At 46.6% G+C, this 62115-nt stretch overlaps 2 protein-coding genes across 2 annotated transcripts; both read right to left on the bottom strand.

Annotated features, from left to right (window-relative positions):
• Positions 1–4902: 4902 nt before the first annotated feature.
• On the bottom strand, positions 4903–39133 carry LOC131287749 (uncharacterized). The gene is made up of 6 exons (XM_058316832.1): positions 38312–39133; positions 24704–24785; positions 18510–18689; positions 8094–8356; positions 7142–7234; positions 4903–5036 (listed from the first exon to the last, which is right to left on the bottom strand). Exons 1-6 carry the CDS (start codon positions 39131–39133, stop codon positions 4932–4934), a joined length of 1545 nt encoding a protein of 514 aa, XP_058172815.1. The 3' UTR covers positions 4903–4931.
• Positions 39134–49298: 10165 nt separating this feature from the next.
• LOC131284101 (uncharacterized) lies at positions 49299–51100 on the bottom strand. The gene is made up of 3 exons (XM_058312957.1): positions 49778–51100; positions 49592–49708; positions 49299–49367 (listed from the first exon to the last, which is right to left on the bottom strand). The coding sequence occupies exons 1-3, from the start codon at positions 51098–51100 to the stop codon at positions 49299–49301; spliced, it is 1509 nt and encodes a 502-aa protein (XP_058168940.1).
• Between the last annotated feature and the right edge of the window lie 11015 nt (positions 51101–62115).

Here is a 62115-nt window from a genome sequence, read left to right as displayed (position 1 = left end):
ACGAGAGCGTGTTGTGTGGTCACACATTCTGCACTGAAGCTTAGCGAACACGCAGCGACAATTGACAACACGATTGTGGTCGAACCAGGCAAGCAATCGGAGTTTCACCATTTCTCGAAACGGTAATCTCACGGGCTTGGCTTCGCTGCAGGACTGCATTTCACTGCACTCCTCACTGGAGGTGCAGTTCGTGTTGGATCTCATCTGGGATTTCGGCATCGCGTTTATTTGGAAGAGGAAAGCTTTTCACCAGACTGTTTGCAAAGCTACTTTCGTTTGCAGTTGGTCCAACATTTTGTGTATGGGATAAATTAAGGATTAGAAGAGGATTGTGAGCAATGCATCCTCAAATCGCACGAATAAACAACTACGTGCAACTTCAAATTTTGAAATAACGATTTATTTTTTCAATTGTCTATGTAACTTTCCATGAAACCCTCGAAAAAATGGAAAATATTGTGTATGAGCTTTCTTTTCGATATTGATATTCCTACAAAATTTTGTTTTTCAATCTGATTTCCTTCATTAATTCCTATATGTAGTTAAGCATATCCTCCAAATAACTTCTTCGGTTACTAAGAAATCAAAACCAATCCACGAATATTGAAAACGAATGTAGTCTTCATTATAATTTTCTTGGTAAAAAATACTGCAACAGAATGTTGCAATTAACATAATTTTCTCGCGAAACCTTATTTTTCTGGGAGAATTTTTAATTACCACTAAATATTATATCGGATTTTTGCTAATCAAATTATGTTAAGAAATGTGCTCTCGAATTAACGAACTATGAACTTATATTATTTCAACAGCAAACAGTGTTCCAATGTTTTTCATAAAATGAATGAAATTAAATCAAATCCGGGATCGGATGAGACCCTGCAAAAGCATTTATTGAACGAATAAACAAGGAAACAGTTTTTAAATAGAGATTGATAATTCTTGAACACTTCAAAAAGTTAAGTACAAAAAAACTCACCTTGTACTGCATTCCTTGAAATCTCTTAATTCCACATTACCATAATAATAAACAAAACAGCTGAACTACATTGCCTATTATTTAATTTAGTAGAAGTACAACATAATGCAGTTTAATGATATCCTGCCTTTTATTCAGAGTAGACGTGTTCAATCGTACCATATTCGAATAGTTTATCCATTCGAGTTGCTTTCTTCATGGCAGAAGAAAAAAATCGTTAGATTGAACAGATTGGAGAACAAGCTTTCCACCAAACCAGCATAAAATTATACTATAGCTCGTTTGTGACGTATTTCAAGCCCGAACAATTCGAAGTGAATCCCATTTTCTGCCATCCTCCAATAAGTTTTCCAAAGAATTAGAGTCGGGAAAAAACGTCCTGAAGCTGACACAAAAGCAACAGATTAGAAAAGAGAGTAAAGTTTCGCACCACAAACCCTCACCTCTTCCTGCAGCGTCCCTTCCGTTCCCCAGACTGCAGATGGGGTCTTGACGTCAGCGCTCGGGTTGGAAATGAAGGAGATAAAAAAGCTCCCGACATCGATCAATCCATTGATGGCTAAATTGAGTGAATTTGTCCTCTCGCCGGTGCCGGATTTTGCACGATCCAATGCCGCAACCTGCCACCCCCACGCCCTTAAGTTTGGCTGAATAAAGACGTCAAAAGCACCCGGTTAGAGTTTTCACTGTTGTATTTCTTTTTTTTTGCCTTGTCGATTTTCCCCACAATGCCATCCCCCCGCTGCCACCGATAAAAGAATGTGATCAATTCATTCCCACCGGCTTCATTCAACCGTTTCCAGCTGACACGACACTTTGGAGGCTGCTGTTCGTGACAAACCGTGTGAATGATTCCGGGAAATTTAACTTGCCCGGCCTGGGGAACGCATGGGGATGTGTTAGATTTTTCTTTTCATGTTTTCCGTTTTCCACTCTGAAGTGTGAAGGAAGAACTTAAGCAGGGTGATAGAAGATGACAGGAAAAAAAAAGTTGAAAAAATCGTCCTCTCTGGCATGGAGTGCAAAAAGCGATGGTCAACCGTCGAACGGGATGGGCGCAGCTGTGCTTCTTTTCAGGCGTACAAGTTGGACAAATGAGCTCACCATACAGCGCCAACTTCTGCCGTCTCGCACCGGGGGACAATGGGAACCAATCCGTGTTCGTCCGTTTTCCATCCGCAAACGAGAAGTAGCTAACAAAGTAGCCTCAAACCCTCGGCGGGGCTACAATTATCTTCACCGTGTACCGTGCACGTGTGAGTGTGGGTGTTAGTTGCCCTTTGTTTTCCCTCGCCGCAACCGGCCAGGGAACCGGGAAATGGTTGTGGAGTACAGAGCGACGAAAGAAATGTCGTCCTCTGGCGCACGGGTCGTATGCTGCACGTGGTTTAATTTTATTCTGAGACATCCTGGAACGGTTCCCGGGTGGGAAAGGGGAGTGGGTCCACAGCGCGGCCACAATCGTTCCCTTTCCTCCCGCCCAGCAATATCTGATTCGCGAATCTCGAATGGACGGGAACCGTTTGGTACGCTTTTTCCTCGCCAGCTTGGTATTGGTTTTTGTGTTCTTGCCACTTTTCCAAACAGTTTTCAATGTTTCCACTGCCCGGTCACGAAGCTGACCGGTGGCTAGAGCCACGCTACACTCCGTCGTGTCCAGTTCGGGTTCGGCTCGCTTTGTTTTTCTTTTTATCTTCGCGTCCTTCCAATTCGAGATAACAGCTTTCCAACTTCTACGTCCTTCAGACGATCGAGGTTTGTTCTTTTTTCTTCGGTTCATTTTCGCTTCGCCGTGGAAACTTGTTCCAATAGCGCATGTTTGCGTGTCTTATTTAAGGCCGGTTAGGCGCTAGAAAGCGGCACAAGTGACACAACTTGGGAAACTTCGCCAGCGTCAAATGCTCCCGGTCTCACACCCCCGACCGAGCTGGCAGCAAACTCAATTTTCAGCTTGCTACTTTATTGACTTTTCCACCCCCGCACGATGGGTAAGCGAGGACTAAGGGAGGGTGAGTGTGTTAAGTATCGTGAATCCAAAACGGACACGGGACAGCAAGCACGAAGGACGGGAGGGACGCGCCGTATGATGGTCTCGAAAATGGGACGAAATGACAGCTGTCGTACCGGTGAATTGTTCCCAAGTTCCTTGTGTTCCGCACACGCTTCCGTGGTTCGCTTGTTTAATCGTGCCGGTTCGAACCCCGAACCGACCGCCTTCGTGCTTCCACCCCGCTTGCGCCAACCGCAATCCAAACGCAAACGGAAGTTGCACAAAAGCTTCGATGTGGATTGGGTTCCCGGTTTTATCTCGAACCCCCCACTCGGCTGTGAACCGGGTGTCGCTGACGTTCGGCTTTCGGTGACGACCGGTAAATGCAAATGCAAATGAGATCGATTCCGAGCCGCCGAGGATTCGTCGAGTTCCTTGCGTTCTCTCCCACTGTCTCCGGGCGAGCACACCATTAGGCTTGCAATCGAACCGACCCCATTCGACCCCGATGGGCCTTTCCCATAGGGGCGGGGGGTGGGAGTGGGCTGTTGTGGTTTAGAAGTGGTGCGCCAAGGAGGACACCATCCACAGCGGGCTGAGAATTGGTGACAGTTTCGTTGCACGCAAACGTATCTACGGCCTTTTCCACATTGTTTACCGGAAGGAAGACGAACCGGAGGACGGTTGGGAGGACGATGTGGGACACGGGGTTGCGAAACTTCCCGATGGAGTAGTATTGTTTGGCCCCGTTCCGGTAATCGATACTTGGAGATGTGCCTTTCGAGTGTGCCGGAACCCGGGTTGGAATGGTTACGAAACCGATGCGCCTATTGTGCGACCGACGAAGGAGTAATGGACGCGGTGGGCATCCGGAGCACTCAATATCGGACCATTAACATCGTGACAAATCTACCGTGGGGGATATGCAAACGAGCACCGCCTCGCACGCCGGTAAGTGTGGCCGTCATTTCAACCGTCTGAAACCGACGCCATTACAAGTTTTCCAGCGAAAACGAACGGAATACGGATATCGTGCCCATGCCTGTTGGGGTGGATCTTATGGTAAAGCGTTGTGATACTATGGACTTCCGGAAGGATGGGAATCGACACGCATTCTCATGCAACACGGGGGTATCTTTCGTTATGTTGAACTGCCTATTTAATCAGTGTTGACAGTACAATTTGGGTAGGTACACTATCTGTCTTCAATCGATTGCAATAACTCTATCATCTATTCTCTTCCTTTCCCCCACACGTCGGTTAATCCTTCAACAAATGGATTTAATATATCTCTTATGTTATGTGTGCGATAGCTCTTGCTACGAAAAAAAATACATCAGTGACGTTTTGTCTACAAATATTACAATTCAATATTCGCCCACACACACAGACCGTCGCCTAGAATCTCTGAGAAAATTCATAAAATATTATATGGAGGAAACAAAATTTTAAGTAACGCTCTTGCATTCTTATGCTTCCACATGTTTTTTCCCTAAAGCTTAGTCACGCCTAATTATCTTGTTTCTCTGGCGGGTAACACAATTAACAAAACACACGATAATACTAGCAAATGTAATCGTACCTCCTTCGACCGTCAAAACGATCGAGGGCAGGCTTCGTTAGATCTATTCCATCTCACTGTTCTGTCTTTCGATTCCCCCTCACTGCTCCTTGATCGCGTAGGGGGTTCCTATATGTTACTGTACAAACTGCGGCGCTAGAAGCAAACCGCTCGTCTAAAGCTACTAACAAAGCTATTCATTGTCGTGATGTGTGTACACGGTCAGGTTTCGTTCGGTCGCACGTTCGCCTTTCGTTGGACGCTACTTCTCCTACCGCCCGCCACTCACTAGTCACTAGTGAGCCCAGCTCACATCTCGTGGGCGCGTGAAGCAGCAGTTGACAGTCTTATGTTGCCAGGGATTGATACTTCGGCATAATGCCGCCTGCCGGTTCGCAAGGTCAGCAGCAGCACAGCCGTCTCCAGAGGGGTCGTTTCTGTTTGTTGTACTCCTGCGATTGCAGCGCGTCCCAGATGGCCGTGTCGAACACCTCCTTGATGCGCTCCTGGGGATGAAGAAAGAATACGTTGGTTATTTCAGAGTTTCTTTGAAATTGGTTTCAAGTGTGGAAGCATATGGGCATATGGGAACTAGAATGTGTTCCGATACTCTTTATTTCGTTTACTATCTAGAGACTATCATAACAATAGCTAATGGGACGTTTATCAACAAACATATTTTATAAACATCTTTGTAAACCCGAAAATAAATGATAGCAACTTTCATCCGTTGCTAACTTTCAACCATCTTAGTTGCATAGAGCCGAATGTTTCTTAGCGATGTTTCACGCTGCTTTCTGAAGCAAGGACAATTTCGCTTCAATGAATCTCGAACTCTCCAAAATCTAAAACTCAAAAAAAAAACAAATCACTTCAAATTTGATCACGTGTAGCATAATTCTATTAACAAAACAAACACAAAAAAGAAACGATTGATTGGCAAAATCCAAAAGTGCGGAGCAACGCAATAAATAACCAACCCTGGAAGTTCAGCGTTTACCATAGTTGCGCTAAGGAAACCTTTTACGCTGCCAAGGAAATAGAGTTTACAAGTACATGTTTTAGGTTCAGAAAGCGTTTGTAAACTAAAGATAACTAAAAGTTCCACGCGTTGAAATAACTTTATAACAACAGAATAAATTATAAGAAGTAGAACAGACTGGAGTTCACTCTAAATACTAGATTTGTGGTATCCAATTTTAGTGCAGTTGGCCTAAGTCAAAAAAGCTGCATGCCACTTCACTGGAAAAGACGTGAGTGTGTCACGAAAGTTAACATGAAAAATTACCTCCATATATCTTCTCGGGAAGCAAGGGGAAATGAAGATATTACATCGCAGTGAAGTAAACAAGCCAGGATTGATTCGAAAGCGAACAAACAACAAACACACCCGACCCACTCCGCTTCTCTTTCGGACCCGTGGGAACTGCACCATACGAAGTTGTCAACCCAGGGCGAATCACTATCCCCCGGAACCGCTTGGGGAGTCGGAAGCTTTCAGCCTTGCGGAACCCCAAAAACAAGGTCCCAAACCAAAACGGGGCGAAGCAACACGAACATTATCACGCCAACACGGGAAAAACACGACGACGTCGGTCGCTAGGCGCTCCGGTAACGGTGGCATCGACTGTCAGCGGTTCGTAATTCCCAGGGCCCACGCACTTCCGACAAACGGGAAGCCCAAGTTCCACCAGGAACAGCGTGGGTCCAGAAGGAGAACCCGCGCGTTGATGATTCGTCACGACAAACAAGCGAAACCAACGTTGTCCGGTGTTGGCTTTGGGTGGCGGTTTGTTGACAACTTGTTTGTCCTGCCTTACCCGGTAGCCGAATTGAGTAAACCATACCGCCAAAGCAGGGAGGTTCCGGCATGGTGCTGGACGGTTTCCTTTCCCTCGACCTCCTGGCGAACCTTTGAAACCAAACCACGACCGAAGCATGACGCGTGAAACCTTGTACAGGTGGCAGGACCAACAGACCACAAAAAAACGCTATCAAATTGGTAAAAAGACACACTTGAGTGTGCCACCAGACCGGGTGTGACCTTCCCAAAAATTCTCCACCGGAGTTCATTACGCTCGGACCCGGACGGACAAGCACGACGAGCCGAAAACCGGTTGGCTGATGGGTTAATACACTCGATTGTGTCCGAAACAAGCAGCTGGTCTGCCGACGCCGAATACGCCACGGTCCGCGTGGAGCACCAACATGATTTATTTCTTAGCCGCTTCCTTCTTCCGGATCGGCAGCCTTCTGGAGGGCACGTGTCTTTTTCACGCTGGACGGAGGTCGCTTCCACCCGCCCCGCAAAACCAGCTTAACAGTGGTCGCATTAGCTTAGTAAAACGCTGGTAGAAACGTGCTACCCGTGGACGATTTATTTCTCCGTCAACAGCTTTGCTTTCCTACACACGCTAGGCCGAAAATAAAGTGCCCAAGGCATAACCCGAAACGGACCTTGATTTGCGAGCTAGCTGACGGTTTGTCCGGGGTCTCCATCCCAACGGTTTTTTCCTCTTATTCTATTCCACAAACACACGAACCAACTCCGACCGCTTCAGGCGCATGCAAAACGAAGATTTACGGCGACAGCTATTAGAACGACTCTTACCTTCTTGTGCGACGACGTTTCGACGTATTTGGCGCCAATCTTGCGGGCAAAGTCCCATGCAGACGAAACCGGAATCGGTTTTTCTCCTCGGGCCTGCGAGAGGGAGACGGGAAAAAAGGAACGTTTATAGTACAGCTTTTGTTTCAACAACAACAACTTTCACTACAGGATTTTTTCCTAAACTTATTATTACAATGAAACTTGTTTTTAATTTGAGCAACCCTAATTTGTAAAGTTAATTTCTCAACGCAGGTACAACACCAATTTGCAAACGTATTCTAAATGTACATTTTTTAGATAAGTAATTTAATTCACTTAATATTTGCACCTTGTTTTTCCATTCGTAACATTAGCAATGCGCAAGACCCGCTAGAACAAATAACCAAGAGTTAAAAATCATATGACTGCGATGTTTAAAGGTAAAGTTTGGATCAAAATACTTATACTCTATAATAAACTTTAAACATCAATTTTTATATTTTTCTACATTATTCACAACATACATTCAGCAATAATATTTGAAACTAGATAAATCAAAATTTACGGTAGAGAGAAATTAATAGGATCTTGTTACGCCCACCATCTACATATTTTTAAAGCAAAAAAACAGTTGGAATCAAAGTAATGAATTCCGAATAAGTCAGCAAACTAAAATTTCCATAAACTTAAATAGTAGTCTTTACCATGTATCAATTCTCATGTTATTGGCAAAGATTTATCAAAAACTTTTTCTCATTTCAAGATGGCAATAGAATAAAATATGTAATTGAAAAGTCTGACGATTTAAATAATCCAAAATATTAAGCTTCAAAAGTGATGATAATAAAAGAAACAATAACATTCATATACTTACTAGAGAAGAAACTAACCATATTTAATATTATCAACTAATTTTTTAAACTCCCTAACCAAAGTGCTAGCCGATTACCGCCAGTGTTCATCGACGACCTACCTGTAGCTTGGCAATCGTATCCGGATCGTTGCGCAAATCGGACTGCGTGCCGACCAGCACCACCGAGACGCCCTTCAGCTTGCTGATCTCCGGCTCCCACTTGGTGGCGAGCGACCGGAAGCTCTCCGGCGTGACGACGCAAAAGCAGAGCAGGATCACGTCCGAGCCGGGATAGCAAAGCTGCCGCAGCGTGTCCAGCGCGTCCTGGCCCGCCGTATCGCACAGCGTAACGCCGATCGGCCGCCCATCGACGCTGACGTCCACTGGAAAGAGCGAAGAGGGAACGAGACGTTCAAGTGTAATGTAATGAAAATGTAGTGCACAAGAAAAAGTCATTTTGTGTGGGACATGTGTGTATCTGTGTGTGTGTATGTTGGAAGACGGTAAGATACGCTTCGCTAAAGATGGGATAAGTGTAAAGATTGAACCTTTCGTGAGCTCACCAAGCGGGTGATAAGGTTTGCGGAGCACAAACTACCAACAACACTGTGCTTCCGGTTCTTCGAGGCATCTCGTGCTCATCAATTCAAGCACTTGTCCAACCGCCCGAGGTCCTAACCGCAAGGGAAATCTTAGCGCCATCCCACGAGGATGAAGATATTTCTTACCCGAGCCTCGATGACGCTCGAGTGGACCGACTCGCTGCGCGCTCGCTCCGGATTCGAGTGGAACCACCACTCGAGACCTTCTCGAGTGGACGCAAACAACGGAACTATGCTTTCCAGCCAAGCTTACGGGCCAGAAGAAGATGAAAGCCCAGCATGCCTGAGGTTGGAAAATCGGACATTCTTGTGGTGGACGAAAGCCAAAACACAACAACACATACTAGGGGAAAACATACAGCTCGGAGCGAAAGGATGAAACTTTTTGTTTGCTTTTCGTCTCAGAACTTGCGTCCAATTAGTGGCACTATCCGAACTATGTGTGTGTTTCGGTAGAGTTTTGTTTCCCTGTTGGGGTTTTTTTCCCCCCGGTGAACGTCTCTTTTTCCGTCCCGGACCTTATCAGATCAAGTTTAAAATTTATTTCCAATTATCGGAACGGTTCATAAAAATGACCGACACATGGGAGAACGATCAAGCCGTCCCCTGGAGCGCACCGGAAAAACGGGTAGAAGCAAAATAAAAGGCAGTACAAACGCCCACACCCGGTCGATGCAACCCTCTGTGGTGTGATTCCTATCGCTCCTACCACCTCTCATTCCCACCTTCCTACGGCAGAGGACACTTCATGACGCAATCCATATTTTAATCTAAATAACGATCCGACCAAACTTTGATCGAACAGAATCCGGTGTGATTGTTCCCTCCCTTCGGATTGTGACCTTTCGGGCCCGGTGAGTTCCGGGAAGGAAACGATGTGACGGTTCGGTCATTTCGGGCCGCAGGTGACATCGTTAGGATTTTGGGGAAAGGTGGTTTTTTTGTTCTCGCAGGGTTCGCTTTTAAACGTTTTCGTGTTCTTATTCCCACTTCGTTCCGTCGATGTGCAGTGTCGATGATTAGAGGGCGATCTTTTCTTTTTTCGGGGAACTATCCTAAAAGTCTACGAAACGAACACGTCCGCACCATATGCGGCAGATGAATCGATTAGAAAGTTAGTAAAGGGACGATATAGCAGTTCGTGATAATGCAGATGAGCTCTTTAGAGGTGGTGAACAATATGGTAATAAAATTTGTGGAGAGAAAGAACACAAAAAAAATCAAAGAGGCAAACTCTTCAGAAAGATATGAATATTATTTGGTTTTTCAAAAGGATTACCCAACAGAAGTTTATATTTGTCTACAAATAATGAAAATAACAGAAAATATACACATCAGTTTGCAAGTTATTGAACTTTTTATAATAAGATCATACTATGAAAACTACAAAGGAGTATCTCGATTTTTCTCGTTAAAATTAATTTTAATTTTAGTGGAGAGTAAGAAAGATAACATGGAGGAAAAAATAATTAAACCAGTAAGCAACCACCAAAATAAAAAAAAACATAATATATGTGAATTGCGTGGGATCCGACCCCGAACGTGCACCAGACTCGCCGTCGTCGGCTGCATGGGAAAAGTGTATCGTGAGCTAGTTTCCCTTTTGTCAACGACTAAAACGAAAGAAGAGCGAAAAAAGACACCGCGACCATGTTAAGATAAGCGCTTTAACGTGCAACACTGCAACGATCTCGCCGTGGTTCTGCGTCAGTTGGCTAAGGGTTTGCTGGCGGTCTGTGTGTGTATGTGTGTATGCGTTTGACTTATTTTTTATCTGTTTCAAAAACCCGCAGCTAAACGAGCGTAGGTGGATAGTGTTCGGATAAACGAGCGTCGTTTAGCTGGAGGTGGTCGAAAAATCGAAGCTCAACAGGGACACAAAACCCAAAAACAGTATTCTAGAGAAAGGGGAACGTAAAAAAACAGGTAATCATAAAATGGAGGAAGAAACGAGAAAGAGGGAGGGAAAACCTACCACCTCAAAAGGCCAAATTGATGCTTAAACGAACGCTTTCCGAGCGAAGGGTAACTTAGAGCCACCCCAGAGGAAACGGTGGAGGGATATTTTATTACCCGATAAAACCGTATGCATAAAACCAGCTCACGTCGCAGTCGATCGTTGATATCTTAATTATGAAAATTTTCTACCTTCCCGAGCCAACGAACGTGGCAAGAAGCGCAGTCTCGTCACCGATGGCGTACATAATCCACTCGGAAGGTGTGTGCATTCGGCGTGCTGCAATACGCATACCGGGACGATGAAATCTGAACCCGGCTGACCTCGTCGCCTGTCCGAGAGGAGGCCATTCGAGCTGTTTATTCCGTGTATGCAACAACGGGAACAGGGTTCTTCTGCACTATCGCCTTACGGTGCACCATCGAATCGATCCGCTGCGGTTGCATCGGCAGCGATGCGGTTATTTGTCCGATGCAATTACCTGAAGTACACCGCGTGGGGTCGACCCGTTTTCCCGCCCGATGCGAGAAGGTTCGAAACTCCAGCGGGTCAGGTTCTTGGAAAGCACCCGCGCGCTCGAATCGATCGAACGACTTGAACCCCCTTTGAGAGTCCGGTTCTTCGGTCAGCATACCGCAACGGCACGGCATGGCACGTTTTGCGGACGAAATAGATATTGAATTATTTTGACCAAACGATTGCAATGATTGCCATCCTCCAACCATCCCGAATCCCGTCGGATCCGTATCCAACTATGACCATTCTTCTGATGTCTTTCCATCGAGAAACAATTTCACCTGGAGCCCATCTGCATGAACGGGTGGACCGATGCAAATTGATTGCACGAAATGAAATTACCACGTTGGATACAAAATGCTGGAACGAAATGGTCAATCCGGTTAGTGTGCATGTTTGATCTGTTTAAGAAAGCATTTTGCAAGGCATTTATTCCAAAAATTACTCTCTGATAAAGCATCAAATTGCAATAAACAGTTGCTTAATTTATTTCAACCTAAGATCTCGAATTTTGTTTGCAAATCACTTATCATAAGTGTAACAAATCACAATATTTCGTATACTTGTGTGCAAATGTTCATGATGATTTGGAAAAACATCATAAACTGTTGCTTCAAAGTGAAAATGAGTAGTGAACGGTATTATTTGACATTTACACAAACTTTTCACGACGCCACTTCAGCAAAAGGTCAAGAAATTTCGAACAAAGCTACCATTCATCTAAACTAAATGCTTGTGTCTACTCACCACTAACAAAGCTCATGTTTCGAGGAATTTGTAAACTTTGCTGGCACTATGAAGGAAAGTTATCGCACAATGAGATCAACTTTACTCGTTGATACTCTAGATTTGTAAATGGCAAAGGTATTTCTTTTGAACTGATGTTTCTTTATGTTTAGCTCCTTCTTTTATGCTGACGTTTGTGAATGTCTTCTAACGTCGGAAAATATCTTAATTTTAATTATGTTCTAGTTTCAAAAGAGAGTGATTCTAGGTTTTACAAACACACAGCATATATAAAGAAGGACTAAAACTTTACCTACCATTCAACAGATGTACCCTCTTTTCTTCGCCTTTCTAAGTTCAACGAAAAAACGACGTCAAAGCCTAATAACTTCCATTCATCTCGCTTTGCGGCACTGAACCCCACCGGAGCATATCGCTCTTCCACTTATCGCGACAGTTTCGAACGGTCGATAAAATATCGCCCAACGATGGGCCGAGAACGTCGCACGGGAGAATGCTGGCATATTTTCCGACCGTCAGCTGGTTCCGTTCCGGAAGCAAATTGACGAAAACGATTCCCAACGAGCTCGTTGGTACCGAAGTTCTAAGCGGGACGGGAGGTAATTGAACAAAAAATCATCCAACCAAAAGGCGGCAGCGTGGGCGAGGCTCTAGCTGTCCCTGCTGGACCGGTGTTTCCTGCCAACGCAGCCAATCTGACCATTAATCCGAGGCAGAAGATTATGGACCGTAATACAAACATCAAAACAAAACAAAAAAACAAATACCTTACATTCCAACCAGCCGTTTATCGATAGCCACGAATCTGTATTACCTTTCCTTTTCTTTTTTTTTCGCTTCACTCGATGACCAACTTTCATCCCGTCGGCCCACCCACAACCATTCCCGCGGCATCATCTCACGGCGCGCGCCGTAGAAAACAGACTTCGGTCGAGCGAAACATGAAAGAACGTTTCAATTACTTCTGGCTTGAATGACCACAACATCACAACATCGCGTCGCAAACAAACACCGCAGTGACCGTCAAGCCTCCATGTTCCTCCCAACGATGGGACACCCACACAGACACACATCCACTCACCTTTCCTAAAGCCATCTGTCTTAATCTTCGCCGTGCCGTGCCGCTTATCGATACATCTTGTCCGCTCGGTTCGGTTTTTGTTTTCGGTTTAGCCCACGGAATTTACCTTCCTTTCGCCATCGTTTCGAACGGGTCTGGAAGGTGTGGTTGTTTTCCCTTCGACATCAAACGGGCGTCTTCTTATCGATAACGGCCAACGTGACGTGGGTAGAAAATGAGCCCACCGAACCGAGGCAACGAATGGCGGGGAAAACTTATCTGCGTACGGGCGAAACGAACGGGGAAATCCAAACAAAACCAACACCGAACATTAGCCAGCACGATAAATGGCTCGACGCTGGCGGGCGTGGATTTGGTTTGATGTTTGCGTATCTGTTGGCTTCCGATTCCTTTCGAGAGTATGCGTCACCAATGATGCTGTCTGTCTCGATAAATCTTGATAATTTTAAATCCACTTCCAGTCACGCACGCATACACATTTGCCTATGTTTCGTGCGCCGGGGTGCACGAGTTCGGCGAAAATCCAACCCCTTGCGAAATGCTTATCGACAAAATATGACTATTGCCACCCGGGATGGAAAGGAAGAACTCCAAATGGAAATAAATAAACGGAAGTTCAATAAATCTTTACTCTCTCTCTCTCTCCTTGTGCGTGCAAAATTCAAACATACTCTTCAAAAAGCCGTTTGTGAAAACATGTCCGACCAAGGAAGTACGTGAGTGCGGGAGTTTTTCTTTTATCAACTTTCAATATTTACATTTCATTTCATCGCGAGGGTAACATTTTTCTCGGTATCGGCCGATGTGCGTGCGTGATGTGGAATTAACTTGACGCTGATGTGATCACTGATTAATTTCGTTTTTCCTCCAATCTCAAACCCAGGATCCTTGGCGTGGCTCAAACATAATGGAAAACACGCGCAAGCCTTTACGAGACGCCGTTCAAAAGAGTAGCGATGAAATTCATCTTCGAAAGTGTGGATAAAAAATGTAACTAAAAAAAACTGAAATCGACGCTTTTTTTCTACACATAGTAAAAGCCGCGAGATATACGCAACGAAGAAAATCATGTTTTATCGAACGAGTACAGGGCAGAGCCTGTCAAAGAAATGAATAACGTACTTTATCAACTGTGTAACAAGAATGAAAAGTATAAATGTCCTTTTCAGCTAGCTCTTGCTTGGTCGCGGCCAGCTGGAAGTCCTTGCTCGGCGCTTGGCAGCTGCCCACCACGCAAACTACTTTCCAAAACCTGCCCCCCCTGCCATCCTACCCATTGACCGTCGGCTTCGTCACGTGCAGCTGCGTCGACGAACCGGTGTTTGGATAGGAGTTTTCCGCCGAATAATATACATCACGTTTCGGTGGCCTTATCAATGGCAAACCAGTCGTTACCAGGGTGTGACGATACGTTCGCAGCAGAAAGGATTCCATAGCACGCGCACGACCCGCGGGGTGCTGGCGAGCTGGTTGCATCAGTATTCAGCTCAAGGATGTGGATGTATAGCCACGAGCTGCGTGAAGCGACTACCCGCTTTGCACGCTCCACTTCCGGACCGAACAGCCTCCTTCGATGGAGGAGAACATCGAGAGCAAGGATGGACGGGTTTTTTGTTTTGCTCGTAAAATTGTTTGAATCCACGTCACCGAAGGATCGCGGGTTTCTACCGCCAGGCGAAAAACGTCACCAAGGAAAGCGAGTTTAGAAAACCGTCGTCATACCGGGAAGGTTGTAGGCGTCCCTACGGTAACGCACAAATATTTGAACAATTTGCGATATGCACACCGACCACATGCTGGAGGAAAGTGGTTCCCAAGTGGCGAGTGCAGGGACGTATGGCGTGCTTTTCATTGACGGAACATACAATCGCATTCGGTTGACATTTGTTAATATTCATCGAGTGGAAGTAGCGGCCGGAAAACTAGCAGACCAAAGACACCAGTCTCAACTAGTCTCTGAGGTTCTTGACGCTGCAGCAAGCTGTTGGCAGCTGCGTGGGTGGATCTGTTGTCATTATCTGTAATTGTACTGGCAGTAAGACACATCCTGGCCAAGAGTCTTCCCCTGAAATGGATGACGTTTGTTTGGAAATACTGTCGAATTTTGAGAGAGCGAAATTCCCTACATACCAACGTGCATACAACACCGGATCCCAACCTCGCCAGCTGTAAGGACTACGGAGCGCACGATGTGAACGAGATGTGTACCACGGTTACCGATAGTCTTAGCTAGCAATTTTAGTTTTCATCGTGAAATTCTTGATGAAGTATAAATGAAAAGCTTCACCTTCAACGGCTGCCGGTCGTTGTCGCATTCCCATCCGTTTCGAGTGAAAGAAAAGTTTGCATCGCTAGTTACCGGTCGGAAAACGCGAGTGAGCCCATCAAAGCGACTTTGATAGTAATTACTCTTTACAGTAAAAAAAACTTGTTCGTAAAACTTTAGATTACAACCGTGAGATGGAGAATGGATGCGGCAAAATTCAGAGGAATAAAAATTTCTGCCATAAATTTATCAACAAAACTGTTCTGTTTGCAGTTTAAATAATTTCGAACATTTTGTTCCTAAACTAAAGAAAACTAAGATGAAAGAGAAAATTAAATGCACCTAATTAAGAGGTCCGAAACAATACGCAAATTTTGATTTATTTTGAAAAATATTAATTAAAAAACTATTTCTTCGTTATAAATTAACAACATCTGAAAATGATTTCATTAACAAGCTACCTATCAAAATTGTTGCAAATTTATTATATTCCGTTTGTTTTTAGTTTATCTGCATTTGAGCCATTGTATAGTTTAGTCCATGTTCCTTTTGTCACTCTTGTACTCACTTGAAAGTAGCAGCCTTTATAACCAACAAACGACAATAACGCCGCGTTGCTCGCTAATTAAGAGAAGTCGTGTTACAGTTATTGATGTAGATAGATCCATTCATATTATCTGAATCATACACAAAGACAAAGCCTTTCTATTGCGTACGCCATCAATTTCATAATTCCACTATCTAGAGCGTGAAATGCCTGAATAATTAATATCATGATCCGAGCGTTGACAAGAGAAAGCGAGATATGAAAAAGCGTACACTTTTTGCAAAGCCTCGCCCGATCCTTCCTTTCTCGATCTCTCAACCGGTTGTTTAGGAAAGGATGCGTTAATTAAACTAACATGGTTTGGGGGACGGGGCAGGAAAACGGGAACGAACATAATATAACAACTCCTGTTTCTGAAGAGGTTACATCGTAGCACCGGCGGGAAATGGTACACCCAGCCACCCACCAACCGACGTTGGTAACGATGATGTTTTCGAAGGGAGATCACTTCCACAAGAGCCATCTTCATTTTTGCATTACGATAATAATGAACCAAGCGTGCACCCAACATTCGACATGTTAATAAAATCGAAAAGCGGCAAGCGTCGAATGGATGTTGAGGGGAGGGCAACAAAAAATAAACAACGAATATTACAACAGGTAACATTCTCATGCGTGCATTACCACGCCTTCCCACACCTTCGATGGGTGAGACGTCGACGGCTGGGGGTGGGTGTTGGGGAAGATGGCGGCCGGCACTCGGCCTCGTTTAATGTTGCTGCTGCAACAAGCCTACGGACGGAAAGTGCAACGGCTGCGTTATGAATATTTATGGCTGTTCCATGTTGTAGTGGCACGTGCACCAACTTCACGCCACGTCACCACGGTCGGGTTTTACCCGTTAAGACCGCGCTGCTCAATGGGATGCGCGTGTGTGTGTGAGTGCGTGCATGTCCTCCCGGTGTTGGGCGGATGAGACTTTGTGGCGCGCCCGCCGGCTTTGGCGCGAAACTGATGTCAATGTGCTAACGGATCGGCAAAAAAACCTTAACAAAACAGGACGAATGATGGAACGAAGGAGGTAAGTACAAGCACGAAAGTGAACGATTCCGGTTCCGTGTAAAATCAAAGGGCTTTAGCGGTTAAATTTAAATTGCAACAGCAAAAAACAACCGTCACACATGCGAACGACGGGACGGGAAATATAAAAAACGATTATCAAGGAAGCTCATTTCGCAAATTAAAAATTTACCCAGCAATAAAAATCGCGCTACTTCCCAATCCCGGCCGTGTCGTATGATCAAAGTGCCATTTCACCAGCGTTGATGCAACGATTGACCTGGATAAATTCAATATGCACACGGTTTGTGCTATTTGTTAACCATTTTGTTTTTTCGGAACGGTCGGAGCTCGCTTGACATTTGCCATACTTTTCCCATACATCGAAACTTTTACCCGCCAGGCCTCGTTGGTGGGCTACAAATTACAAGCGAAAAAAGTCCCAACCTTCAGGGTGTGTGTGTGTGTGTGTGTAGTAATAGCTGGTGGCGACAACAGCATACAAAAGCGAAAACAGAAAAAAGCAGTTCCAACGGCGGCCGCCCGAAGGGAAAATAATAAAAAGCTTATGTAATAAAATTTATCGCCGTCGTTTGGCTCATAAACGCGCCCTCCCCATTGCGGCAAGGTGTGTGAAAGGCATTACATTACAGTAGAATGGGAGGACAACGGTGAAAAAAACTGCACCGAACCCGGGAAATGCGGGAAGATTGGGGCGAGCATAATGGAGCAGATTTCTAGCGTACGATTCTAGGGCAGACCATGGACAGAAGAGCATAAAATGTGGATGCATCCGATGCGTTCGTTCCGGACGCGTCGCTATCTCAAGGAAACCACGGGGAAAATGTGGAATCCAGCATGAAAAGCTTCCCCATACACTCACAAAAGCACACATGCACACCATATTTACTGTACCACCATCTTGTTCGCTGCCAGAAGTTTGCATGAAAAGGGCATTTCATTTGGCTCGCACTTTTACACCCTTCACCCTCCTTCCCCACCATCTTTGGCCAACCGGTGGAAATGTCCTCCCAGGTTTCTTGTAAAAAAAAAAGAAAGAACCTCCTGTATAGCAGCGAGATAGTTAATTCTTTCCTTCTTTACAACATTTTTTTTCTAAACTCTCCAGGCAAACGGGAAGTTCCCATTTCGTGGTACGCTAAATGCCATGAATTTTCCCGAGAACAAGTAACTCCTACTTTTCATCACGGTGGTGGGATGTGGAGCGGGGGCAAAAAGTCTGGCCAGGATGTTTCTTTTCCTTCCCTCACCCAGCAGCTCCCCTCAGAAGCCTCGGACAAACTTTATTCTCCGGCATCCTGGAGCGACCACTGTGCAAGTGCTGAGTTTGTGATTTAGGGACAACTACGACCACGGCTCCTTTTGTGCCAGGAGTGATACACAGGATGTTCCGTTCAGTTCCGCACGAGGCAAGCGGTCAAGCGGTAGTGATGATGCAAAGTAATGGGCTTTCTAGGTGCATCCGTGCGTTGGAGTGGTGTGTAAATAGCTTCCGGCAGAAGCTTCCGGTATCAACGAGGGGAAAGGATAAAGCTGCCACCGATTCAAGAGAATTAGTAATATCTACCCGTTGGCGAATGGAAAGTAGGATGACGGTTCATTTGCCACGTAACCCTTCGGTACAGATGAAGCTTTCGATTCGTGATGCGAACCTCATTTCTACAGCATTTAAAACTAGCTGTTTCCGGTAAATTACAATAAAATACTTAAGGGGTAAAGAAAATGAAGGATCTCGCTTACCGTTGTATTTGTCGAACGCAGTCGGCACATACTCGTGTATAAACCGATCCTGTATGTAGGACACGATCAGATTCGTCTTGCCAACTGCTCCATCGCCGACGAGGACACATTTCACGTTCGGTGGAGACTTGGCTTCGGCATCGCGCTTCTCGAGCTTTCCTTTCGATTTCTCCTTTTTATCTGCAAAGAATCGTAAAGTAGTAGAAACAAGGTTAGTGCGGAAAAGAAACAGATTGCAAGTTTGATAAAATCGAAAAATTGAGTTTTGTAGCAAAGGTGCCTGTTCACCAAATTGCATAACTTAAGGAGTAGTTATTACAAAAAATCTAAAAATTACTAACAATCACCTACAAAATATTGAGTTTTATTATACCCTAATTGGGAACTTGTCGAAAAAAAAAAACAGATGTATTTTCTGTGCAAATTTTTAATGTAGTTTTGGAAGATTCCTTCTCTGAGAACTAAAATATAGTTTGATCATTTTGAAACCATTTTCAAAGGATACAAAATAATTATGATTTAAGAAATTAAAGTACCAACGAAACAAAAAGTGTATACAAAAACGCAATTTAAAATTTTTGGATTTATAAACTCTTAATTACTCTTAATTTTCGTTCGTACTTTCGTTCTACTTTTCCATAATAACCCTGCAAACTAGGAAAGTATTCCGTGTTCGCAACTTGTCGTGCAGGAACACTTAATTCCATTCGCAAGTTCCTCCAACTCACCATTTCTTTTAGATTGGCGCCAACCGGAAACAAACGTCAGCCGGCGGAGGATGAAAATACAATCGGTGAGGAAAAACAACCCACACCGAGCAAATGGCACATTAGTTAAGAGCACAATGCACCGTGCGGGAATGTTTCCGATTCGTGTACATTTGTTGCATGCATGAAACTTCAGAGCTATGCATGGTACTGCTTTCCCGAAAGGATGTGTAATTTTTCTATGGCACTCCACGGTTAGCCCTTTCGCAACATTGTAGCATTTTTACCATCCGTCAACCTTTCAACTGGCCGGTTCGTGTACCTTTCCTTGCGTGTGTGTGGGCCAATGACGTCCAAAGGAAATCGGGTTAAATTAATGACAGCTTCCGCCCGTCGGTCCCGGTTCGTCCCCGGGCTAAAACCAAGCAACCCACGGGCGCTGTCGTGCAAATGCAACGCTTGCACGAACTGCACCGCGTCGGAATGTCAATGTTACCCGGCAAAAGGACGCACAAAGGTAGCGAATAGAACCTCCTCGGAGAAAAAGAAAAGCACGCAGCATCATTAGTGCGGCGTCCGGCCATCCCACCGCGCGCATTCGTGCTTCAAACCGCGGCCGCCGGAAAGAAGGTCAAACTTCAGGCCCACACCCGCCGGTTGTAAAATGGAACGAAAGAAACAAATTAATTTTTAAACTCTTTTTAATTTGTTCCAGACGCCGTTCCACACACACTCTCCCTTCGCTCGCGGTGGAAAAGCGTGCCCATCGCCAGGACCCTTGAGCCCGAGCTGGGAAAATCATTTAGCGACCCCGGGTTGGCACAGCGATCGTTAGTTGGCTGGACCGGAGCCAGCAATGTCGGGCGGGTTGGAATTGAATTTTCTTCTTTGCTGGGTAAGCTCGGTCCGGGTGTACGGTTGCTCCTTATCGCATCCGATTCTGTGGCGACGGCTTGCGGTCGACGGGACGAGAGCCGACCCGTTTGGCTAATTAGTCAAACGCCCTGGTTTGGGACGCCAACGACGCATTGGCACTGACACCGATTGGTTCTGGCAGTTGGCACATTGTTGCCGGCTTAGCAGCGTCTGTCACAGAGTAGCTTTTCGCCGCATTTTTTTCCTATTTCCCGAACTCGGTCAACGAACGGCGAGTGGTCGGTAGCAAGCAGGAACCGATACAATAGTTTTGTCGTTCAACTGCTCGCCCAATCGAACGTTCCAACAATGCGAGCTTCCAACAACCACTTTCGAGTGCTATTTCTATTTCATCATCCATCGGAACCCTGCCAGTCGGATGATGAACGACCCGAAAACCAAAACCGTCCGGAAAAAAACCCCTTCCGGGCGTGATGGACGTGTCGGGTTCGGACAAATGCAGTGGAAAACAAAACAGTTTTCGTTCCGATTGGAACCATTCGCGAGCGAAGAGTTCCTCTTTTTCTCACTCGAAGGACTCAATCAGTCAAGTGGGGGGGAGGATGGTTGCTCGTATGCCAATCACTTTCTCATCGTCGGTTCCAACCGTCAGCAGGAGGTATGAAATGTATTCCATGCAGCAGCCGAACCAGCTTGCAGATGATTGCCATTCGCCGAAGAATCGTTGTTGCGATGCAATTGAGATGCACGAAAGTTGAACTCTATTCGTCAACAAGACATTGCATAACTTCAGGCGCCCGTGGAGGGAGAATGCAACCATTTCAGATGCAAGTGAGACGATTTTGAGCTGGCTTTTTAGTATGATGAAGTTTAGGAGTTTTAGGTCCATATTTGTTGAATGTTTTCTCTGGTTGGAAAGAAAACCGGTCGCTTCGGGCGAAAGGATGGGCGCCAACGGAACGGAAAATTGAAACAATCGAGGGAGTGGTTTGTGTGACTGTAAAAAAAAAAACTACGCCACTATCAAATGGAACCCAGTGAACGGAGACGATGATCGATGGCCTAAACGAATGGCTAAATTTGCATAATAATGTATCCTCCCGGTGGCTTCCAATCGACCTCCGCGTTTGCCAGGAGACCGCACCAGACCGAGCAAAAGGGCACGTGACCGATGAAGAAAGGCATTCGGTTTTCTCCCACCTCTCGCTCTCTGCTCGCTTTATTTTTACGATTTATGTAGAGCTTTTTTCTGCCCTACTCTGTCAGTGCTGTGACCACCTGGTTCTTTTGGGTGCTGGGCATTATTTTCAGGGTCAATTTATTCCCTACCCACACACCCGCACACCTAAAACGGTGTGTCAGCAGTGGCAGGTCCATCCGTCGAACACGGTCGTCCGTGTCCCCCGATGCGCGCAATGCTTTCCGTTCAAATCGGCAATAAATATTATTTACCGAAAATCGCTTCCCAACGTTGTTGTGCGGCCATTTGCTTTCCTTCTGGACCATTTGGGCTTACGGGCGGGTTTTACGGAACGTCATGAATGGGATAGAATATTAGATGGAATAGAAAAGGGGGAAAACGTCCACCAAGCGAACGAGCTTTCTTCGAGAGAAAAAGGATCCGTGGGACCTCACGCTTGGCCTCAGTTTCTTCCCACATCGCATACGTAATCCGTTCAATCGAACGAAAGCAAAAGAAGAAAACAAACCCCGTTTTATTCTGAACGAATTTTTCCGTGGCTTGCATCTCCTAGTAATGATGTCCCTTTTCTTTGGATCAACTAACATTGAGGCGGGTACGAAAAACGGATCGAAAATCCCGAAAGGATATTGTCTAGTGTTGTGCTTAATGAATCTTTTGGCGAGATTCATTCATATGAATCTTTTACCTAAGATTCATTCAGATGGATTCATGAATCTTTGCGGATTCGAATATTCAAAGCTTAATGAATTTTTCGAAACCTTAATGAATCTTCATGAATCTTTCATGGTTCTGTCATGAATCTCCCCGATTCTGTCATAGGCGTGGACAATGAGACCAAAAAAAAAAAAAAAAAGGTGGTCCCTCAACCGACTTTTGGTTGGTGACTTTACATCATTTGGTGTGTCTTTGGGATTCATGAATCTCGCGGCGAAAGATTCATGAATCCCTTATAAGGCAGAGATTCATTCAGATTCATGAATCTGAATCCGATTTACACAACTCTAATATTGTCTGATGAAAAAAAAAACATCCACCAACGAAGGAGAACCTTTTAAAGCAAGAACCATAAGTTCAACCATACCGAATCGTCGGATGAACCGCAAAAGAAAGACGGCAAAGGGCATGGGAACATCATTGCGTGAAATTCGCTCGGTAGGAAAATGATCATTTTTTCCTCTCTCTCTTGATTCTTTCCTTTGGGAGAACGTCCTTCCGACCGTTTACTTCCCACCGTTCTAGCCTTAAGCTTCCACGAGCATTAAAACGTTGCCTCGACACGAGACGGCCGATGCGGCAGGACCTCGACCGGTCCCGGGAGGGTGGACCAGAACAAAAAGCTGGCCGCCTGACCTTTCGCTGCGTTATTAAAAATGTTATTTTCATTTCATTTCATCGCCTCCGGCCAATCGTTTGATGATTGCTTCTGCTCACGGCACAGCCTTTTCCCCGCACCAAGCGCTCCCCGAGCATCGATTCGTGGTACCGTGAGAAGAAATAATAAAAACAGAAATCCGTTACTAAAAACGTGCGGGATGTAACCTAAAATGAGTATAAAAATCCAAGCGAAAGGGAAATCCTGAAAAGATTGTTTTTTTTTTTTTGTTTTTTTTTGCATCACACCATCATTAGGGTGGATATTTCCGCCGGTACATTAACTTCCTGTCGGTTCGCTGGCTGGCGTGTTGACGTGGCTGGGCGTTCAAATGTGAAAAATGGCCGTGAAAAAACGTTCACGAAACGGCTCGATCGAAAAGGGAACCGTTTAATTAATGGCGAAAGATACGGCCGGAAGTATTACAATCAACTGCGCTGACCGGAAGTTGAAAATCCTCCGTTCATAATCTCACCCGGTACGCCCTTTTTCGCCCGCTGTGATTTGATTCCCTTCCGGCTCCTTTTTTGCCCCTTGCGTTTCGCATGTTTCCTGCGCCCTTCCTTCATTCATTCGGGGTTCACTTCCGCTGGAAACATTCCGTCACATCGGAACCTCACCACCAGACGAAGCTTGAGCAAACAAAGTATGAGAAAATCCGTGCCCGAAACTCTGGGAAACCTGGACCATGCGGATACAGAAAACCTTTAGGCCACATGCCGTGCCGGTTTGGAGGACAGCTGTTCGGGAGTGGGCCTTCCTCGTCGGCTGCCTTTTTATCTTGTAACGAATTCTGGCAACCGACCACAAGGTGGAAGAGCCGAAACAGCTGTAAAGCGAAGGGCTAGAGCTCCTTGATCGAACCATGTGTGCAATGTGTGCCCTCAAATTATCTTAAACTAACACTTTAACCTGGGTTGAAGCCCTTGATGCAACGTAATGCAACAGTCTACTGACATAGAAAAGGATCTGTCTGTAATACCTGAAACCAGCACACGTTGGGACACGTGATGGAAAGTGAAATGCATATCAATAAAAGTCAACCTTGAGTAACTCATTTGAATTCATATTTATGAAACTCAAAAAGGTAATTTTTTTAAGAGAAACTACGTGAGGAATGGTATTTAAAAAGTAAGTGAGTAGAATAAAAGCGAAACTCAATATCAAACATATTCCAAAATTATCAATTGCTGTAAAATAAAATTCGTTAGAACATAATTTTACTAAATGTCCATCAGACTGATTTCAAACGCACCACGGTGCGTTCAGCAAGCTTTCGAACCGTCTTTCTAAGATAAATAATCCCACCGGGCGCAGTTTGCAACGCCCTGGCAACGCTTCCGATGCCTTTGAGCCGTTTCCGTTCGAGACAATTCCCGCCTCCCGATGGTCATTTGTCGATCCTGTCCAGACCCACAAACGGCCACATCCAGGTCGGATCGACATCGGGGTCGGATTTTGATTTATGTGCCGCGTTTGAAGTCCAAAGCCGCCCCGGACCGACCCAAAGCCTAATAGGGAACCCATTTCCTTTCCCCCCGCTGCCAAACCAAGTATTTGAAAACATGGTCTGAAAGACCAGCACCGGGAGATGGATGTCCGAGGTAGATCGGAAAGAGTGCTACACCCACACCATGTACCGGGCATAATCGACCATCGATCTTTCCGCCCGACACGCGCGTGCCCGGAGTGAAAACTGCAACTGGTCTATTAGCGTCATTCTGGCGACGCTTCCTCCTCCGAGGGTTGAAGTCGTAAAAGTTCGCTAGCTGCTTTCTCCGTGCGATTTAGAAACAAAATGTCATAAACAACCCGACAGAACGTGGGCAAGGGTTTCCGCGGTCAGCGAAAGATGTTGGACCGTAATTTGTCGTGCAATCGCTCGCAAACCAACTCGCCGCCCGCCCACCACCTCGAATTGATAACAATTTTCCGAAACACCATTGAAACACCACCACCACCACCCGGGGGGGCCACAGTTGTAACGAAAAGTTTCATCGAGCTGGAGGAATAGTTGAGCAAAGTACCGACTTACCATTCTTCGCCCGCTTCGAGTTCTTCTTCTCCTTGACCAGGGCACGACGTGATTTTTCACTAGAACTAATATCACTGCTGTTCTGTAATGGGAGAAAAACGAGAAGGGAGAAAAATTTACCATTAGTTTTTCGTTGCTGAACATTGTATCTTCTTCGCTGCCCCACCTCCGTAGCAAGCGACATGGCGCGGACTCACGAACTTTTCCACCGACGCCGGACAAATACACAAAGCGCTCCTCAGCCAACCGTCATTCGGTGCAGAAGCGACCCGAAACGAATTGCTGCACACGGCGACTGCACTGCAAATGCATTTGACTTTTTCGTTAACTCACTCCTTGGTCTGGCCAAGCCGCCCAAGTTCGGAGGGAGCAGCGCACGTTTGGTCAGCTCAGTTACTTACTCCGAACGCTAGAGCCGGAGGTATCGTCCGATACCAGTCGATAAACATGTTTCGTTTTCTTGTTCGCTTCGTTTACTTCTCCCTTGTGTATTTTTTTTGGCGACAGACGAGATTAAATGATAAGTGGAAACCGTCGAAAGTGTGTCTTCGCTGTCTGTGACGCCAAAAGGCTGACACATGGCTGTCTTACTGATAGGATTGCCATAGGAGGAAGTAGAAGCGTAAAAACAAGCAAAAGAAGGCGTAGCGAAAAAGAATTATCCACTTTAGCCAAAGTTTTGTCGACGTGCTCGAATCTGGCGAAAAAGTACATTCGTACACGGAGCGTTGAGAAAAAGGTTGGTTTAATATACAGAAACTTCAAGACAGCACCAAACCAAGACGCAACCTCTTTACAGAGTGGAGTGAAATATTTGCGTCAGGTGATTGACCAGAATGAATGGAGCAAAAGAGAGAAAAAAAATCTGAAATAAGATTTTTATATTTACAACTTTCAATGACAAGAAGAGAACTTTCGCTTTAAAAACAGATTCATGTTTGAGGCACGCGAAGTTGAAGCGGCATTTAAATTAAAAAGGGTTCCAATAGAATATACAGTTAGTAACACAATTAAATATTGATTGGTAACAACACAGTGCCAGAATGGAATGCTATTTTTATGAATATAGTTCACAGCGAGGTGACCTTTTTTTATTTTCATTTAACTTACCCATAACTAATGTTCAAATTTGATTTAGACGACCTTGACCAATTTATATGTAAAACAATCTGAGACCCGAATCGTGCAATCGCCATAAATATTAATATGTGTATAAAAATTTCAAAGTACTACAACCCTGTTCGTTTGAAGATGAAAACAGTTTTAAACGAACGATCAAAACGGAAAGAAATGTCGCTGGTTCAGAACGACGGCAGCTTTCTTGATGTGGAAAATCAAACGGCTGTTTCATGTACAATTGCATTGTATGGTTTCCTACCGCACACAACGCGCGCCACCATTATGCTCCCAACCACACATGGTGGATCATCTAAAAAGTGGTTTGCGCAGAAAATTCCCCCCTTTCCCAGCGTATTTGTCACTTTATGAAAATGGCCTCCGAACGGGAAGCGGAACGCCATGGTGAGCTTTGTGCAGCACCGACGTTGGGTTGAAAATTGGACGTCATTTTCAACGCCTTCGCAACTAAACTCCCTCGCGATGTTGACGGCGGGTGGGGAGGCAAACATAATAATAAAACCACTTCCCGTGTAATCCCGGTGGACCCGACGCGCGGTTGCCACTCATAGCCGTACTCCTAACGAAGCGCAAACAATTCTCTCAGGTGAATATGAATGCCACCACTAAGCCGAAGGGACCCAACCATGGTTCATGGATGGTTGCGCGCGGTGGAACTCCGATGATCGCTGGGGGAGTTTTCCTTTTTCCTGCACCGAGCACTTTTGGCCACACCGCACAAATTAGGAAGGGTGTACCAATGGTCGGTTCCGCCATGCATAAAAGAACGTATACACAAATATATTCCAAACGGAGGGAAAAGGAAAGCGAAACGAATGCTTCAGAACCTGCGCTAGTTGAATGTCGACTCAGATGGGGAGCTTTTGAAGCATACTACTTGGGACTAACGTTTGCGTTCTTTTAGAGGTGCAACCCGCACTTGGACTTGCAAGCATCGATCGTCCTTTCGCTTTGGAGTTTGCAATGAATGGGTGCTCGACACTCCGTGGTGGTTTCCTTTTCCCGTCCTTTCAAACCCTAGCCACCAGTGAAAACTCACAGTGCAAAGCATTTGGTAATAAAAATCTCAACAATTCATACAAGTGCCTCGCGAGTGATGCTCGACATAAATTTGCCCCGGACTTCAAAGCGCTCGGTTCGCGTAAGTTTGTTAGTCAGACTTCCGGCACAATGCAGCACGAATGCCAATTGTTACGCCCAAGCGCACTTTACGGAAGCAGCATACTAACGTCAGCGTTCCCCTTCCCGACATGGCACCAACGGGGCTCTAATAATAATCCACACCAAGTGATAAGAACTTTGTGCAAGGAAAGTTGTTATCTGGATGTGATGGATAAAATGATAGAAATAAAAAACAAGTTACTTTGGTTTATTGTCACGTGATACCTTACATTGCATTATTGTTTGAAGGAACATTTTCAGTAAACATCCATCTGTTCGATGGAATATGTTTATTGTATAGGAAAGTATCTATTCATTTTAATATTAAATACATTTTATAAATTAATGGATAAAACAAACAAAAAAAAACACAATGAATTGATTTAAAAATAAAATAAAATAAAATAAAATTGTAAGTGTTAAAAAACTAAAATTTTGTAACATAAAATAAAATAAAATATAACATTAGCGCTAAACAAATTCCCTATTTATGTCGTATGATATCAGCGACGCCTGGTTGATTCACGGCCAGCCCTATGATATGCCGGCTGCGGAGACCCTTATCACAACCACCCCCAGCAAGGTTCATCCGACCCGGAACGGGTGCGATCAAGGTCACTTTCGGCGAAAGGCCAATACGCCAACTTCCTCGTGAGTCGTGACGCCAACACGCAGCGCCGTAGCAATGATGCGTTCGCTCGCACAACCCACTCATCCGATTGTCCGGAATTCGAAGCAGGGCATCGAAATGGAACGTTCACACGCGCCGGGAAAGCCACAGCGCTGACAGAAGGGGAAGGGTTGCGTGTGAAGAGAGGGCGAGGAGGGTTGGTTTGCTGCCCGATTGAAGGTCTGGCCGGATTCCGACGGATCGAACCGTCCCGCGGTACGCTTTCGCGAGATACCACGGTTCGCATACTACACTCGCAAATCGGAATATGTTCATGAAGATGATGAAGATGATGAAGATGATGATGATGCTGGTGATGATACTGATGGTGCGTACCTTCAATGAAAACCACTTCTTGTGCCCGCTTACGTCGGTTGGCTTCGGTAATGTAGCGGGGGAAAATGGTACTATTCGAAAGAAATGCCAGCATACACCATCACACACACACACATGCATGCCCCAGCCACATAAGCAGCCGCGTACAGTAAAAATATGAAAATTCCACCAAACCCAACGCCCCGTGGCGGACAAACCCTTCACGCATGCATGACGCTGGATGCGGTATTGTACGACACGGCATTCCCTGCGGTCTGGGGAAACATTTCCCTTCCACGGGTTTATTTTGCCATTTTTACAACACTATACTTCGAAACCCACGACCACCGATCCGTCGCCGTGCAAACCCCTTTTTTCAACACACTTCCAACCGTTTCCCGATGATCACGTTCAACTTTCAGAGGCTGTCCATGGGCTGAGACAGTGGGAAACTACCACTCGATGGAAAAAAGGGCCACAAGAAGATTTTTCCCGCGCGCACGTGAGTGTGTGTGAGCTTCGTTATGCCTTCCTTCTTTCAACCTCAATTTTAAAAGGTGGCAATTATTTAGAAAGGATCCAACGCCGAAGGACACATATTTCCCGTGCCTCTGCATTCGTTGGAAAGTAGAACGCGCAGGGACACGCAGACGAGCATCATTTCGCTCGAGCGGAACCCACAATGAAGGAACATCCATTAGAAGAATGAACCAACCCCTAACCGTGCCGCTGTTTGCGAGGAAACGACTGGTACGGAAAAACACACATTCGATCTTTGTATAGTAACAAAAGCACACATACACACTTTTCTAAAAGTCAAATAGTACGTATTACGTTTTACTAAACCCAATTTTCCACTGGCTGGTTGAACGAAAACATTTTCATCTGCCTGAACATGATTGGCTATCGTTATGGTTTTGTAACGAATGAGGTAACTTGTTAAGTGCACAAGCATGCAAATGCATGAAAATTATGTTTCAGATTGAAGCCATAGCAAAGTGAGCTATCATTGGCTTTAAAAATCGTACAATTCTATGAAAATAATAACAGACTTTGTTCAGTCATTTCCCGTTACTGCTGCATGCAAAGTATGACCAGTTCGTTACAAGCGAATTGTTTCACGAGATGGGTTGATAAAGGAATTAATTCGCTTGCAGAAATAAACAAAATGTAATCATTTCCAGAAGTAGAGAAAAGTCAGTGCTGCCAATAACGCTTCACTCATTTCAGAGAAAATAGGTTTACATCCCACTCCTGCGATGTCAGGACAAATACAACTTTTTTCATAATTCTAAAATTAACTCCAGCGAACAATTCTGCGAACAAGAAACAATGTTCAACGCTTACATGTATTATCAGGGGAAAAAATAAGATGAAATGTAAAAGTTTTTTCAACATTTTCGCACCAACTTAATTTATATCCGGAAGGACAACTTTTTATCAATATGCACTTAAATGTGATGACACTTTCTACATGACGCAAAGATGATACTTTTTAGCTACTTTAATGTTCATTCGCTAAGAAATTATTACAACTCTTCCAGCTCCATACTTTCTATAAGTTAAAAGGGAATATTTCTTGCCAGTTATGCAATTTTATGCGTCATTTACCGATGATAACCACCATAACAACCCTTTTGGGTTGGGGCATTTCTATCAGAAAATCGTTTGCATCCGCGCCGAGCCCGTGTGTTGCAGCACCACGAGCATCGTGATAAAAAACACACGAACCACGAGCTTGCGTGTAGAGTGGTACCAGCATCCTGAAATGGCGTCGGAGCGACTACCACAACCGAAACAACAGGCCCCACACGGCCAGACACCCCTTGCCAACACACACCTGCATAACGTTAGCACCATCGGGTTGAATCGGCAAAGCTCGACGGTGGTTTTCGAAAGAAAAGAAGCAACAAAAACCTACCTCAGAACCGGTTCACCACCGGCCGACCTGGTGGAATAAACCTGCCGCAAGTGGATTGGCAACTTTTGGTCTCCTCGGCCCCAGGGGTTGGGAAGAGCAGCGTGAAGAGAGGAGATACCGGTGAGGCACGTTATATATATGTATGAATAAGGGTACAGGTTCACCCTTCGCGAATGGTGCAACCCCACCCCGAAGTCGCCATTAGAGATTAACCGTTCGGCGTTATCCAACGAAAAATAATAACGGAAAACCTCCTCACCGTGCGGAATTAACATTTGACCTTTTATCTTCGCTGTCCTTTCGCCTTTCCCGCACTCCCGCTGTGCTGAGGGACCACCATGCCAAGAAAGTCCGGACGGCCTATTGCGAGCTGGCAAGGGTGAAGAGGAAGATAATCTTCTTAAAAGCGCATCCTCGGTGACCGGACGCGAACGGATATGGGCTACGGCAGAGTTGCTTCAGAGGGGGCCCTAAATACCATCTCCACCGAGCCACAGATTGACTACAATGGAGCTGGGCACCACCGACTACTCCTCGCCAAGCTCTTCAGCCAACAACACACCGTCACGGGACCTATTCGAACGTCAACAAATCACGACAACAAAGTCCAACAAAAGGCTCGCGAGGGAGAGGGAGTGAGAGAAAGAAATCAATGCTCTTGGGAAATATCTTCTTAAGGGTTCCGACAACCGGTGGTACCGTCTCGCCGTAATCCACTTAGCGTCTAAACAACTTAAACTGCGATAACTATTATCACTCGGTTCGGTCGGTTTACGACGCCTCGCTACATTCGTCGTTGTTTTCGTCTGCAGGAGGCGGCGAGGAGGTTGATCTTCAAGAACGGAAAAAAGCTGGAAAGCTTCTTCATAAACAGAGCACCGATGTTCTTCGTGGTAGCAGGAAACAGAGTGTAACGTGTTTGCACGAGTTCTACCGAGAAGCAATCCAAGGCCAGGGAAAAGCACCCAAACCACGTCCCGCCACGGCGTTGTTGCGGTACATCATCGCGGGCTGAGAAAGTTTTCCGACAAGACGGACGTCGCCCGCTCGCCCCACCGCGAAGGTATCGAGCCGAGCAAAATAAAAACCGGAGGGACTTTAATCAGATTATAAAAATTACTTTCGCAACAACGAGTTCGGCTCTCCCTCACGGCAAGGCGCTGGTTTCGCTCAGGTGTAACGGGAGGAACCTGAACACCCCCCTCGCTGGGGAGGGGAATTGCTTTTCTTATGACTTTCCCACTACGCTTTCAAACCGTCGAGGCCGAGTGTGAAATGATGGTCGAGGAACGAACATTGTCGTCCTCGTTGCGTCGACCGAGAGCTGACACAGCATCCAATATTCCTGGCCGATCGCAGGTACCCGATATGAATCCGGCAATGGGGAGGGGAAGGGTGGAGTGGAGAATGCCCGCCGGGAGTTCCATCGTAAATAAGGACTCATTTGCCAGCGCCCCTTCGACGGGCCATAAACGCACCCGCCCTCCGGCGGAGTAGAGGTGATCAAGCGTGGTGAGCTTTTCCAAAATTTGATTCTACCTGATATTGTACGTGCGTCGGTGTATGTGTGTGCCTTTTTTTATTTATCCATCATATCCTCACGCCGTGTTATACTTTTCTCCTTCCCTTTTTTTACGATTTCATTACAGTTTTGAAGGTTAAAGGTAACAGAGTGAGGTACTATCAGCGATCAGGCAAACGACCGAACAGTTTTCCTCGCTTAGGCTTGGATCCGGTTAAGCTTTAAGCCTGAAGGTAAGTAAAGGGACGGGGGGTCCACTGCTTGGCGATAAAAGTAATTCTAGAAAGTTTAAACTGTACCACACCGGAAAAGCTCTTCATAAAAACGATATGAAGATGGCACGGTTGACTTTCTCCCGTTCCTCTCGGAACGTAACCACACTTCCTAGGACCGTTGTTAGGTAATCACACTTCCTAGGACCGTTGTTAGGTTCATCGCAAACCTACCGCACATCTCATTTCCTTTGATTAGGGCCCATAAACTCAAACAGGCAGCAGTGTTGGGCCCAAAATCTGGCTTCCTTATCTCGATTGGGCCAACATGAAAAACGGAAAATCGACCCCGGTTGGTACCTCAACCTTCACCCGGGCGCTCACCGTTATGAGCTTCCTGAGATGCTTGGTTCTTGAATCCGAAGGTTCTAGGCTGGCACCACGCTCCACCCGGCTGGTGGAGAAACATCTCATTATGAGGGAATTAAATCTCGAACAAACGAGATTATCGTCATTAACGCCACAATTGAATAGGCCCCAGCTAGGATCCAGCTTCCCCGGGGGAGGCTCGACCGTTGATCCAGTTTGCCTCGTTAGGGTACAGGGTGGATGAAGCATTTTTTAATGAGTTCCGGTTTTACAAAACCCACGCCAGTATGGCATTAGGAGCGAGAAATTGTTCTTGACTATCAGTCAATTTATAATTTTTTTCTTAACAATTTGATTTAGAAGTGGTCTCTCGTATTATTGTGATTCCAGGGATCTGAAGAGAAACATAAATATAAAATGGCTTGGAACATAGTCATATGAACTGCGTCTAATGAACACATCATTCTTTTGTAAAGAAAAGATGAGCTTACTAGTATTCAGAATAATGACCAACTCTTACTGTATTGTTTTTTTTTTATAAATCGGAAGGTTTTGAACCACACCAACAAAACAGTAGAAACTAGACTACATAAAAGTAAGATACAAAAACAATAAAAAAAACAACATTTTCTCAGTGGCATTTATCAAAAGTACTCCAAAATGTATTAAAGAGATTATAAGCTACATGGAACTTTTGTCAGTCGACATCGAGATCCATGTTCCTGTCTTTTACGGAACCAAACAGAATTTGCTAACGGTCTTCCCGGCAGGAAAATTCTTGTTATCGTAGGCTAGTTTGTTGGTTTTGTGTACAATTTTGCTTAAATTTCCATAACGCCCAACCCAATATCGTTGACCGCGCGTGGGAGTTCCGCGTCGGTATGCGATTTTCACGCGAAAACCTATCACAATAAACCACTTTAATGGCTTTACACCGGTTCTGTAGGTTCTTCGGGGGCGATGTTGCGAAAACCGCGAGACCTTGCGCACACCTGCGGTTCCTGGGCGGGCTGACGTCAGAGACCATCATCAATTGGACCGCGTCAGTCACACGTGCGGCGAAGGATCGACATGACGCGACCGCGAAAACGCGCCTGTAATTGAATTTCTCCAAGGGCACCCCCCGGCACCAAAACCAGAACTGCGCCACCCGCAGGGATGGTGGAACGTGTTGCCCACGGTTCGCCATCATAACTATTGACAAAAAGGAGTCTGCAAAGTCAGGGGTGGCGAACTATTTTTTTGGAAACAGAAATTTTGTTTCATTTTAATAACATCAAACATTTTCTTAGGACTACCATCAGATGCTAGCCTTTTTTTGCAGAAGATTACTTCAAATCCATCGGTCGTAAAGTTCGCAATCGCTGCTCCCGAAGCTACCGACACCAACAACAACCCCTGAAGCAACGCAACCCCACCATCCATATCCATCTCGACGCGTACGCAACGTACTACTAATTACCTCCGCTGTTGCCGTTAGTGCGGCATTAGTATCGTATGCCGAAACCGTGTCCCGACAACGAGGATCGGAGCTGCGGGGAGGTTGGGTGGAAAAACTGTTTTCGAAACGAATTAGCCGACGCAACAGCATGCGCTCCCGGCGGTGGGGTTGATTGGCACACTTTGCGGCTATAATTGTGGCGTGTCGTTCGCTGCCTCCGGAAAAGCTCCATTTCAGCCCCCCAAAAAGAAAAACCGTACACACACACAGACCAAAACCCCAACCGCATGTTTCTCAAGACAGCATCACATTTCGTGCCACCGGGACCAGAGCTGCTGCGTTTGTGGGCTGCGCTATGCAATGGCTTGTGCCTTCCTCATTTCTGGCGCATTGCTGCGACATTAGCTGCGTCCTCCGGAGTTGCGGTTATTTAGTCTCATTTTTAATTGGTTTTCGTGTTTTAATTTTTCTAAGAATCATCCACTCGATGCCATGTCGCAAACGGGTTTCGGGGCAGTGGCTCGCTGTACGTCTTGCCACTGTCTCAAAGGCAGGCTTTTAATTTGTTATGTAAATCAACCGAACGTGGTGTATTTCCTTGCGCCGGCCGCCATTAATTTAGTTGGATTTTCGGGTTCAGCCCCCGGGGCCTAAAGGAGGCTGTTTGATATTTTGTAGGCGTTGTTTCACAAAAGGATATGCGGAATGAAAACTCCCCACGAAGAACAATAGCTTCTTTTTAGTTATTCCTTTCGTTCTTCTTTTAGTCTTCTCTGCGGCGAAAACCTTCGGCAGCAGTTTGACGTGACCACTTCAAACCGGCCACCGCAAGGACGAGGAAAATCCGCACCAGCCCCCCGGAAGAACGTGTCCAAGTGGCGACAGCCCGTGCCCGAGTGATGTTGTGTATCACTTTTCAGGGCCAGCCGTCACACGCCGACGTCAAACGGAAAACTGGATCCACCATGCCGGGTATTCATAAGCGCCCGCTGGGTTAAGGATGTCCTTGCAAAGCCGGCCCCGGAACGAGCCCCGTCCTTGGGCGTCCTCTTGGCCGGTTTTCCAAACCATCCAAGCGCCTGCAAACCGGAACGGGTGAAATATTTGCCCCATTAGGGCTCCGCCGGCGCTCGGAAATGGAAGCGATACATCGCTGCAAAATGTTGCTAATGCCCATTGTTACCTTCATCCACGCACTAATTGTGTGCTAACTTTTCCGTGCCAGCGCACCGAATGCCTACCCGAAGGGAAACTCGGCCCCGGCACGGTCCTTGGCGTTCTGGCTCGTGTCTTTCCGTCGCCCACGAGTGTCTCCTTTTTCTCGCGTTCCTCTTGCGCCAACCAAGAGCTCTAGGAGCCTTTTCGCAGTCGGTTTAACCTTGGCAATTGCTTCTTCGCCGTCGTTGCCGATTCCGAGCAAGCAAACCATTCGCATCGTTCGCGCCAGAATGGTACATTGTCAACGGTTTTAATTAAATTGTACGGTAAACAAGGCGCGCGAACGACGCTTTCGCGTCAAGTGTCGAAGCGGTTTCTTGCCACTCGTGGGCAGCAGTGCTTCCGAGGCAAGGAAAGTGAGAGGGGGGGACCACGAAAGACAATTGATCGTCATGTAATATGTTTATGCTCTTCAACAGCAAACAGCGTTAATACTGTTTCGCAGAGATTTGCAGATCACGATAAGAGAAATGCTTGCCGTGCGTGGGTGATTATTTGCACAATAAACACGCTGTAATCGACAACGGCGGACAAATACCGCCAAGTGCCCTGTTGACCAAGTCGTTTCTGTGAATCTCCGCAATTGTGTGCTTTTCTGGGGGTTTGTATTGAGCATTGTTTAGGAATTCTGTAAATGATATATGTATTCTTTCCTTAAGTACATTCATTAGTCGACAATCTCCCTTCGATCGAATTGTAGTACATACCCAAACAACTTTACACCAAATAACAAATATACTATGTATGATTCATTTGATGTATGACATTGATATCTTGTTGCTCTGTGAGTCCTGCTGTTTCATATTATGAAAAGAGCTATAGTTCCAAGAAAGGGTAGCGAACCTGAGTAGCCAAATGTCGTCAACAAGTCCTGATTTTGTGAATCATAATCAATAAAGTATTTCTACATTTCACCTCGAACTGCTACATTATGCTTTACATTCATATCTCAAAGCAAATTGTATCCTGTCGGGTGACTGTAGAAATATTTCAATAGTAACAAAATTTTACCCATGTACTACACATCGTTTCAGCTTCCGGTTGGTCGTACATCACATCACAAACAGCCAATTATCAATCAATGGAACCATTCACGATGCAAATTGGAACTCGCGGACAGCATTGGGCTTTCGGCGAATCGGAAACGTGTGAAGTTTACAAAATTCGTTCAATTCGTTACCTCACGAAATGAAGCTTACCCTTTCCAGAGCAACAACCAGCAACAGAGTAGTGCGATAAGTAATGGCGGCGACAGTGGAGAATTACCATTCGCGCCCCATGTTGCTATCGGCTCGCCATGTTTGCCGAATGGATTCGGAAGCAGCACACCTTGCCGCGGGCCGCGATAAAATATCCGGGAGCAAACATCGGTTTTCGCGGAAAGTGAGGCCAAAAGTGTCAACAGCTCTCGACGGTTCCATTCAGCATTCCGACCGTGCAGGCATTCACCTGACGGCGGGCAGCTAAGCAAATACCGCCCCGAAAGTGTGTCGCTCGCTTCAGATACCGTATTGATATTCACGATTAACGATTTGCTTCTAAAACGGCCAAACAAAGTGTTGCCGTCTGGGAGTCCGGTGCGTCCCGTTTATTACCAACGCTTAGAAACGTAGTTCCGTGTGTTTGCCGGGTAAATATTATTCGACAGATCGCCAACGAGCACTGATAACTGCTTGTTTGCATCCGCCGAAGAGCCGACTCACGAGCATTAGGTTTAACTAGGAAGGGAGGAATCTTCTTGGAATGCGCCTCATATCGAACGTCGTGATTAGAGTTGTGTAAATCAGATTAAGATCCATGAATCTGAATAGTTCTTTGTGTTTTAAAGATTCACGAATCTTTGAATGAGAGATTCATGAATCCCAAATTAACATCTGGTGATGAAAAGTGATGCGCAAAAAATGGGTACAAGGACTCTTTTTTTTGGTCGCACGATCGAGGCCAATGAAAGAATCATGGAGTGCAAGATCCATGGAAGATTCATGAAGATTCATGAAGGTTTTAACAGATTCATAAACGTTTGAAGATTCGAATCCCACAAGACTCATGAATCCATCTGAATGAATCTTAGATTCAATCAAAGATCCATAAAGCACAACGCTAGTCGTAATCGTAATCAATGAATTGCTGCCTCTCCATCCCTTGCACCCGAGTTTTGATTCACCAATCAAAGAATCGGTGGTCAGTCAGTCCGGCTACTGGTAGACTGTCGAAAAAATTGCATCCAAAAAGTCACACAATTTGCAATCTCTTCCACTTTCAACACGCTGCAGTGTGTCGTAAAGATAAGAGGCTTCAGCACACCAGCACGCGCAACCCCGTCCGTGTGCGTGCGTTATCGTGGGAAGAATGGTTTTTGGGTGGCATCGCGATATCGTGGCGACATTATCGGCCCGTGTCGCAACGCTGCAACGTGCTGGGAGGGTGATATCTTGTGCAAAAAAAAAAAGAAGAACAACAAAAGCAACCCCTTCTGTGCGATAAAAGAAATGGACGAGTTCCGGTCGTGGATGCACCGCTGAAGCCCGCAGGCGAAGGAATTTTCCGTCTGGGATTGATTTGATTTTGGTTCCATTTCTCCTTTACCCTATTTTGCTATCGCAATCGCCACTCGACGTCAAGCTCGTCGATTTAAAACATTGAACGAGTAATGCAATTGCATTCGAACGATGCGCTATCGACGGGAAGAACGGAACCCTATCTTTCAAGTCTAACGGGCCAAAGTGGACGAAAATCGCATCCAATCAAATTCAATTACAACTAGTTGTGCTCGATCCTTCAACTCCCGTGCCATTTCCCACGAAACAATTGTGTCCAGCTCAGGTCCCACCGTCCGCGACGTTATTCGGGAAAGTCATTCTAGACCCAACTTTAGAAAAAAAAGTCCAAAAGATGGAGCAATTCAATCTCATGCAATTCTATGCCGCAATCGACCTAAATGAACCGAATGGGTTCTTTTGGTACAATAAAATTTAAAAAAAAGAGCCAGCCCGAGAAAACGGACGCAGAAACAAACAATAGGGGTTACTGCAAGGATAAGGACAATTTTCTCGTGCGTTCAATCGGATCGAAAAACTGTACCCCGCTCGGAGCATTCTCCTTTCAGGTAGTTCCAGCAAACAAACGAAAAAAAGGTTTATTTTTCTCGAACCGTCCCAGAGCTGAAGCAGCCACCGCCGGAGCCGAAGAAGCGCAAGACCCTCATAAATTATGTTGGCCGGTGCGAAACTATTCTCGAAGCGGAAAAACTCGTTCGTAAGCGATGGTAAAGGGAAAGCGAGCGCTTAGCGAGTTTATGCAAATGGGTTTCGGGAACGGAATGGACGGACCGGAACGGGCCCGGGGTTTTCGTGGGAGGACCACCACGAGTCGGTCGCTTTCTGGAGGCCGCTTTCTGAGGCGCATCTTCCAGGTACCAGGGACGGTGGGAAGGGAGCGTCTCGACTGGACGTGGACTGTGAACGCTTAAGTAAGTAATCACCTTTGTTTGCCGAAGCATATGGTGTTCAATAAACTTCGATCCGGGTTCGCGAACGGTTCGGTTGTAAAGCCAAAGGAATCGGGTACCTTCAGTACATCGGAAGGTTGAACCGTTTGAGTAAACATCCTCCCCCCTCAGGTACTCTGCTTGCCTGGACCTACCTGGCTCGTGTCTGGACTGGAAGACACGGACGGATCCTTGCCGTCCTTGTTGATCGTGCTCGAGACGGCCGTGGTGTTGGTGCCGTACAGTGTCGCCTTGGTGCCGTACGCCGGCGTGAACGTGTTCGGATGGTGCACGCCGAAAACGAACGGCCCGTCGATGTCGGCCAGTCCGCGGCCGGCGGGAGCCATCGGGGGTGACTCGGTGCGCCTTGGGGGCGGTGGAGGAGTTCGGTGGTGCTGCACGGTCCGCTGCGGGGGAACCGGCGGCATCGGTGAGGCCGCATCCAGCAATCGCCGGCGAAGCTGCTGGTTTGCCACCTTCAGCCCTACCCCGGCCGGACCTCCACCAACGCCGCCGACGTTCAGCTGGTTGTGATGGTACACCAGCTCGTCGTAGTCGTCATCGTCGTCGCTGTTGTTGCTGTTCACCGTGTACTGGTGGACGGTGCGCTGGTGATGCTGAGCCCGCTGCGGCCCGTCCACCAGGTCCGAGAACTGGAAGTCCCCGCGTGCCCCGGAATCGTGCGTCGGCGACGGGGGACTGCCGTAAGGGTATCCCTGGTGCGAGTGGTTCGAGTTCCACGTCTCGTACTGGCGGCTGATGAGGTTAAAGTCGTTGTACCCGCGGGTCGGCACCTTCGGTCCCGGCGCGCTCTGCGCCGCCAGCAGCTTCTTCGTGCTGACCACCTGCGGCTGAGCCCGCCGTTCCAGCAGGGGCCGGGTGGACCGGTTGAAGGGGTGGTCTCGGGACTGCATCTTGGCGCTCGTGCTCGTACCGGAACTGGAACTACCCAGAAGTGGCAGTATTTGTGGCGGCATCTAACTCCGCCAGCTCGGGCAATGACTGGACACTGCTACCGAACGGAATCGCTATATTTCCGGTGTAGATGAGGTGCTTCAGAAATTTCCCTTTTCCACCACTTTCCGTCCGCTTGCAGGAACTCAATTTGCCGCTTCCTCTAACGCGGACAAAGGAAAACTCTATAAAATCATACGCTTACACTCGGTTCCCTTTCCGCTGAACACCGCCTTCCTTTTGCTTGGAACAAAAACTGCAAATCAAATCACGATGCGTTTTTCACTGTATTTTCTCTTCCCCGTGCCGTTCACGAGCACTCTGCTCCATTCAATCGGCAAATTCTATCACTTTCAATCGGAAACCTCAATCGCATGTGGGCGTTAAGGGGGATTTCATTAAACATGCACAAAAGTGCATCCACCGTATCGATGCACTCTTACTTCAATAAAAAAGCCCCAATCACCAACCGTACTGCAAATTACAGGAAGCCAACCAAGCACATGCACACACACTGCACACACACACTGCACACTTGATCGACAAACTGAAGCCTGGAAAGCAACGGGATAGCGGTTCGGCTGAATGATTACTGCTCTTCCTCTTCCGCACGATAATCCTCCCCTATTTTTTATGCGCTGCAAGCGTGTATGAGGCCGTTTCCGGTTTTCCGGTCACCGATTTTCCCACTAGACACTTTCTGGTATTGTGCTTTGGAGGCGGAGAGGGGGCGGTTTCCACTGCGTTTTAATTTGCACCCGCAGACACAATCACCGAATTTTTGTACATTTTTTTAACGAAATTTCATTCAAAAAAATTACTGAAACCGAAAGGTACAGGCACGCGGAAAAGCTTCTGGACACGGCGCGTTCCGTTAGATTAACGCGCGTGCGTGCGTGTGTGTGTGTGTCAACTTGCACTTATTTTGCGAGGTTTTACTACCTTGCTTTTTTCAAGCACAGTGATTTTTTGCACTTCTATTTTTACCTCACTGCACCTTGTTATCGTTGGAGGTCGCTCGGTTGAATCACTCTACTTTATTTTTTCTTTACACCTACCACCAGAACGGTAGATCAGTATAGCGCATTCACACAGTCACAGTAGGCACGGGTATTGGAATCGGTTTGCAGCAAACCTTTCGCGAAAATTCGATCACGGTCCGAAGCAAAGCAGTCCGAAACCTGCGCGGTTGGAAAGAAGAGTGGAAAATGGATTAGAAAGGATTAATGAAAACCGACGCGGAAGGCCACGTGCGCCGGGGATCTTCCGCGATTGTGTGTGCGAGTTTCGAAGGTAAGTAGAATTGATTGAACGCCTCGACACTGAACCTGTTCGCACGGAGTTTGGCGATAAAAAAGCTAATATCAACAACATCAGCGGCTTCGGCAAACGTCAAAATGGCAACACTCCCGTGTTTACGGGTGTTTTTGGAAGCAATGAAAGCATGTTTTGCGCTAGCAGTTGCTTGTTACCGCACCCCGACACATACCGGGGGTTGATGCTGATAAGGGTTAGTAGGCACACACACACATACACACAGAGACGCTGATGACTCGACCGAAGATGATGTGCCTTATCGAAGGTGAATTGCAGGCCTCCTATTGCCCAATGTGTGTTTGTGCATTTGCGGCCAACAACTTTGTGTGACCGTGCATTTGATGAGCGCACGTTCAGGGAAACGGGGTTGGCGCATCCCTCTAGCGGCAAACACTTACCCTCGTAATGAAGGGGTTTCTTCCGACTAGGTTCTAATGTACCTCAGTCTGCTTCCTGCTGCCATTTGAAAAGTGCCGACCGATTCCCACCCTTCTTCGTTCCCACCGGGTGCAGCCTGCCGTGAAAGAAGGGGTAACAAGATAAAGCGTACACGAGCGGCGTCGTGGTTGGTTTTCAGCGTTTCTACATTTTTGTTTTCCCACAAACACAACCCCGATTCACAGCTGACGGGATCCGAGCGCGCCCGGTGGTGCATCCGAGCGGAGCCGGTTTGGTGGAATTGTGGAAAACGGCGGGGACCACCGTGGGACAAAATTAATATTCCTACGAAAGCGACACACAACGAAAGGGGATCTTCGCCGGTGGAATCAATTCCTAGCTCCAATCGAGTCTCCAGGGCTGGTGGTGGTGGTGGTGGTGGGAAATTTCCGAAAATTTACCCGTAAAAATATCCAGCATTTGCTAACGAATAAAGGAATGCATAAAGTGATCAATCATCGTGCACAACAAGAAGCTACCTTTTCTGCAACAAAAAAGCTCCGAGTGTACCATCTGCAGGTCTTCCGAGAAAATGTTAAATCTCTTCCGATTCCCTCTAGCTGCTTGTGCTGAAGGATGTCGCTGAGAAGGCACCAGACAAGCATGGCAAAAAGATGCAACGTAACAAAGCCACGGAAAGAAAGTGACGGAAAGGTAAAATCAATCCGCAAGGCACCACGAAGGAGATGTGGGAAATTGGAAGAATGGAAAAACATATCCGACATAAAAAAAGAAGGGAACGAAAATCGGTACGAAAGCAGAGATGTAGCAAGAAGCGGCCAAGAAAATGATCTCGAAAACCTCGGTCAATAGGAGAGGATGGAAGAAAAGAAACCAGAACGTTAGAAAACCCCGGCGATGGATGGATAACAAATTAAAGAAAAGCAAAAAGAAGGCCAACGGGTAGGAAAGAAACAACCCGAAGAAATGGTGTGGAGAAACAAAAGAATGGCGATGGCAGTGAAGGTAAAACAAAAAGCATAGAAAACACCAGAAAGCGGGAAGCATCCAGCGAAAAACACAACGAGAAAAACGAGGTGGAAAAAGGTAATACATAAACACCGGCAGCATCGGCAGCAACATGATCAGCTTCGAAGAGAACGGCACTTCACAACAAGATCAGACAAGTCCAACCGCTCGCCAACCAAGCAAACGAAACGAACGATCGAACGGAACGAAACGCGATCGTACGGACGAACGTAAAGGCGAGGAAAAAAGTACGGAATGGAACCGCACAGAGCTGCAGCTTTTCTCCACCGGTTTGGTGTGGCCGGGGGACCGCAGTTTGAAACCTGGACACCGAAAGCCCCAACGAGTGATGGAATTACGCAGCTCAACCGAAAGTGCACATTTGACGCAGGGACAGAGGGTAGAAAAGAAACTAAATGTGGCACACAGTGATTGCAATCCAAAATTGCACCGTAGCAACAAGTGAGTAAGCTTGCGCAGCTCGCGAAAAAGCACTCTCGAAACGTCGATCCACTTGTGGATGATGCATACACACAGCAAACCGCAGCATCACTTCTTAAAAAGATTTAGCTCACCGTATACTGCAGAAGTAAAACGAAGGGAAAGAAAACAGTTAAGCCGCGAAATGATCGCCACCGTGCGGTACAAATTCCACGAAACACGAGAAAACCACGATCGTGTACTCTCTGGCAATGGACGGATACGCGCACGTCGCACACACGATACAAGAAACTTGCGCCGTCGAATGGCGAGGAGAAACTAAACCTGCGCAGCCCAGCGGAACTGTGCCACAGCACAACGGAACGCTCTGACCTGTGTGCGCTCGTAGCATTACGACACACACGGAACGCACACAGCCGCGGTACGGCAAGGGCCCCGAGATGCGCGTTCCGAGTGAAACCTCTCTGAAAACCCGCGTCCATTGAAAAACACCTTGGATCAGGCGCACCGGTTTTTTGGCCCGGTCATTGCCTAGGCCAGTGCTGGCAAACTCGCGAATGTAGCCAATCTGGATCATACTTTTATCTTTTTAACAATTATGACCACATACAAACCAGATTCGAATAGCGAAGCAATATATAAAACGTGTGAATCAAGTCATCATCAAGCCTCATACAGCATTTTCCGGTTTTTTATTCCAAAGTCCCATCAAAACACTAAGAAGTGCCAGGTTTCATCTGACAAGTTGCGCTCTATAATGGCAACAACGCATCATCGACGGCATGGCAACATTACCGTTCTACAAATCCACATTCAATATCTAACTATATTGAATATATCTATAATAATAACTTTCAAACTATCTAATATTTAGACAGGTATTTTGATATAATATAAATACTATCTAATATTTAGATACTTTGAAATTCGTAAAAAACCAAACGACAAAATAACCAACTTCTTGAAAGCTACACTTTTTTCATATACGTATAACTTTGCACGTTACAACTCTCGCCATGTTTTAATGTGAAGCGTGATGCTTTTTCCTTCCAACTCATTGGCTCCAGCTGCTTTTTCTATACCGTTTTCATTTCGCCATTCGCCTATCCGGTGATTACAATGGCGGCATGTTAATTGCAATGGCGGCATGTTTTCTGGTAATGGCGGCAATCAATACCGCGATGGCCGATTCTTTTATCCAACGGCCAGTATGTTTACCCATTTAGACCGGCATTTTTCAATATAAAAATTAAATATAATAACAATTAAAGGTGAAGGTCCGATTTGCTCTTATGCTTGCCTTTATCTGTTTTTATTTCCGTAGATTTCAGTTTTATATTACAAGATGCTATGCTGTTGACGATCAGTTCCATTGGTATATTATTTCTGCGTTTGACACCTCTGACCTAGCCTTGTGCTCACAGCGAGGGCTTTCGTGGCGAGGCATTTCAACGAGAGCGCCCTTTTTTCCACACTTCAGGCCCTTTTTCGTTGTTTTTCTCTTTTCCGCTCCAAGAGATAGGCCCGAGTATGGAGGTGTGTGTGATGCTGCGAATATGCGAGTGGCCGAGCTGATTCATACCTGTGGCACCAGCGAAACACAGCACACGGCATTCCCAGGTGCTTGGCGATTCGGACGCCACATCCACCTCTGGAAGCCGTAATAAGTATGCTAGTGTATGTATCGCGTGGTTTGCCTCCCGCGGCGGGCGCAAGTTTCAAGGCTTTTCTCAATGTTGACTAATCGCAGGTAGATTTTACGGAAGATGCTGATTTGCGTTAGACGCTACAAGCGCGATAGAAGCAGGCGCTAGAGCAGACCAACGAGCGGCACGTTTGCGTGGCCGAGCACAAGAGATGGCACGAAAAGTCAATGGTTGATGCGAACAAGAACAACAAAAGCTGGAAAGATATCGCTTGATTCGACACACGTTCTTCGAAGGTTGCGTTCGGTAAGCTTTTAACGGGCTTCCCGTCCCGAGACCTTTAATCATGTTCGGACTAGTATTTTTAGATTCCTCAAACCCAGGCGGAAAACATCGAGTTTGCCCGAGGAAAACAAACCCAACTCTCGACCATGCGCTGCAACGTGAGGCGCTTGTAAGACTTCTTGCCAGCTGGATCGAATTCAAACTACATCTTCCAACTGTCTTCCCTAAATTCACACTTCTCCCATTCCCGGTAAAGATATGCCTCATCTCCAAGAGCGTCAACTTACGCGAACGTAACGTGGCTCGAATGAAGGTGCTAAGTTGGTGAGCCATATCCTCCTCACTTTGAAAAGGCAACCTGTTGGATGCGAAGTCACCACAGACGAGGCAGAAGTTACTAACGGTTTGAAAGATAAAAACTTTATGAAATCCTCGTGGTGGTTGCTGAACTTCAAGAGCATTGCTGGCAGCGCATGATCGGTAAACAAATAAATTTTTCATTCCTTTTTTAGCACTCCACTATTGACCAACTTGTGATAATTAACCGTTTGAATAACCCTGTCTAATGATGACGAAGGCGTAAATGTTGCTAATTCGAATAGAGAAATACCCGTTTTTTTTGCGTGCCTTCACCGACTGACTTTGTGACCTTTTGCGATCTTATGACTTGGTAATTTTATTTTGATTACCAACAGGCCCGGACATGACGTTCCGATGTTCGATTCAATGCTGAACCGAGCACGCATGGGGTTGGATAAACAACAAACCTGCTGATCCCCACCCTCCCCATGAGCTTCCACAGTTCTGGGCCGCCATTTTGGTCACAAACTCTTGGACCGCAAACAAAGGACCTACAACTCCCGACCGAGCGGACAATCAACCATTATTAGCGGGTGCAATTACCCCGGGCGGACCACCGGATGGCAGAGACCTTCTACCTTTAAGGCAGGCGGCCAGACAGCTGCGAAGCTTTCGGAACCAATCATCAACCGGTATCAATCCGATCGTGTTTTTTGTGTGCCTCCGATCTTCCTCTCCCTTTCTCACCAACTTGCCACTACCACCGTACGGCGAGATCGTTGAACTTTCTTTCGGTTGGTTAGCTCCGGGAGAAGTACATCTTGCGGTCACAAGCGCGCTGCTGGACCAACCATCTTGTTTGCTTCACCTTCAGCAGGCTCCGGAGCGACAGCACGCTTCATTCTAATGTTTCGCTCGGTTCGGTTCAACTTCTTCAGCATCCCTCCACTGAAGCCTCGGCGTCTTGACCGAAACGCTCGTCTTTCTTCTATACACTGCACTTCCTTTCAGCATCCAACGACTGGAACAAAACGAACACGAGCGCGATAATTGGTGAGTCATGAGGAAGAGATCGCTATCTCGTTGAAGGCGAGGCACATGAGCTGTACCGCAAAGGGCAACCGGTGACCGGTGTAGAGCCCATTTTTTCTGTTGGCCACATTTTCGGTACCGTTGGAAGACGAAACGATCAACGTAGCAGGGGCAGACCTACTTGATATGCAGTTTGTCCTGTTGATCGATGTTCAAAATTTATTCCATCAAAGAAAACATTAAAATTTTAATGTGCAGGTGAGCAACGCTCATTCAAGGAGAATTGACATTATCGTGCAACCTTCCACAAAAAAGGGACGTATCTGTGATGACCTGCGACTTGAACTTGCCTCGACCGAAGGCATCGATCATTCCTTCGTGCTAACCATGTCCAGGTAAGCTGCTCAGAGTCTGATCAATCTTGCGATCCAGAGTTTCGAAACTATCGTAAATCGATTAGCTCTCGGACTGTCGAGAACTCTTTGGTCAAAACTTCACGCAATCGTACAACGTCCATTCCGATCTTCTCTGATCAGTGCATTGGATAGCAGTGGGTAAGACGTACCTAAAAAAGATCACCTTATCCCGAATATAGACCGTTCTACTAGCACGTTTGCTATGCACCGAATTGCATCAACAGTTTCCCCGCGGCACACCATCAAGTGGCTAAACGCATTGCCTCATCGCACCAAAGATGGCTGCCCGCGGTGGAAGGTATGGTTGAGAAAATCATATTGCTGCCTATAGTATGTTGTTTGTATCTGTGCCTCTCCTTCTATCTGTTATGGTTCACCAAGTGGTTGTTGAATAACGGCATCGACATGGTCCCAAGTCTCCGTGGCTTCTGTCTCTAGTAAGCACCCCTAGCGGTAGTTTCCTCGAGCGAGGTGAGCAAGCGGGGTGTAATTTACAAAATTATATTTCACCACTCTCGGTTTCCAACGCTTGGCGGTGTCATCCAACGGTGGCGGTGGTCAACGGTCCGGCAACCAATCTGGCCGGAATGCTGGGAACCTCCGGGCGTAGGGCCACAGAAGGCAGCCATCCACAAGAAGGGTGACTGGAAGGCGCGCGATTACCAACAAAAGATTGACACGCACCGAGGTTACCGATGATCAACACCGTCCGGCGTTGGTATCTGCGTATCCACGTTTGAAGTCCCTCAGAAAAGGCAGTCGAGAAGCCGTTTTGCGGTGCAACAAACGGTGACCAAATATTTGGACGCAAATTCAGAGACGCTGATCGGACAAGGTCTTCGCACGGACACTTCACGGTATGCCGGCGGTATGACCTTTTTTCCCTTTATGTTGATGCCCAAATATCCTAATAGCATCAAACAACGTCGGCCGCGTTTGTTTACCCCTGGCTGGCGGCGACCACGGCCGAAACATAATGTCAGGTGCGCTTTAATGCCGTACAACCGTAACGGATTGTCAATAAAGTGCGTACCTCCGTCCGCTATCCGCTGCAGGTTCCGTCACGTGTGAACGAGGATCTCCAAAAATGTGGGTCACGCAACTGGCAGCAGTTGAACGTACTAATCAGACCCGTGTCATACTTGGAGGTGCCCTCCAAATCGAGTGCGATCTCGTCGCAGAACTAGTGCCTCGATCAAAGTGAACCTCTCAAGTGGGCGACCGTTGGAACGGCTTTGAGGGCACGAACGAAGAAAACGGTGGATACGCGGATTTGGTCCGTTGTCGGATGAACATCGCCTTTCAATTAGTTCCATTCCCGGTTTAACCACAGTCGAGTTTTCAATTCCATCAATCTCGGGTACAGTTTTACTACTTAATAGCTTAACGCCAAGTGCCGGCGAAGATGTTGGGAAAAGTTCGTTTCGTTTGGGGAACTTTGATTTTGTTCCAAACCGGCAAATCCACGGCACCGTATCCGCAAACGACGTTCGATCCTAACAGTATTTTTTTTCTTTAAAGCTTTCCGGCCGGAAAATGGCTCCTACCCCACTGCGTTGTTTATGTTGCCTATCGTTCCACGTGCCACCGAAAACCGGCGTTAATCTGAGCTGTCAAAGAGGAAAACTTTCCAGAAAATTTATTATGAGGTTCCTCTTTCCGAGCAGCTTCATTTTCTTTCCAAGTTATCAATCTGCCCTCTCCCTGTACCTTCCGGTTCGACGTAAACTTTTGCTTCGCAAACAAAACACAACAAAACGAGTCGCCAGTCGCTGGACTTCGCAATTCTCCAGCCACCTATTGGGGATGGCAGGCAGAGTAAAATGTCCCCGAAGGCACCTCGAGCTTACCAGTTACAACCAACTCCAAGTCTATAGAGTGAAAGAAATGGGTTATATGGCAACGAGCAACACCAACCATTCCAGAATTGCATCTGGGTGCAGCCAGGTTTTATGACTGTTGCAATCTTTTGGCTTGTTGGTCCGTCCCCGGTTGGACCGACTCACCCGTTCCCTATCGAGTGGTTCCGCGTTTAAACGGTGTCAGGCGTCGGGAAGCGAGCACGATAAAAGGAGTCCAGTTTTGCTCCCGCAGCATGGAAGCAGCATTTTTGTGTTGATGTTTGTTTTATTTTCCGCTTGGAACGGAGTTGCGACGTTCTTCCAGCTCGACGTCTCTCGGGGAGATCTTGCAGTTTGTTTGAACCACTTTTTTGTTGGTCTCGTTTGTGTCTTCCCTTTGCCGTTTCCGTTAGCACTACGAAGTGAACCTTGGTTCACGAGCATCCCGGCTTGTTTTGTCACCGTTTCTTCCCGTGCTCTCCGGTGCTCCATCGCTCGTCCAAAGCCAGTTCTTGTTTCCAATGTTTTTTTTTTATTATTGCTCACTAGTCCACCTCAATTCGTTGGCTCTCCCTGGTGCTCAGGATGGCAGGTGGTGAACTTGTTGAAAGCCCGACTGCATCGTAATGCAGTCTCGCACGTTGCAGCCAGTCGTGTTTACTTCATTATCCTCGGAAGGGTGCAAACGGGTCGGACTTTGGAAGGCTTCTTCGGAGATTTTGTCATCCCGCAACGTTCGTCTCGGAGGTACCTTACGATTTTGACCCGTTTAGACCTTTTTTCTTGCCCATTAGGACGCCTTTTCGCACTCAATTTTTTTTTTCATGGTGAACCGAAGCGGCAGCATGCGTTCGTAATTTTGGCTGTCGAGTGCCAAGAACCAAACCCTTCGACTTCTGCCCATCCAGAACGAACCCTCGAACGCCCTGATTATGCTCGGTCGATTTGCAGCGAAAGCCAACCCATCAATCAGAAGCTTTTAAAGAAAAGAACTTTAAAACGCACACCCAACGATTCCAGAGGCAAGGAGAAGAGGGTTGGAAGACAAAATGAAAGATAATTCCTACTGATGCGATGACGATCACCTCCGATCACCCCGCCGATACTTTGTCTGCGATGAGCGAAGTGGCGACGCGACGAAAATTTACTGGAATAGACGAAAAACATCATATACGCTGCTGTGTAAGTTTATTGTAGAAGTTCTTGGTTTCTTGTAGCGACTTTAACATAGTTTTGAAAGTATTAAAAAAGATCCAATCATCTCCAATCGCAAAGCTCCAACTGCAGCCAAAAATCAACCTGCTGCATTTTAAGTCTGTGTGTATGCTTGTACCGGCCCCCATCAAAGTGATTGAACGATCTGAAAAGTTTGGAAAATAGACAAGAAGAAACCACCGGTCAACACCTTAAACTGGGACTTGGCATAGCGAAGAAACATCGAGTCGACTTTATTAGTTCGAACTTCGCCGAGCCGCCTACGTCTTCGGTCACACTAGATTGTTATCACGCCGGCACAAAGATCCACGCCAGGTCGTGTCGTCCTTTCGGTCGGGGCTGATACGGCTTGAGGATCTACGAGATGGACGGTGGAAGGTGGACACATGCCGATGGAGAGGGATGGCAAATGGAGATGGGTGGACAACAAAGAAAATCAATATGTTGGGATGTGTAGGGTTTTAGTAAGGTTAGGGACACAATGTGAGGCGAAACGGGGAGAGATCGAGGGGAAAGACGCCACACCGGGGTGGATGAAAGGCTGGTTGGCGCTAAGGAAATATACTTGCTGGTGACAGTACCAGGGATGCGTTGCAGCTCTTAAGGATCCCGCGCAGTAACGTCACGTCGTCCGGTGTTAAAGCCCACCCGCTCAGCTGTCCAACACTCTGCAGTTCCGGGCAACGATCCATCAAAATCTAAAGAATGAGAATAATTGAAAGCTTACGATGGATAAAACACTAGAGTAGTCCGTAGGGCGTTTATACCTCAACTGCAGCGATCGATAAGTACGGTGCCGAGGTAAACCATACATCCTCCAGCTGTAAGAAGTCGTGTTCAATGACCATCGAGCTGATGTCCTCGTCGGAGAAGCTAACCGTATCCACAGCGAGCCGTTTGAGCGTCGTAGTTCGGCAGATGAAGTTCCGCAAGCTCGGTTTCTGAATCGGACTGCTCAGAATCTCCAGACCTTGGAGATTCGGAAAGCTTGAGTCACCGGAGAACGTAAGCGAGTCCATCATGTAGAGATCGAGATCGAGCAGGTTTGGGCAGACCCGGACTAGCCGGTTAATCTCGAGCGGTCCATAACCCTTGATAGTCGTTAGATGGTACAAGGAGCTTCCGGGACCACCGGCCTCAAGTAGACCGAGTAGCTCGTAGCAGCTGAACTTGTACAGCTTGATTCGACGGAGCCGAATCGGCTTTAGCTTTTCGAGGATGCCAATCTCCGGGGAGTCAAGGTAGATGTCCTCCAGCCGGGGGCATGTTCGCACGATTGCGTCCATCGAAGCCCCAGTCGTGTTCGTATCGTGTATGTAACTCAACCGACACTGGAATCCGGCATCCTTCTCCTCGAGGATATGAAGCAAACTGCGGCCTACGAAGGAATAAGACTGCAAGGTCGTCAGATTGGGTAGGTATCGTAGCAGCAGTGCTACGTCCGTGTGACAGATATTCTCGTCCCCGAGCGAGCCGATGTCGACGTAGGTTAGCAGATCCCGGCATGTGCCGTAGCACAGGTACTCGATGCCGATCTCGGTGATATCCGTCTCACCGCTGATATCAAGCTGGCGCAAACAGCGGCTGTAGTCGGCGATATGCTTCAGCAGGTTGTCGTTGGCGATGTGTGGGATGGTAAGCTTGGTGAGGTGCGGCAATCGCTTGACAATCTCGAACATATAGCACATACTCTCCTCCTTCACCCACACGCCCTTCATGTTGAGCTGCCGAAGCCCTCGACCCTGGCCGGCGATCACCTGCAGGATGCGCTCGTAGTACGGCACGGGAAAGATCTCCGTCACCAAGCACTGGACGCCCTCGTTCAGCAGCATCTGCAGACAGCAGAAGCGCATCGACGCTTCGAGCGAATCGGAGCATAGGATCACCCGGAGTAGGTCCTCGTACACGTTGCTGGTCGCACCCATGCTCTCCAGGTACGAGTTGATCTCCACCATCAGCAGCGCGTAGTCTGGTGGGATGCCGAAAGCCTGACACTGCTGCACCATCGTCCCGATCGCGCCCACGATCGTGCCAGCCAGCTGAGCCAGCGTGATCTCCCCCAGAGTGCGCACCGGCAGTTTGTTTGACATTTTCGGTGCACAAAAATTCCTCAAACTTCAAAACTCACGTGCCGATCAAACCGTATACATCATAGTTCCACCACACCGTTTTTAAAGTGTCAATTTGTTTTTGCGTTGTTTAGTTCACCAGGTCCACCAGGCCTAAAGGCAATCCCAGCTGTTTCTAGGCGGCACGAGAGGCGGCAATGTGTCGCCGCAACCGAAATAAACACGCCACGGCGCCGTGTAGGCATGCGCAGCGCGCCCTTGAAAGGATTTTCCGTGCCAAAAACCTACGTAAGCTTATGTAAGTCGCATTTTGACAGGTTTCGATGTGCGATTTTCAGCGCTTCCACTTTCAAACGCGTCCAAACTGGTCCGAGCGAAGTGCCCTCTTTACGACACGGTATCACAACGTGTCGCCCCACGGGGTGTTGATTGCGATAGAGATCACAGTAGCCGCGTTTTGGAGATCGAACCGGGAAAAAAACGGCAATCCCACGACCCGACGTATCGTTGTGGTTGCGTTGAGGAAAGAACGGTCACTAAACGGCGCGTAGGTCGGTACCGTAGGTCCTACTCTGGGCGAGTCCGCCACGGCAGCGTACGAGGCGGCTTATTTATAAACCGTGCGCAACGATTTGTTTGTACACAAATCGCTTTTTTTTAACTCCTTTGCAATGTTCACGCGGACGGACTCGCGGCTGCGCATATGCTCGATAAGAACACGCAAGTGGGATGACATGGGTGCACCCAACGCGTTTCGAACAAGCCGGTAGACTTTCGTGTGATACCAATCCTACGCCACTTCTGTTTTCAATGGGATAAAATGACAGTTAGGTTCAAAAACAGTATTTTACTGATAATAAATGCCATCTTTACCCATGTTTTATACTTTCCTATTTATACGATTGTTCAATTTGCGCATTCAAATGATTAACAAACGTTTGTTCGATTTTATAGAAGCGAGCTACCCTCAAGGAATATCAATGAATGAAAAATTATTAGAATCACATTTGGTCCACCAAATGCATTACTTCCATATAAGGATTCAGTTTCATCCTATGATACCTTTTCTAGGTAACCACGCTATATCCAAAGAAATGTTTTTTATACAGAGAGTAGGCACTCAAACAGTAAGTTTAGTTGTGGAAATTAAAAACGAAATATTTCTACACCCAATTTTTGTCACCAAACGACCGTCGGAAATAGAAATAAGAACCATCCTAGCCGTGATTATTGAATTTAAGTTTTTTCGGAGATTTTTTATTAATAATACACCAGTTTTCATTCATCAGTTTCAGCGTCAGATATCCAAACGTGGCATGTCGATTAAAATGAGGCAAAAATTTGTGTCTTTCTTTTCATACGCAAGTATAGAAATGTATAATGATCAACTTGGAAATGTCCAATGAAGAAACCCATCATTATTTACCCTTGTTTCGTTCGATTCCCACTTGTCTATGATATGTTTCTTTGATGACCGCTTCTTGTTTTCCTTCTCTGGTTTGCCGTTTTTTTTTCTATGGCAGTACCATAACCAGTTCGCTTCTCAAAGCTCAAGACACTACCGTGACTGGCAACAGCGAAAGCAGTTGAATCGCTAAGTCCCATCAACCGCTAGCGAAGTTCCCGGGTTAAGTCCTTGCCTATTTCGTACCTAGATGACCCATTCTTCGATTCAGGTTCGTTCACTTCCACTCGGTTCGCCAACTTGTTACCCACTATCGGCTTGAGTGCCGCAAAACCTTTTCTGGATGGCCTCAAGAGCGAGGGAGGGGGGGAAGGCTCACAGGGTAAAACATTCATAATTTGGCAGCGTGCCAAAGTGTCCATTTAATGTGTTTTTCTTTTTCAATATCGGAGAAGTCGTAGGTGGGAGCTTTCATTTGGCCGCAGCTTTGTGGGCCCGATTTGGATCGCGAAACATTTCACCGCATCGTTTTCTTTTCGCCTTAGCGATGAATGGAGCGGCCATGTTTGTCGCTTTTCTATGGCAGCCTAATGGGGGAGGAGGTTTGAAATAATAGTTCTACTTCCCAATAGTAGGTGTAGCACAAGCCACCGCCAATCATCCCAAGCTGGGAAGAGAGAGTTACACTAATTTTGTTCGCTACTGAAGTCCATGGAGGCACGTTGCAAAAATGTTGTTTTGTGTCTCATGTTTGGAGCTGGCCTTAGCTTCAATGTTTGCATGAAGGTGCCCCACTGGATCGTAAATGTTTCAAGCACAAGAGATCTCCCTTTTTCGGTGTAGATTCTCTCGTAAATATTTTATCTTGCCAATCTCGACGAGAGGTCACACTATCCGCTTCCGATGGGTCGTTCTAGGTTTTCGGAGCAGCAAAGGGTGCCCCATTAAATTTATCTCCCCCGTCAAGAAGGGCACTTCGGTTTTACATCGACCCATCCCATCGGCAGGGATGATGGCGCTGTCGGGTTTGACAGCGCGTCAACCATTGTATTTATTTCCCTTTTCGTGCTCGAAGCTCCCTGTCAACCGGGGGGGCTAAATAGGCGACACCAGGGACGTCGATATCCGGACGCAAAATGAAAATCAACCTCTGGAGAAAAAAGAGCGGAAATGGAACTTGGTAGATCAGACCTTTCGGGGCATTTTCCCGACCCCCGCGGTGGTCTAATAAGGCGAAACCCCGGAATACGATATTATGATGCAGAGAGAGAGAGAGAGGGGGAAGGGTGGGGAGCATGATGGACGGTCATATTACGCCATCCCGGGTGCCCCCGGGTCCGATGATAAACTGACGTTTATCGAGCGATGTGTCAGTGAGCTGCGTGACCGAGGAATCACAGGATCTTTTCCCTTTATTTCCTTTCTGGCTTTCCGTCCCTCCTCCTGCCACATTTTCTGAACCCCCCCGAACAGGGCATAACCTCCAAAACCCTATCCTTTCGAGCTCCGGAACGAACCTGGTACCGAGATTGTTTTTCCTTCGGAGACATTCGAAACGTTCGTCGTGGTGGCTCCGCTTTTTGGTGGCTTTTAGTGAAATCGAATCCATTCAATCCAGTTTTGTTTTTTTTCTCTCTTTCACGCGCCTTCCTTTTGGTTGGCAGCGAAGCTTCGGTCCCATTTCGCCCTGTTGTACCAGAAGCTGCGTTGACAAGCGGAGCCTGCCTCTGTTGCCGGGTGCTCGGTACGCGAAGGATGGCTTGGAAACTCCCAAGGACCGCACTCGGATTACAGCGGTCGTCAACGGTTGTCAACGACGTTTATTTACGGCACTTTAGCACAATGGCCTCCGAGTGGCGGAGGAAAATCAAACGACGAGCGGTGGTGGGCCGGGCGGGGCGGGTGTGGAAAACTGGAAAAGCCAGTTGTCGGCGGTGACACGCAACCGGGTTCTTCTGCAGCGCCCGAACCAGCAAGCTTTTTCTTTCTCCACCTTTTTGCGCCATCTCTCACGCCGTGTGAGCTTCTCGCCTTAGCAATCTGTGCACTTGTTCTCGCTGTGATTGAGAAATTCGATAGGCTACATGGGTTCAGTTTCGCCCTTCATCCGGTTCATGGTCCCTCGAAACGGAGCCGGAGTTCGTGGTTGCGGTTAGGGAAGTTTTCCGGGCTCCGTTGAAGCAGCAATAGAGTCGGGGCAACGACTTCATGACATAACGCGCACGGACATATTAATTAATATTAGAAGGAATGAGGAGAACGGAAAAAGAAAACCACTCGTCCGGCGTACAGTGATGCCGGGATGGTCCTACGATGAGCCGGGAAGCTGTCCGGGCGGTCCAAGTAACGCTGATGGCTGATGAATGATGACTGGCGACCCTTGAGAAGTGTTAGAATCATCAGTTGTTGATCGGGACACTGACCCTATTACTCGGGAAGACACGTTAACGGCGGTGTCAGCCATCCGAGAGATTAGCAGAAGACGTAGACCTGGTCACGATCACCGAGGCTGGTGAATGTTTAAGCTTCGGCCAGTAGGATGCGGTTCTGTTTGAATGAAAATTAACGATTATACTGACCCTCCCAAAGCATCATTATCAGCCCGATGTATCCTTCTTGCGCAGAGTTTTGTGGTGCCTTCCAGATCCAGCGTGGTGATTGATGTTGACGCACCGACAGCGGGCCAAAGGTAAGGTGGATGCCTGGTGCCTCAGCAAGAGAAAAGAAAAACCACAGCCAGCAAAGGGCGCAACCATCATCGGCGAGCAGCGTTATTATACGTTCTGTTTCGCCAGCTTTTTGAACGTTCCGACATTGGCCCCGGTGTCGAGAGAAATAGCTCTCGGACCAACGGCTGGAACTTCTAGCGAAGAAGGCTGAAGCTGGAATTCTCCGACACAGTCGGAATCTTTTCCATTGGCCGAATGCGTGTCCTACCCGGAGTCCTGCGCTTTCAACGGAACGGGTTTTGGAATGCTTTGATTGGAAACCGCATTTATGGCCACACCATGTTTCCCTCACCCGTGTTTTCCCTCCCACCGTAAAGGGTACTTACGGCGGTCAAGAATAATGGATGTGGATGCGGCAGGAACGTAGCAAAAGAGGACCTATCAACATTGTGTTCCCAAAAATCCACCCAACTATGTTCGATAACTTTTTTGAGCGGAGCACTGTCGGACTTTCCAAGCATGAAGCGATCGGTGATGTTCGGCGGGAAACATTAGAACATTTTTGTGGATAACTTTACAAACGAACTCGACTGTCCAGTGTGAGCGGTTGCGGTTGGATGAAGCAAAGATCGGATATGAGAATAGTTTTTCGACCGAGTTGCTTAACCCACAGTGAACCGACAGTTGATATTATTGTTGGCAATTAACTTTGCTTGAAATAGTTTAAACTAATACCAATACACACCGATTACAGTCAATAATTATTCGTAATGTCATGCAATATAAATTTCTGAAAAGCTTGAAAAATTGGCTACACAGAGAAATTAATCTTTTACAGAATCGACGAATCCATTGAAACAATGGGTGATGAACAGGACTTCAAAATGGTGGCAGTTAGTTCTAAGGAAATACGTACGAGAAAAGTTACAGTTTTATTATCTCGTTTAAAAAGTATCCGTAAAACAATCAATATCTCTTCCTCCGTCTAAGTTGTAACAATTTACCGAAATTTGCACACAATAGAGCGATGAGCTTGTCGAAGCAATCTTTAACTAACGCTTCCGAGAGGAACAAAAACGTACCCCAGGGCATTGCTGGTCGGTGTTTCCGGCGAGAATGAAAAGAATCTCTTCGCCGGCGTGTATTTTCGGTCGGAGTTCGAGCGACGAAACTTTACATGCGCCAAATCGCGTTTGCCCTCCAGCAAAAACTGGAAGACGAGACAAAAAGGCAAAGCGATCCAAGGAAGCCAGAACAGGGACGCCAAGATTTTCTCAGAACGGTCCGATAATTGTGAAGAAGTCTTTCGCCCACCGGGAGCCGAACAATTTTGGCCCATTCATCGGCAAGCTTTTCGGGAGTCACGATTAGCGCCCGGGGTTTCTTTTTGGTTTTCTCCCCATCATTGTTAAGCGTTTCCCCAGCGATCTGCGGTTAGTGTTAACGGTGGGAGTTTGCGTGCTTGGGGACAATTTAAAAGTTCTCGTTTGCTGCTGGCAATGAATAAACCAACCATTTGATTTGCAGAACCTCTTGAAAAGGGCTTTCATGCGATTCGCGGCAGCATAAAATTCGTTTTGTTCATAATGCTGGTCATTGTTTCAAACCAACAGAAGTTTTAAATGATTGGTTGTTCAAACACGAGGTACACAATCCTATACAGTTTGCCGAAAACTATACTTTATTAACTCACCTTCGTTCATTTTTAGGTTCCGTTTGTATAACAGCACTAACCATGACTAAGATAGTTAAAAAATGAAACACTTAAACATAGCGTGAGTCTAATTTACACGTAGTGAATCACCTTCTGATTACTTGAGTGCACTTGGTTATTCTTCCTTTATCGATCTCCTGCAGAGGTGATTTTAATGCAACAATTCTCGTCTGTTGTAAGTTGCATCGAAGAAAGCTTCTTCGACAGACACTCCTAAGGGTGGTGGGGAAAATCTACGGAGACAAAAAGAAAGCAGGGGAAACGTAAGAAGCCGGAGTCAAAGTGCCGCCCGGAGCGATACTTCAATCGATCAAGAACATTACGGCAGGCAGCTGACCCACGACGATGGAACGGATTCGAGTCGAGCGTCTTGGCCCCAAGCTTTCGGGCATGTGTCATTATCGAAAGCCCCCAGATACACACACACGCACTCAAATGACCATGGCGCGCCCCGGTTGAGAACAAAATGGATGGATGCGAATGGTGCTGTTGCGTTGGCCTTCGGTTTCGAAACGTTCCCTTTCTAAGTGCCTTTTGAAGACTTCCGCCTGAAGACTTCATCGTCGTGTCTACCCTTTCCCGGGGAGGAAGGAAGCCAGCGCACCATAATTATCACACATTCGATGGGGCAAGGGGTGGAGAGGAGGAGTGTATTGGCCCGTGGGTAAGGCATTACTTTTAGCGCCAGTTTGCCCTCGGGGGGTTGCATGGCCGTTTCGAGCTCTTCACAGCGTGTGCATCCAAACTGCACCGTTAACACAACAGCAACACGAAAATGGACAAAACATGCTCGTATTCGTGACGCATCCTCCGAGCGAATGGAATGCGCGTACATTATTATCATCCGCGTTCATAAGCAGCAACGCAAAAAAAATGAGGCCACAATGACGTCCCCCAACGATCGTGAAGGGCAGCTTTCGAATCTTCCTCCACTTTGGTGATCGCCGGCGGAAGGGGGAAATCCCGAGGAAGATGGGAGGGAGTGCCGCCATGCAACGGCACTCAAAAATGCACGCGCTTTCCGGGCGCAAAACGATGCTCGGTGAAAATATTAATTATGCTTCATTTAACTTCCACCATCACTCGGTTTCCTTTTTTTTGCGATTTCTGTTCTCACCGACGGTTTTACAAAGAAAATGCACAAATTGGTGATGGGGTATTAAGTTTTTTTTTTTCTGCCCCCGATCGTATCGTCCCTTTGTCGACCGAATGATTGACCGCAGCTGCAGGTGACATTTCGTTTGATCCTGGCCCAGAAAGTGCTTGCACATGGAACGTAATTATGTTGCACTGTGCGCTACAACAAACTATGCTAAATAAATGACGCCGAACACAGCTGCTCGGTGCAGAAAGGCGGTGTCGAGCGACCGCTACGCCGGTGCTTTGCTGGGCGTCGAACGATGAATTTAATTGAATAAATTGCACGCTCATTAAAATTACGACAGCAAACATTTTATCGCTACTGAATATATGCCTCGTCAGAACGGAACCCGTTAACCGTGGGCAATTAGGTGTGCCGTTCGCAATGTTTATAGTTGTTTTCAAAAGATTGTTACATGTAATAAAAAAAATACTGACCTGCCACACGAGAATTTGCAAAGTGGTAATGAGGAGGTGATTGAGGTATGAAATGGTTTGAAACCATATCTTTGAAATCAAACTAAAGTTGAAATTATTCAAATCTTGTCACACTATCAATTTCCAATCAACAAACTCTGATTCAATACGGATGTGTACCAGAAGGTACTGGAAAACGATCGTTTTCAGTTAAAAAAAATTGTCTATTTTTATTGTCCGCGATATATCATGATTCTTCGTGAAATATTTATTTCACTCTTATTACTGTTGTTTACGAAACAAATTTTACAAACCGAGTGTTGTAATTTGCATTTCTAGATTAAAGAGAAACATCTCCTTTTACTGTTGGAAACATATTGTACAGTTTTGTATAAAAAACTATCCAGTTATAACATGGAAAAAATTAAAATTATCACGGTGTCCAAGTTTAAAGGTTCGTTGGTTCGTCTTTTGTTGATAGTAACATTCCATCGTAAAATATTGATATCTAACTAACCTGGATGGACGAGTAAAATGTTGAAAGAGGAATCAAGTGGTAGCTTGCTTCGATCTTCCGCAGACAAAAGCAATGGAATGAAATGACAGGTTTTATTTCATCACAGTGAGAGATTGCTATCGTCATGCAGCACCATAAGCAATGTTTTATGTTCTCAAACAAAGTTTTTGTAAATGTTTATAAAATTGTACAAAATATATAGAACTTATTTATATCATATAAACAGTTAGTAATAAAGTTCATTTTTCGCTTTCTTTCAAACCTCCGTTATTATCCTTTTCACAATACAACACAACAATCAAAATATCTCCCATATAAAATAGTTAGTTTTAGGATGAAGTGATTGCGTTACATCATTGAATGTGCACAATGTTTTAAGAGCAGTCAATGAAGCTATGAGCTATGGTTTTACCTCGTAAAATTAAACTCTCAAATGATTAAACCCCCTACAATTATCTGTTCTATCGTTCAACATGGACGATTGCATGGTTCTGAAGAAGAAGATACCATAGGGTGAGGAGGACATGCTTGATGATGCGACCAGGGGCAATCGGAACAGCAACGGCAGCATCTTCAATCTTCAACAACATCTTCACCATAATGACCGAGCAGAATGTGGTCTACCGCAAGGCGAAAGGCAAGGCTACAGGTCCGGTCCAGGTCCGGCTAGTTCAACCGCCCCCGGTGCCGATTGCTCGTGGTGCCCGAGAGAAGGATTACCGGCCGGTATCGTCGGGCATGTTACACGGTGAATTAAAAGGTAATTCATCTTAACATTCCGACATACGGCCGCGGACATACGATCGCTCCCGCTGGGCGTCCAGCCGGGAGCGAGGGAGTCAGCCGACGCAAACCACGGTTCCTTGACTCGAGGCAGTTTCTTGGAATTAATTTAAAGGGCTTCACCGGGGCTGGCGTGGCTTAGGGTCTCCCGGGTAAGCGATTTCCTCTGGCCCCCGTCAAGAATGTGGTCATGAAACACATTCACTCTAATGGACGCCCAATGAAGGAGGAAAAGGGCCTTCACTAGATCCTGATGGAAAAGTTTAGGGGTCCAGAATTTCTCCCCACAATAGCCCCGTCGCAGAAGCACGCCTCACTAAACCTCATCCCATGTCTTCTGGTATCTGTCTTCTAGTATCCACACGGCAACGTTGGGAAACAGTTGATTCCCCCACGCGATTTCCCCGGCGTAATTAACTCCCGCTGCTGTGCCACAACACAAACAAATGAAAGAAACCGCTCCGGTCCGGAACCCACGGACTATCATTAATCGTTGTCTGAAGCTAGCAAGAAGCAAGATTTGATTCTCGGAGGTAAGGACCTTGGCCCTGCAGGGAGAGTAGTGGGATAGCGAACCCAATCCTCGATCGCTAGAAGATGGCATGATTTCCTTTCCAATTTCAACCTCCAACCGTGCGCTTCGAATTATAATCTACACATGCCGTAGTTCGGGGCTGCTCGGAACCGGGCTACCATTATTCGATGAAATGGCGAAAACCCTGCCAGAATAGCGGCTTATCATCGACGTTTTACAATCCCTTTTCATCTGCGTGTAGTCTCAGAGAAGGTGTGTGTGCACTCGCGTGTATAGAACTAATGACAGCTCGAACCAAAGTTTCGTTCGGGTTTTCGACAGACAAGCAGCGTCGATGATAATCTCATTAGACGTAGAGAATAGTTTCACGCACTTAAACTCTCGTCGATGTGACGTTTATGTTCAGTATTCCTTATAATTCTTTGCCCATCAACATTTTATAGTATCTCCAAGCTTTGTAATAAAACTTCAAGAAGTCCTGACACCCATCTTCACATGACTGTAATTTACTTCCATTGAAATAAGTATTCCACCCACATGGTTAGATGTTTTTGTATACTTCTAAAAAACATTTGCGCTCCGTAAACTTATAGAATTTATATTTCAATGATCAACATTGAGGATGGTAAAGGTACATCAGAAGAGGGTCCCGCTTAAACGCCCAAATGTCAACGTTCAAGGTTATTCCCTTCAGTTGATGGCCGAAAGCTGACGTTTGCATAAAACTTTTAAGTCCAAATGAACTCGCACCATTTTCCACGAAAGGACCTCTTTGTGGTGAGTGTGAGGGGGTGGTTTCTTGTCACCATTTGCATCCCTGTACCTTTGCCGCAGCCATGAATGGGCGCCCGCACGAACTTGACAGCCTTTTGGACTGTCGGAAAATCTTCTCCAAACAAGTAATGGAATGAGTTGGGAAAAGGTCAAAAAGTAGACGAACAGGAAAACCATACATAATGGAAACCGTGCCGTTGCGGGGGGGGGAGCAATACAGTTAAGTTTAAAGTTTGATGTGCGATTGGCGGCTAAAATGTGCCCGGGTTTTTTTTCTGGTGTCGCGCCTGTCGGCTTACCACCAACCGGGCTGTCGTAAGCGGATCGGATGGAAAGTGGAAACTGAGTGAAGGAAACAAAACAGGCTACCACAACAATAACAACGGGAACAAACATCACCGAAGCGCCACTCAACTCATCATCGTCGCCGCCGCCATCATCATCAGCATCGTCATCATCATCAACCTACCGCCATCTTTGACTTTTCCATCGGCGCACCGTGGTTGGGATGGCGGGAAAACTCATTCCGCGCCGCGTAGGAGCGCAAACTTTCCGCTCGCTTCGCTCCGAAATGGAATGCAAATGCGAAATGGTAGTGAAATGGCTTGCCTACGGGTTCGACATTTCCTATCCATGCCAACATTGTTTCGCTGCTGCTTGCTTTCCCCCGTGCCAGGACCATTTGCCGCTCGTACTGTGCGACATTGTGCGCCATTGCAAGGAGAGCATCCCAAACACAACAGCCGATGGACGAATTTTCATTGGTTTCCGCGCGTGAAGTTCTCCACCCGTCGCGTCTTCCGGGGGATATTTTTCACCACCCGACCCTCGGGGGCAATGGGAAAACTTTTCGACTCAATTCCGAACTGTTCACCCTCTCCCCCCCCCCCCCCCCCCCCCCTCATTTGCCAGGCCGATTTGGGCACAACTTTTACTGGCAATCACAAAAGGGATAGAAAACTGCAGGAAACCAGGAAGGAACACTCTTTTCCGTGCCCGGGCGCCTTATCAAGCACCACTGATAGCATATTTGGATGGAAGTTGATTGAAAATAGTAGTGCTGCTGTCGGCCGCCTTGGGGC

Source organism: Anopheles ziemanni, chromosome 3 (genome assembly GCF_943734765.1).
Source record: "Anopheles ziemanni chromosome 3, idAnoZiCoDA_A2_x.2, whole genome shotgun sequence".
Taxonomy (NCBI): Eukaryota; Metazoa; Arthropoda; class Insecta; order Diptera; family Culicidae; genus Anopheles; species Anopheles ziemanni.
Note: the sequence above shows the minus strand (reverse complement) of the source record. Positions and strands in the feature narration are given on the sequence as shown.

Bases quoted from the DNA above. Each gene is read 5' to 3' on its own strand.
- LOC131287749 (XM_058316832.1), bottom strand. From the start codon at position 39,133: ATGCCGCCACAAATACTGCCACTTCTGGGTAGTTCCAGTTCCGGTACG. The intron at 18,690-24,703 runs GTAAGTCGGTAC...GATTCTTTGCAG, and splicing joins CTCGAAGCGGGCGAAGAATG to ATAAAAAGGAGAAATCGAAA. The intron at 8,357-18,509 runs GTAAGCGAGATC...CGCTCTTTCCAG, and splicing joins TGCGTTCGACAAATACAACG to TGGACGTCAGCGTCGATGGG.
- LOC131284101 (XM_058312957.1), bottom strand. From the start codon at position 51,100: ATGTCAAACAAACTGCCGGTGCGCACTCTGGGGGAGATCACGCTGGCT. The intron at 49,709-49,777 runs GTATAAACGCCC...CTCATTCTTTAG, and splicing joins TATCGATCGCTGCAGTTGAG to ATTTTGATGGATCGTTGCCC. The intron at 49,368-49,591 runs GTACTGTCACCA...TCCATCTCGTAG, and splicing joins AGAGCTGCAACGCATCCCTG to ATCCTCAAGCCGTATCAGCC.